At 43.7% G+C, this 72,089-nt stretch overlaps 1 pseudogene across 1 annotated transcript; it reads left to right on the top strand.

Moving 5' to 3' along the window:
• Positions 1-41,225: 41,225 nt before the first annotated feature.
• Positions 41,226-71,621, top strand: LOC309584792 (3'-5' RNA helicase YTHDC2-like; annotated as a pseudogene). Its single transcript has 29 exons — positions 41,226-41,286; positions 42,028-42,118; positions 42,479-42,675; positions 44,275-44,474; positions 45,080-45,246; positions 47,697-47,799; positions 48,997-49,153; positions 53,143-53,250; positions 54,349-54,497; positions 54,876-55,011; positions 55,363-55,489; positions 56,500-56,565; positions 57,332-57,520; positions 57,691-57,787; positions 57,864-57,951; positions 58,053-58,133; positions 59,078-59,160; positions 60,471-60,576; positions 60,711-60,830; positions 61,178-61,450; positions 61,971-62,097; positions 62,579-62,784; positions 63,499-63,694; positions 64,817-64,926; positions 66,373-66,662; positions 67,065-67,242; positions 68,246-68,449; positions 70,280-70,462; positions 71,532-71,621. The product of its transcript is annotated as a 3'-5' RNA helicase YTHDC2-like (transcript).
• The last annotated feature ends 468 nt before the right edge of the window (positions 71,622-72,089 follow it).

Raw genomic sequence — 72,089 nt, 5'->3', positions numbered from 1 at the left:
TCATTAAAAAGGCAGCACTGGTGACCAATATTCTGCTTTGTGTGTCCTCACAGCTGATCTGCTGGAAGTTTGACTGTCCAAGACAAGTTTCCTTACTTGTCAACCAAATGTACCAATGGCCAACAGCTATCGGCAAAACTTCATCTGAACTATGAAATATTGGGAATTCCCCAAGGCTCTTTTTTGGGGAATTGACTGTAATTCTGACTGCAGCTGGGTCAGTTATACTGAATCCCGTGCAGCTTAACCGTAACAGACACCAAAAACCTGTGCAAGAGCATGTAAGTCCTAAAGAGGCACCTGGATCCAGAGAGGAATTTCCCTGGAGTCTCAGAATGACTCACCATAGGTCAAAGGACGAGTCAAGCTGAAAGATGGGCGCTGCTGAGACGTGCCAACAGCCAGCAGTTACCAACAGGTGTAACAAAAGAGGAGGCTCTGTGTGCTTTTCCTGCACCCAGGTACTCGCTCCCATCTCTGCCCTGCATTGGATCTGCATTGGCGTGAGCACAGCTGGGCACTGAGGGAACTGAGAAACAGCCTGGGAAATAGGATGGTGAAGGTGGCCCTCTGCTCCAAGGATACAACCACAGAGCAGCCCAGGGTGGGAAGGGCCTCAGAGGGTCCAACTTTTTGTGGGAAGGGGAGGGAGCATCAGAGAGATTAGATTGCCTGGAACCCTGTCCAGGTGCATCTTGGAAACCTCCAGCAAGGGGGACTCTGCCACACCCCTGGGAGGTTGTTGCAGCAAATGCTTGCGCCTACTGTACGAATTGCTTTCTCACGTTGACACAAAACCCCTCCCAGTGTTACCTGTGCTGTTGCTCCTTCCCCACGTGGCTCTTTGTGAGCAGAGATGCTCTGTTCCCTTTGTATCTCTACTGTAGGTACTGGAATAATGTGATGAACCTTGTGTTCTCCAGGGAGAACAGACCCAGCTGCTCCAGTCTTCCCTCACAGCACAGGTTCTCCAACCCTTTTGATCACCTCTGTCCCTCCTTTGGACCCTCTCCAGTCTGTAAGAACAGCAGGGGGAGAACAGAGCCCTGCAGGGAGAACCATTGTCCAATTTCAGTGGAAGCACGAACTTATATTCAGTGAATGTGACCTTGGCTGTTGCTGGAACAGTTCAGGAGATGTTTGGAGAGAGCAAGAATGGAAATGGAAAAGGAATAATAAAAGTAAAAATAAAAATAACAAAAGGAAACTGAAATGGAAATTATCCCTAATGATACTTTTCTACTGAGAATTTCTGGCAGTGGAGCACTGTTACAGCAGGCACCAGAGAAACAGGAGCAATGATTTCTGCAATGAGAACTTTGCCTATTGTGCTAACTCTGTCCTCCACTGCTCAGGCTCCATTCAGGCTCAATGGCTCGTTTGTAAATCATCCAGTGTTCCTTCTTTCTGGAAGGGACTGATGACACAGCGTGTGGTTAGCAGTTTCCCTTGGACAAAGCAGGATATGCTTCTTCCTGACTGACCTGAGTGGGAAGGGACCTGCTCTATAAATGCTTAATGCCAAAGGACCTCCAGCACTCTGTGTAGCTGCAAAGTTTGGACAATTGCTTACAAACTAGTGACCTCTCTTCATCAGTGCTTCAACCTGAACATAATTTATGTTAGTTTTATAGGAACAATTTAAAGAGAAGAGCAGTTCTGTACTCTCAGCTTAATTGTTTTCTTACTGAAACGTCAGTGTCTTTGCCCATTTTTTAAAATAAAACACAGAAAGAAAGGGTTGTCTGCTCTCTCTACACACCGAATGTAGGTATTTCCCCTACCTGAGAAGTAAAAAATACTTACTTCTCTCTTCACAGATTCTAAGAAGTAAAATTAAAGTATTAATATGTCATAATTTGAGGGACCAACCTTGTTGGGACAAGAAAAGGATCCATGTTTGCCTGAAGGAAAAGAGCATGACCTAAACCTTTCACACATTTGCATGCCCTCAGCTTGGGCTCACCTCTTGAAAATATCATTTCACCTCTCACTGTGTTGGTCACAAGACCCCATGTCACTGTTTTGGAATGGATATTCTTGTTCAGAGCAGGGAGATAAGGCTGATATTATTGAAAAGTAATCATAAACCCAGCAATTAAAATGTACCTTCTACAAAACAATATATCCTTTTAAAAACTTGTTATTGTTATCTGAGCTAAACAGAAACAGTGCAATGAAAAGGGAAAAAATCCCCCAACTCTAGAGTTTGCACACAATCCAGTAATTACGTTGTGTAGTTGTTAGTAAGTTGATTACAGGAAGACCATAATTTTCACTGGCACCATTGAAATGGCACAGCACAAATTCTGTGAGACGCTTTGGAATGGATGCCCTCCAGCAAGCACTGAGCTGGGTTTTGAATTCAATGATGCTGTAGTGATTTGTACCAGCTGAGCTTCTAGCTCATTGTCTTTTGTAATCTAGTTGTGTCTGCAATTTCCTTTTTAAACAATTCTGTCTTAGAGTTTCCGCAGTATGTCTTTGTGAAAAATTCAGCTGCTAATCAGCTTTAATGCAAAGTTATCACTCTCACCACTGGCTTTCTGGGAATCTTGTATAGTTCTAATGTTTAAATATTCTAATGTTTAAATGCCTGATGTTCTAATGTTTGAATATTCACTCCAGACCTTTCAAGAACCTGCTTCCTTTAAAGGAAGAGCCAAGAACACTGAACAAGTACTAGTAACAGTTTTGTAAAATCTGTTAATGAGCACAGATATGCTCTGTGTGGGTTTGATGATGACCCTTATCCCATCTTTTGTGAGACAGAGTAACTCAAATTCTTTGCCAATTTCTTGCGTATTTTCAAATGCAAATAATGTGCATATTCTTCCCTTCCATCAACACCATAGGGTAAGAAAAGAGAGTAGACAACTCTAATTTTCTCAGTCTGAGAAAAACACCAAACAGAAAAGGCCAGATTCAACATCTGTTATTTAGTTACTAATTTGTACCAGAATCCAGAGGTCAGAAGGTGTAAAAGATGTAACCACTGCTACAGGACCAGAGTAACTTCTGCCTAGCTGAGCATGGAGGGATCTCTGTGTTCAGTGCTGCCTGGGCAAGCCAGCAGAATTTTACAGGGTTTGGATGCAGAATATTCACGGGACAGAAAATATAGGCCTGGTTTTGTTGCTTACAACTTAAATTTAATATATTTTGATAACATTTAATAGAATTTAAATTAATAGAACAAAATTTAGTATCATTAAATACAGTTTATTACAATTTGAATTTAAACAAATACAACTTTTGTTTGTGGAAGTGAACCCAGTTAGAGGGCTGATGTGCTTAGGCCTGAGCAGCAGGCCTCAGCCAGAGGTGACCTACAAGATGAACCCTGGCCATTATGTGACTAACACCATCAGCATTACTTAGCTAAAACTAGATGACCAAGACACTTATGCTAGCTCTTTTAACACCAAACCAGCTGCTTTAAAAACTTTCACATAATCTTGTGTAACTATCTGCAAGAAATGTATTATTTTAAGAAACTTTCCCAACTGACATGAATAGAGGCTTGTTTGCAGAGTATTTTAGGGGAAAACCCTCCCAGAAAAGGCCTGGGCTCTGCCCAGACCCTGGTCCCTGCTGGTCAGGAAGTGTGCCATCAGATCCAGATGTTTCTGCACTAAAAACACCATAAAGTCAGTGTGACTTTGTGATTTGGGCCTATAAAGCTGGACCCACTTTCAGGGCTAATTTGGAGACTTCACCTACGGATGAATGCACCACGTAGGATTTTCCCAATTGCTGGGAAGGGTTCTCCAGGTCCTCTCTGTGAAATGGGGCTCCCCAGAGTCTGTGGACTCTGGATGATGGTAAAGTATTTAGGCCATTGGTGATGGATCTTTCTCAATCACTATCTCTTCTCTTGTATAGTCGTGAGATTACCTTGCTTGTTTTTGCTTGCTGCTAAAGCCAAGAGCGTAGTTTTATTGAATGTATCATTTCACTTTTGTGTTGCCTTAATATACCCAGTAAAAGAAGACCATTCTCTCCATTGGTGTCTGTGCCCTTTAAAATGCCCCTGTCAATTGGCAGAACAAGGGCCTAAATCCTTTATTGGGGATCAACATTTCTTAGACATGTTGGAGTTTCCTGAGGAATGGTTTGTGCTCCTCATCCTTTTCAACAACTACAATAGCCTGTGTCTGTAGAAAAGAGGAACATAAACAAGTATTCTGAGTTTCCTGAAAAGAGCAAAGCTCTTGCACAGCAAGCAGCATTCCCATAGAACTAGCAGAGTAAAAATCCCAGCAAACTGAAGACATCTTGATGAATGGATTAGTGGGATTAGTGGGATTATGGGCCACGTTCGCCTCTGATGGCAAGGTCCTGGGCATGAACACATAGGTCCAGATGGTCTTCTCAGCCCTATTTCTGCATATTTCTGGGAACCACGGGAATCCTGCTTGGGCCTGTGAGGAGATTGATTCGGGAAGTAAAAGTTCATTTCTTTTTTTCTCCTTGGGGCAGCTCCCATTCATAACATCAGCTGAGCCTCTCTCTAGCCTGATGCCTCTGATTTTTGCAGCAAAACAATTGATGGCAGACAGGAGACACTGGCACTTCCAGGGACACAACTTTCTCCAGTGCCAGCTGTGAGTGAGAGTCAGAATAAAAACTCCATAAAAGCACAACTCCATTGGAAAGATTCCCTTTCTTTTCACTCTGCGTATAAGCTCTACATTCACTTCTGAATTGTCAGTTGTTTGTTAAGGATGGAAAGTTCTCTTCATGATATTTTTTTATGTGGTTTGGAACTGGATAAGGGTCTCCTTCATTCACAAACTCCAGACCAAACTGCCTTTGGAATGTGGCCCACTGGGCAGTTTTCGCCCGGCCATGGTACTTCTAGATAAGAAAGCAAGGGCAATGTTATTTGCAGCCAGAACCCAATAAAGAGTGGGACAACCAAAACATCCTGTGGAGATGCAGGCCTCCAGCTGTTACTAGAGATCAGTACAGTTCCTTCCAAATGGTTTTGTATCACTAAGTGCAATCTCTTTGCCTGGACAAGAGTCTTGCTCAATGGAAAAAGCAGAAAGATCAGCAAAGCTGCTCCCAAAGGCCCATCACACCATTTTTATTTTGCTCATCTGGCTTAAGTTTGCAACTAAATGTGTGTCTGCAGTTGAGATGATGAGGAAAACAAAAAAGGAGGCTCATGGCAGGGCTGTGACATTCCACAGTGTCACTGCCCTGGAATCATTAGAATCACTGGTGTACATTTCACGGACCCCTCTCAATCCTATTAAAGTATTGTAGTCCTGGTTTAAAATAGGTATGAAACAACTTTGAGAGACAGAGACTAAAATGGCTTGTGGATTTTTTTTTAAGAATGAGGAAAACTACCCAAAAGGTGTTGGTTTATAATATTTTAAAATATACTATATAAAAATTAACAACTGCAATAAATAAGAGTTTAAAAATACATGGTTTGGTATACGAATAATGAGAAACACAGGAATGTAGAGATATGAATGCACATTTTCATAAAAATATAAAATTACAGGCAAAAATATACATACACTGAACTACAATGCAAAGGCAGGTAAAACTGTACTTTAATTAGGTCTTTTTCACATTGTTAGAGTTTTCTCCTTCTAAAGGGAAGCTAGGGTATCACTTGAGAAAACTGACATAACCAAGACCCTGATAATTAAATTTCCTGATTTCTTCTGGTGCTGGATAAGATACCTGGGCTGAAAGACCTGACTGAAGGCAAAGAACTGGTTCTGCATGGTCTGGAAATGAAAGATGTGTTGACAGAAGACCCAGTACCAGTTCCTTTCCCTATCAGAGTGGAGGGCATGGTAAAAGTTGTGTTCCGTATTATACGGGAGGATTCCTCCCTCAATGACCCAATATCAGATCTGGTTGGTATCACATTGGAGGCTACGTTGGCTGGAGACAGACTGCGAATTCTGTGGGCAGCACACCGGAGGATATGTCCATTGATGACCCCACATCAGTCCTGCTGTGTGTCACACTGGAGGGTGTGTTGGGTATCAGACCAGAGGACGTGTCCATTGATGACCCAGGACCTGTTCTGCCGAGTGACACTCTGGAGGGTACGTTGGTTGCAGACATACTATAGCTTCTGTACGGTATCAGACCAGAGGATACGTCCACTGATGACCCAGTACCTATTCTGCTGGGTGTCACACTGGAGGGTATGTTGGATACAGACACAGTGTAAGTTCCGCTTGGTATTGCATTGAAGGATGTGTCAGTTTCAGCTGCTAGTGCCGGGAAATCTTGGCTATGACTCTGGTCAAGCCGACTTTCTGGCCTGAAGCAAAAATGTTGATGTCTAGGCCCTCTCCCACGTGCTGGAATAAAATAAAGAATAAAAAAAACAAATCAAGAGGGAATCTACATCTACTGTTAAATACCTCTCACAAAGGAACATATGTGAAGTACTTACAACTGTTTGCTTCTTAAGTGCTTATTTGAAACACATGGCACCTGATTATATATATTAATCTTTGTTAGACAAAGGACATTAGCACGAGTATCCTGCCCTAGGAAGTGTTGGAAAACAATAGCACTTTATTTGAAATGCTAATGCTACAAATATTTACAGAGATCTTTTTACCCCTCATCATTTTAATTCCTAGGGTGTGTTTTTTTTAATCAAGTAAACAGATTCTACAGTCTCCCTATCATTGTTATTAGGGAACGCGTGCCACACTAGCCACAGAAGGGACTCATTTACTTTTAGACATATTTTACCATCAATTGAAATCAACACTTAATATTGTTCAATATTAGTCAGGCATATTGTTACAGGCAACATTTAAATTAAATTGCTGTAATAGTCAAATATGTTACAATAGTCTGACAAGTTAAAAGTTCACATACCTAGAATGCTGAGTATCAAACAATTTTTGCATAGAAAAGGCACTTTCTTTATCAAATAGCAAGCGTGGAGTTGAACCACTGTGTTCTTGAACACCTTGCCCTAAGTTACATAATGTGATCTATAATATAAGTTTAATATTTTTATTTTAAGCTGTATGATTTATACTATTTTGTTACAACTATTACTTGTGTAAGCAAAGCCACATGACAAGGAGAGCATTTGCACTGGGATACCTGCATTTCTTGGCTATGCAGTAATCCTGGAAAGTGATGCCCAGCTGATCAAAATCAGGTAAGAAATGCAAATACTCCAATAAAAAAATATCTGGAAGGCATCGCTGCTTGGTGTATTCAGCATTACAGACACTTCCAGCTTAGAAAACGTTATCAATACACTTTTCTGGTTTTGCCTGTGCTGATATCTCCATTCTTTCATGTCTGTGATCATCTCAATAGCTGGGAAATTCTCTTTTGTGGACTATAAGATCTACTTTACTCTCTATCACTGTAAGAATATTCACACGTTTCACAGCAAATAAACTGTCCATTACTAATTAACAGTACTAAGCAAAAGTTAAAATTCTTTGAGGTTCTTACGTACTGAACTCTGTTCTAGACTATTTCCAAGAAAACACTGCAAGACAGAGAGTTGGAATTGTAAAAGGACGAGAGCCCGGGGACCCCAGGGGGGGAAGGAACGCAGTCCAAAACCAATGTGGTCGATAAGCGCAAACTCTGATTTATTAGCAATCCAAAAGCACTTATATAGTGCTTATATACCAGCTTGTTAACTCCTAAGTGGCTTAATGCTTATCACAGCACATTTCTATTTCTACATAACTGGACCTACATTGGCAAGCTTCCATAGTCATGTTATGATTAAAAGAATTTGGTGTTCACTCCTCCTGTTCCCTGGTTAGCACACCTTATCAGGACAGCTGCATCGTTTCAAACTCCCTCTTTATTCCCAGGCTTGTTTCTCACACCAGTGCTTTCTCATGCAGGCAGTTTCTCACACACAGGCCTTTTGCTTCTAGGCCTATTGCTTGTACAGTTTTTCTATAGATCCCATAATTCTATCAATGATCCATGCCCCTGATCCTTTAAAAATTGCAACAACAGAGGGTAGCAAGAAAAATAACCAGCCTGATGACTTTCTACAACTTCAGAGAAAGTAAATTTTAAAAAACCAAGGAAATGCACAGAACTGAAATGGTTATGGTTGCAAGGGAAGTCTAGTGCAAAAGTGTTAATGGTTTATAACAGAAAGAAAGGAAAAAACTTTTGGGTGGAAAAATAGAAAGAAAAAAAAATTAAAATAGTAATAAAAAAACCTCAAGAAGCAAACACTCGAGCACCCACCAACACTCCCCAAAACCAAAGAATTTCAACCAAGCAACCAAACCCCAACTAAAACCAAAAACATCCAAAAAAATAGCTGTTGAAGGTACAGGAAGCCTGGTGCTGCAAAAAAACCCTAGAAGCATGAAAGAAAGCAGATTACACATGATCTGTAAACAGGAAAGGCATCCTGTTCCTTTGAAGCCTGCAAATCTTGAGAAAAATAACAAACCCTCAGGCTGGCGGATTTATTACAGGCTTGCAAGCAGGTTGCCGGCAAAGAACTAAAAAGAGATTCTCACACTAAGAGTATAAGCACTGTCTTGACTCTGCAATAAACACATTCATTTTGCTCTCAGCTTTTGAGTCTCGCATGTGCCACAATTGGTGCCTGAACAGGGACTTCATTATTACTGACGTGATCCAGTCTGGCAGCATACCCTAGCCGAACCAAGCGTGGGTGTGGTTCAGCTGATCACCAAGGAGCTCCTTTCATTGCTGGCTAATAGAACAGGTTAGCCTTTGAGAGCGGTCAGGAAGCATTTTTTGTAGTGAGGCAGAGCGCAGCAAAATCTCAAAAACTGCATGAAGACTGCGGTGCATCACCAGGGAACAGGGTTATAAACTCCAACTCCAAAGACTCATGTGGCTCCTTGTATGGGTCAAACAGTTTTGTCCCTGGTACCCATCAAATGGTTCCTATGACTTTACTCGCTGGCCAGAGGTCGGTGAATGTTTACTAAGCCGCCAAATTACTCATCACTATGTCCACCCTGATGATATTATTACTTGGCATGTGATATATTCGGCTTTGCAACAGCTTAAGAACGCAGACTGCGTCCTTGCGAATGCTCCGCCTGCACTACCATCAGATTGTATTGTTTATGTTAATGAAACATCAGATGAGGAGAATAATCCAGAGAAAGAGGATCCGTTGACTCTGGACAAGAACCAGATCTACATGCTCCTTTAGCCCCAGTATGTGCTATGGCAGCAGCTGCTCCTAGCGCAGAAGAAATACTACAAACAGCATGTAAAAAAGCTGCAGCAAATATTTCACATATCCTACCACTGTCTTATACCTCATCCTAGTCCTCTAGTGACTTTGATGAGGAAACAATACCACCTGTAGGACCAGAGCCAGAAAGGTTTGTACAGAAATGCCAGAGACTAGCGTTGGAGAATAATACTGGATTTTTTCAAGAAATGCCTGTTGTATAATATAATCAAAACCCACATCACGAACAATTGTCATATGAGATGGTAAAGGAACTCAGGAGATCGGTGAAAGAAAATGGTTTACATTCCTCCTTTACTATGAATTTATTGCACGCAATTGCAGAAGCACATACTATGTTACCGGCAGATTGGAAATCTCTTTTTAAGACAGGTTTGACAGGAGGACAGTACTCTGTCTGGTGGACAGAATTTGTAGATTTGGCTCAAACTCAGGCACTGAATAATGGTAATCACCAACTCCCCATTAATATCACTGCATCACAGCTCTCTGGCGCAGACATGTTTGCTACTGTTTGGGCACAATTACAACTCCCCCTCCAAGTGTGGGAACAGTGCATTGTTATTGCCATGCGTGCACTACGAAAAGTATTTGATACAAAAAAATTAGAGTCTGTTTTTTCTGCTGTGAGGCAGGGGCCTCAGGAACCATATATTACCTTTACTGATTGATTACGATCTGCTGTTAGGTGGCAAATGGATATGCAGGAAGCAGCTGATACTGTCTTAAAATATCTTGCTTATGAAAATGTTAACAGTGACTGTAAAAAAGCCCTGGACTCAGCTTGTAACAGTGCTGATGTTGAACTTTCTGATTATATCAAGGCATGTGCTAATATTGACTCAGAACAATTTAAAACAGAACTGATTGCTACTGCGACAGCTCAGCAACTGCAAGTGACCAGAGCAGCTATCAAGTGCTTTGAATGCAGGGAGCTAGGACATATCAGGAAGTAATGTCCAAAGGGATAAAAAGGCAATAAAAAGCCCAGTAAATCTTGTCCTTGCTGCCAAAAGGGATTTCATTGGAGCAATCAATGCTGGTGTAAATATGACAAGGATAGCAACCTTCTTCCACAGCAAGGAAACAGAAACTCAAAAGCGGGCACGGGGTCCGGTGCCCCCCAGCCTAATGGGACCACACTCAGTCAGGTACCAATACAAGCACAAAAGCCTTACAATGGGCATCTCTGGGAGTGCCAGTCTGAATGTGGCTCTCAGCACTATCATAATGCTGAATGATACCTTGGTTCACCTGCTGCCCACCTCTGTGCAGGCCACTGCCATTTCAAACACATGCTTTACTCCCAGGACACTCCTCTACCACCTGCACAGGACTGTTCATATTACCAGGAATCATTGATGACAACTATAAAGGGGAAATCAAAATCATGGCTTGGACACCTAATCCTCCCTGTACTGTGACACAGGGAAGCTGACTGGCACAACCCCCTGTTCAGCACTGATCTTACAGCAACAGCAAAATGCAGGAGGATTTGGGAGCACAGGCACCCAACAAATATTCCAGTTGAAAGTCATAGGGGTACAACAACCATTACTCACTTCTCAAATAGAATCTAAGTCTTTTACAGGTTTAGTCAACACAGGCACAAATGTTTCCATCGTATCCTGAAAGGAGTGGCCCCCCAGTGGTCTCTGGCACCTTCAACTACGATCGTAGCAGGCATCGGAGGACAGCAAATTCCCTGGCAGTCCACAAAGGAACTGAAAATCATCAGACCAAAATGCAAGATTGCCACCTTGCAACCGTATTTACTCCCGATCCTGGGCACTCCTGGGGCGAGACCTGATGACGCAATGAGGTTTGATCATTTCAACACATTTTTGACAGGGGCCATTGATGAAAAGCCACTTCTTAAGTTGACTTGGCTTTCAAACAGGCCAATCTAGATAAATCAATGGCCCCTGAAAAACGAGTGGCTTCATCACGCCTGAATCCTTGTACAAGAATATTACCGCAGGCCTGGTTCCTATGGTATATCACCGTGTCCCGCAGCCATAGGGAGGAGGAGGAGGAGAAGATCCAGCAGACAGGAATTGTGCAGCAAGATTGACTGATTTAATTATTTTACAAACTCCTTTATAGACTTTCTTCTTCATAGTCTAATTGGACAAAGGATCAGCCACCCCTTGGGGTAATTGGCTAAAATCCTAAAACATCCATTGTCAAAAGATTTTTCTACTATACCATAAACAAGACTCTTCAAGGTTGCAGGTGGCTTCGTTGCTTACATACCCCGCTACCTCTTCTGTGAGAGAGAAAAGTCTCTCACAGACTTAGAAAATAGCAAGAAAATCCTTGCTAGCAGCATTTCTGTATCTACAATTCCCCCTTTTTGTTTGATAAGGGAACAACTCTACTATTAATCCTAAATAGAAATTTACATCAGTTATTAATTCTAAGTATGTCCTTCAGGCTTTAACTATCTGACTCCGTAACAAGAAATTTAAAGTTCAGTCTCTGCTGGTGGAAGGACCATCCCAGTCTCTGCCTGTAGAAGGACCATCCGCCTGATGGTTGACATCCTGGTCATCATCAGAAGAGTCATTAGGCTGATGATCTACATTCTGGTCGCCATTTGGATGGTTGGCGTTCTGGCCATCATTTGGAGGTTGCCTGTTCTGCCTCTGGTGCCGTAGGTCAGGGCGAACGCATTTTGAAGGTAGCCACCGTACCCCAGTATCTGTGGAAACGCAAGCATACCCACGACCCCAAACGATAAGCTCATGCGGGCCTTCCCACTGGTTAGTGAGTAAATTCCGCACCCAGACTTTTGCCCGGGGCAGTTGTGTCTCGTCTGCAGACTGCAATGAGAGAAAATGATTCAGAGTAACAGGATTATTTGAATTTTGTGGTACTGTAAGGTGATTAATTGTATACAAAGCTTTTTCTAGTCGGCTTCAGTAATCAAATTCAAAGGTTCCTGTGAGAATTGTTGAAAAGCCATGATAACAGCCCTTAATTCAACTAACTGAGCAGAGTCTGACTCGGATTGGTTTGTTAATGAACCACCTCAAAGGCAGTGTAGGATACTGTGCACCCTTGCACACAGTGACCCCTGCTAAAAATTTGTCCCAATCCGTACCCCCCAAGCTGCCAACACGTCCCGTCCCCAAAGGTTAAGGGAAGTGGTAGCAACATAAGGCCTAATTGTAGCTGTGTGCCCCTGTGAGTCCCTCACCATCACAGGCCGTTCACTTAAATAGCTCTGTGTGGTTCCTCCTAATCCTGCGATGGCCGATCCCACCGGGGCTAAAGGCCATGAGGGAGGCCATGCAGAGAAGGAGATGACAGTTACATCAGCACCCGCATCAATCAAACCTCGAAGCTGAGTCCGGGGTGGACGGGCGTTCGGCAGGGTCAGGGTACATGTCATCTGTGGCCTTTGGTCAGAGATGTCTGCAGTCCTGAAGGCCTGCAGAAGTGCTGTAGTAAATCCACTGCCGTTATTGTCATGAGTTTGCTGTTCTATCCTGGGGACACAAGACTTAAAAGGCACTAATTTAGCAAGGCAGGTCTTTTCAGGAATAGTTACAGGGGGTTTTTGCGTGGAGACCATAGCGCAAATCTGACCTTTAAAGTCAGCGTCAATAACTCCTGAGTGCACTAAGATTCCTTGGTGGGCAACGTCAGGTTTTCCCACCAGCATCGCACTGGATCCCTGGGCTAAAGGTCCATATGCATCCAAGGGAACCTTATAAATACAGCTAGAGTCTAAGACGACTGCGGCTGCGGTGTGGACGTCAAAACCATCTGATCCCTGGGTGCCGTCTGATCCCTGGGTGCTGTCTCTAGGGTGGCTGGGTAGGCCTGTGCTTGTACCTGTGCCACTCTCTGGGGGAGCAACTGCATCGGAGAGCAATTCCCCCTCCTTGCACCCTGGCCGAAGTTTCCCAACAAAGGCTGACCATCGGCATGAGTCTGGGATCTACAATAGTCTGAGCAATGCCCTGGCCTGCCACACCTCTTGCACTGGGGGATCGGTGTGTTCTCTTTTTGGTTTGGCTTAGGCCGCTTCCATTTTTTTGCCTGTTTTGGTTGCTTTGGTTCACAACCAGAAGATGTGTGACCAGCCTGCAGGAACGCAGCCAAAGCAGACCTTTTCTGGTTTCCAGATCCCACCTTAGCTCAGGCTTCAACCATGTCTGTTACCTCAGGATCCCCTGGCAAAGCATCTATGATTTTTCTGCACTCCTCATTTGTGTTATCTCTCACTAACTGCCTTAACCACAACTGCCTTAACCCGTCATCCTCAACCTGCTTCTCGAAAGAAGCAGCAACTTTCTCTACAAAGGAGAGGAATTATTCTGATTTCCCTTGAACTATTTCAGTATATTGCTTTCTAGGCGCAGACAACTCTATGGTTTTCAACAGGGCAGCCATGCCGACCTGCTGAGCTTGCTGCAGAACGCTAGAGGACAAGGTACCCTGTAGACTGGGATCAGAGAAGGGACCAGTCCCCATCACAGCATCCATTCCCACTGTCCATCTAGGATCGGCAGCAGGGACCTGCATATTCGCTAATGCAGCCCTGTCGGCCAGCTTTCTCCAGGTTTTCTCAAAATCTGTAAATTGTACAGGTTGAAATAGAATTTGACCTAAGTGTCTGATATCAAATGGAGAAAACAAATCTGTATTTATCACCCTTATTATCTGCATAACCTCAGCAGAACCTAGCCCATATTGTGCCACCTTGGATTGGAGGTCCTGGGCAACTTTCCAAGCAATTACCTCATGCTTATCACACTCGCCAGAATCTGGGAGAGCCTTATACACTGGGAAAGCTTGGATCTCCCCTTCTGGGGAGTCAGTACCATCCTGAACTTCTGGCACAGCCTGTAGTGTAACAGCTTCTCGATTATGCCCAGAATCCTCAAATCTATTTGGCATTCCAAGTGTTTCCAATAACCTCCAGTCACACTCCTCCAATGCTCGCATTTTAACTGACTCTAAGAAGCGGTTGTAGTGGGTTGGACGCACTGTTACCGTGCAGTCCTGAAAGGTCCAGGGCCAAGACCGGCGCAGCCTTTTCCTTCACCGCACGGCTACAGCTGCCTGACGACCTGGGGCCAGAACCTCATCTGCCTCACTGCCTGACGATGAATGATCAGGCAAAGGCAACTCTGAGACGCTGGGAGCGAACAGAGGTGGATGGAGAGGGGCACTTTGGCTAAGTTCGCTAGAGCCAGGACAGCACAGACTGCAGTTTTCTGCGCTGCAGCTTGAACAGCAGCTTCTTTATGGGAGGCTGTCTTGGCCAGTCCCGACCGAACCGGGACTGGAGCTGCTGCCGCCGACTCTGGGGCTGCAGCCACACCCGGCGCCGCACTCATCTCTTGCTCCGCGGCAGCGATCGGCATCATCACTGCTCTTGTGCTGCAGCCATGCCTGGCGCCGCGCTCGTCACTCACTCCCTCGCCACGTTCGGGTTTTCCCGCGGCAGCGCCACTTCCAGGCTCGCTGCCGGCCATGCCGCTTCCTGGTTTCGAGCTGCGGCTCCTGCGGGCTGTGCGGGTGGTGCTGGCGGCGCGGGCCCTGTGCACCCTGCACGGCAGGGTGGCTCTGTTATCTGCAGCAGCTGCTCTTGCAGGCTGAGCAGGACCTCCAGCTTCCGGGATATGATCGGTAACTCTGTCAGCAAAGGCAGATGCTGTATTAAAAGGTCGATGGCTCGGTTCTGCAGCGGTGCAGGACAGTCCAGCGCCAAGGAGGGCAGCGGACCACACCCAGGCAGTCTCGGTGCAGGCACGCCCGGCGCTATGCCAGGTAAGAAGTTAAATCCAGGCGATTTTGGCCCTGCTGGTGCATACGCAAACGGGCTAGGAGCCACTCTGGGGGTCCAATTTGCTAGCCACTAATTTGCGGCCGCCGCTGAGCTGAGTGGCAAGGCAGGCTGTGCACCCTCCCGCTGCCCCCACACCCCCACCTCTGCCAGCGCGCAGTCCCTGGGGGCCGCAGAGTCCTGCGACTGTGCAGGGGTGAGGCAGCGCAGGCTCTGCCTGTGGAGCCGGGGGGGTTTTTCCGGATCCACCATCATTTGCCCCGGAAGCCCAGTCAGCGGGGTCCCCTGTGGACATTCCTCCGTCACTCATCACCGAAATAGGCGAGCCAGCTCTGCTGCTACAGTCAAGGTCTGTCAGCAGAAAAAATAACAAACGCCAGGTCTGGTATAATTCTGACACTGGTGGGTCCCCAGATGGGAGTTCATGACGGACAGCATAGCCAAGTTCCGGCCATAAGGCAAAGTCCAGGGCAGTATCTCTGTCCATGGAAATCCCTTTTAAGGTAGCCCAATCTAATAATTCCCAAACTGAGTTTTCAGGAATGGATGTGTGCAATATACTAAACACACCTTTCCAGACCATTACCACAGCGTCGGTTTGTGAACCCGTTCGCCATTTCTCAGTCCCGTCGGACCTCACGGTGGGGGGAAGGGGAACAGCGTACCTCTGGCGAAATTCGGCTTGGCTCGCAGCAGCAGGACACGTCAGAGAGTGCAGATCACGTCGGGCAGCACCAAATATTACCGCAGGCCTGGGCCCTAGGGTATATCACCGTGTCCCGCAGCCATAGGGAGGAGGAGGAGAGAAGATCCAGCAGACAGGAATTGTGCAGCAAGATTGATTAATTATTTTACAAACTCCTTTATAGACTTTCTTCTTCATAGTCTAATTGGACAAAGGATCATCCACCCCTTGGGGTGATTGGCTAAAATCCTAAAACATCCATTGTCAAAAGATTTTTCTACTATACCATAAACAAGACTCTTCAAGGTTGCAGGTGGCTTGGTTGTTTACCTACTCTGCTACCTCTTCTGTGAGAGAGAAAAGTCTCTCACAGACTTAGAAAATAGCAAGAAAATCCTCACTAGCAGCATTTTTGTATCTACAGTCCATCTCACTCCTTAGAGGTAAGAAGGAGCTGACATCAATATGTGATTTAGCAGATCTCCAGGGGCAGTGAGACACCAGATGTGCAGACCCATGGGGCAGAGCCACACTTATCTCCCCCAGAACAGCTCCCTTTGGTGGCTGAGGAATCTCAGGTTCACTTGAAAGTCAAACAGAAACAACATCGCTGAAACTGCAGTGATGCAAAAGCTGTTAATCTGATAAGCACATAAATTTCCTGTCTCTTTTAGAAGAGGCTTAAGCAACAGCTTCTTCGTTTCATATTTCTGACCTCGTCTCCAGCTTCTGCTTGAAGAACACTTTAGCATTGTCTCCACCTTAAGGGCGTCCAGTAATGCAGGAAACTTCAACTCCTCTCCCATCTGGGACCCAAAAATGTGGCTGGAGGTGTTAATGATGAAAATCACATCTCAGGAAATTATTGCCAGGCCAGCAGGGGTTCAGGTGCAGAACGCAACTGCCAGCCAACCTGTAGTTAGCTTTCTTCCCCCTCTAGTAAAAACAAGGGCAGCTTAATTTAACATGAAATTTGCACGGCATAGATGACCTTTCAACATGAATGTGAACAGCGACGAAGGAATGGCATAAACATTAATTATTAAATTACTGGAAAGGTGAACAAATATTATCTCATTCCACTTGGACAAGTGTAAGGGCGCTGTTCTTACAAATGAGGAAAAACAGAACTTGTAGCTGAAGATCCATCATGATCAGGGCCCTGCTCCTGTTGCTCTCTACTAATTCACTACAGTAAAAGTTCTTCTCCAAAGACTCTGTGTCACTGCCTCATGCCCGCATCCTTCATTCTAACCTCAACAATGAGCCTGCATGAACCTGCACTGACTTTAGGAGCCCAAATATTGAAGGGTTAGATTCAAACATTTGCAGCTTCTCAACTTATGTGTAGCATTTTTTAACACTTTGGTTTAAATTGCATGCATAAAATAATAACAAAAAGAAGTACTTTGATCAATAGCTTGAGTCAATGTGTACAACAAACAGTTACTTGGAAATATCTATCTACTGGAAAACGTTAATGAAATTCTTATACTTTGAAATATGGCTTTTTACAGAAAAAAACAGTAAAGGGAGATGATAAAAATAATGACTGGGAAAAACAAATCAATAACTGCGACATAATTACATTTGTTGCTGTTTCAGTCAATGAAATATCTTACCCACCCCTACCCATACTCGTGCAGGCAATTAATATACATAACTCAAGAACAGCTTTGGCACTTCTATAGGAAAAGATCTCCAGGTAGAGAGACTGTGGTGCTCTCTTCCTCTCTTGTGTAAAAAAAAATGCTCATTTAAGGCTGACATTGATACATTACCTGCATTGACACTGAAAATTCATTTGACAACAGACTTTTTGATTGATTAGCAATGGCAGCTTCCTTGGCAAGAGGAAGGGATATTCTACTACAGAGCTTTCTTTCCTCTCTGTAGCACAGATCTCTTTGGCATGTCAGAATTCATTTTCGCATCCCTCCCTCGTTTTTAATGATTGTGGAATACACATTCAAAGATGTGAGGAAAATGGATCTGGAAACAGAACGTGTCATTACCATGGGTTTGTAGAGGATGCAGATAGTACTGGCATGCAAAAGCTAAAACTCTTTACTTTGATCCCATCTCCCAAGACTACTTGAAACACAGATGTTCCTGTCAGCTTTTGCTTTCCATTTTCTTTTAAACTTCACATGGTTAAATACTGAAACACAAAATCTTTAATTTGGGGAATTATTGATTATAAGAATAAGCCAGATGTTGTTAGACATGATTGTTTAACTCAGTAGTAGAAGTTTATTAATGGAATTTCTGTTTTATTCAGCTTCTACACTGTAGAGTCTCCCCCAGAACCTGTGTGGAGGAACTTCAGTGAACCCTGAGAGCTTTCAGTCTGGTTCCTGCCATTTTGCACTCCAGAGGATCTGAGCCAAGTAATTAAACAAGCTGGAGCTGAAATCAAACCTTGCCAGACGAGCAACCAACAGATTTATACGGAGCTGCAAAAATGCCTTTTCTTGTTGTAGCTGCTTGTATACGTGTTTGAATTGTCACAAGGTCCAGTAAATGGCTCATTTCTATCATAGTCAGAGGGAGGAAAGGCTCATGGAACTGCGGGGCACACAAATGACTCAGTACGACCATTTATTTCCCACTTTTCATTTAGAGCTCTTGGGTAGCCTTTAAAAGCAGTGGAAGTTTCAGTGAGTTTCAGTGAGTTAAGTGTATCTTAAGAAAGAAAAATTAGCAAGTTGCTTCCCATTTAATTAAAGAGATCTTCTCTACTGCAATCACAACAGTATTAAGGAAAGAATTAAACTCCTTGTGCACTGTAGCTACATGTCACAGAGGTAAAATGCATAGATGCAGACAAAGATCAAATCCACTAGAAGATTTTTCAATAGTGGTGTTGTCTAGCGTAGGCAAATATCACTCCTGACATTTACAATTTTTTTCATTTCAAATATCCATTTTCTCACCTTTTGTGTCCTCTAATATTCTTACAGGTGTCAGAATGTTTGCTCTGGACTGGACTAAAGTTCCACTTGGTTGAACAAAGAACTAAGCGGAACTTAGTGAACAAAGAAAGTTCCATCTTGTTTAGAACAACCCCTGTTATTTATTAGCAGGGCAAAAAAATTGTTTTCTTTCTTGGACAATGTGGTGAGACATTTGTTTCATGTTCTGGGAAGTCTCTGCAGTTCAGAGCACCACCTTTCTGGTGCTACCAGTGTGTTGTTTGGCCAGTTCAAATACAGCAGCAATTTCCTTCCAGAGTTGCTACAGTAGTGTAAAAATCAACAGATTAAGATCTGGCCACTGGAGACACAGAGTTTTGCGAGGAAAGAGACAACATCCTGCCTGATTGCTTGAGGCCATTTTGTCAACACCCAGACTGGAAGCACACAGCTGTAGATGCTGCCTACACCAAGCAGACAATTTAGGATTCCACACCTCAGTGCAGTAAAAGCATTACAAGTAAAAGCATTACATTTAAATTTCACAGTCTCTTGAAAGGACACAGCTCTCCCTTCTTGCTTACAGGAGTATCTTCCTAAATATTCCCAAAGCTACAGAGCGAGAATACTCTTTACCACTTCTGATACCAAATTGCATTTTTCCAGTCTACAGGATGTTCAAAGTGTTATGATCAGAGTTAGGAAAAGTTGGCTTCCGCAAAGTTGTTGATTAGTTGCTGAACTAAAGTTGGTAATTAGTGGGTAAAGAAAGTTGTTAATTAGCTCGTTGAGTGTTTCTGCAGTTGAGCAGTTGTGCATTGATCAGGTTTGGTTGTTATAACTTATCAAGATTGAAAGTATTAGTTAAAGTGTTCATTGTGTTTGTTGTTACTGAAATCATTATAGGGATTGGGGTACAAAATGGAGAACAGGGGAATGTTCCAGAACCTCTATGAAGTAATCACAAAAGGGAGGGCTTCACACCGTATCTGTGTAAGGGAGGAAATGAAGGACTATTACTGGATGTTCCCTGAACCATTCAGAAGACCCCAGACAACAGCCAGATGACAACAAGCCAGTGAAAGGACACCAGACATCAGTGAGCCAATCTCGACACTCCGGTTGGGTGGGGAAAGGGGTGGCCGGGAGGCGGGGACTGGGGGTATAAAATGTGTCACCGGAGGCTGGGAGGGGAGCCTCTGATCTGAGGTGTCGCGGGTCAGGCTCTCAGCACTGTGCCCTTTGTCTTGTGTGAGGCAAATAGCCTCAAGTGGTCTCTGATTGTCTTTCAGTTTAGTTCTTGTTAATAAATGTGTTTTAAAGCTCAATCTTGAGCCCGTTTTTAACAGAGATTTAGGTTGGATATTAGGAAACTTCTTTTTTTCACAGGGTTGTAAAGCATTTTCACGGAAATAGTAAAGCCAGTAGTTCTGTAAAGTGTTAAAAAAATGTGCAGCTATGCCATTTGAGGACATGGCTTAGTGGTGACTGTGAGATAGTGGTGCTGGGTTAATGGCTGGACTTGGTCTTAGAGGTCTTTTCCAACCTGAACAATTCTGACTCTACGTCTCTGGCACCCTGTTTGTGCCACACACCTGTTCATCAATGTGTAGAACACTTTTTTTAAAAAATTTTTTATTTGTTTCTCCGTTACCACCCTGTTAAGCTCTTGACAGCAGCCTGAGAAATGCTGGCAGTATTCTCAGTACTGCTCTGTTCAAATCCTCTTCCTCCAGCTCTTCCAACCCACAGCACAGGATGAGCAGGGACTGCTCTGTCAGTGGGGCATCCAAATGCTGCTGATGAAATTTCACCAGAGGCAGTATGGAAAAACCTTGGCAACAGATGATAGAGGGAAAACAGAGTTATAAAACCAAGCACAATCTCTTCAAAGGAGAGCATCACTGCCACAATATTCACAACACAGATCCCAGGTTGTTGGGTCAGGTTTGAAAGCCAGGAAGGACTTTCTGAGCCAGAAAACAGCTGAACGTCTCTGGCAGGAGGATTTCAACATGGGGCGGAAAGGCACTGGGATTTTTCCCCACTTTGTGTATATGGGGAAGGAACAGAGAAGGAAAACAACGATAAGTATTTATTGCTAAGTTTGCTCACAAGGCTGCTACTGCTTTATGTGACTGCATTTAGTAGAGTCATAGGTCAATGGTGTTCCTATGTGCTTTGGAAGGACTGAAAGACAAGGAAAAAGTTTCTGCCGCAGACTGTCTTGAACTTGTGAATGCTTTTGGTCCGTGTGTGTGTGTTTCCTCAGACGGATAACCTGCTGTTTCCATAGTGCAAGCCCTGAATCCCCTGCTCTGCACTGGAAACTTGGAGCAAAGGAGCCAGAGAATGAAAAAATCCACCTGTACATTGTAACTGGAAAACTGGATTGGAACACTACACATTAAATAATAAACTTGAGTTGTTGTGCATTCAGGCTAAAGCTGGGTTTGTTTTGGCAAAGACATATGAGTGGTTTAGCGCCACTGGAGAATGGGAATAACCCCTCAGCTGAAAGGCAGTTGTGAGGCTGCCTAATCCAGTGATTTACTCTCTCTTCACCAGTCAGCTGTGACGGCCTGAGGATCACATAGAATGGACAGGTATAAACACTTCCCTGCAGTGCAGCAGGAGACCAGAGAGGCAGTGCAAGGGCATCTTCAATAGCCTTAGAAAACCATTGTTTAACACTTGGATAATCCTCTTTGTACCAGTGAAGTGCTGCCACCAATGAAAGATAATTAACATGTTGTGTAGATTCCTCGTAGCTTAAAACAAAAGGTATTTAGAAAGACAGAGAAGGTTTTATTATGTTTGTATATATTTAGTTAATCTCCTCTGCTATCTTTGTCCCAAACTTTTGTCTACAACATTTTTTTAGAAGCCTGAGAAAGTGTTCAAGAGAAAAAAACATATGCTTTCTTCCTCTGAGTCACAGATAAGAAAAATTTGGAGAAAATTTGAGCTGTTTCTCTAAACCACACAGCACCATTGCTAATCCACAGCAGTGGAGGTTTTAACATTACAAGTGTTTATTGTTAAAAGAATAAAGTACCATAAGACAAAGCTGAATAGAATATTGAACATCGTGTTCAAGAGGGTGTGAAATCGTTCAGAGGTGAAAGGATGGGCTCACACAGTCCGCCCAGAGGATTCAACCTGGCAAGTTGCAGTCAGCCTACCGCCCGCTGGTCATCCTGTGGCCACGCCCCGGTCACTCCTTCCATGTGGACAGCAGAAAGCAGCCGCCAGCCGGGCGCATCATGTGGCTCTGGAGTGCCTGTGCTCCGGCGAGCAGCTGCTGGGGCAGAGGTGCTTTGTGCACGCCTCATGTGGCCAGCTGCCGAGGGATCAGCACTGGTACCTGCTGGACACCCTCTGCACGGGCTCCTAGTTGGACATGGAGAAAGTCTCCTGCTGGGTCCAAGAGTACGTGAAACCATTAAGAGGTGAAGAGGTGGAGCACACGCAGTTCGCCTGGAGGATTCAACTTGGTGAGTTGCGGTCAGCCTACCGTCATCCTGCGGCCACCCACCGGTCACTCCTTCAGCGTGGACAGAACAAAGCCACTGCCAGCCAGGCGCATCCACGTGCCTCTGGAGTGCCTGTACTCCAGCAAGCAGCTGCCTGGGCAGACGTGCTTTGTGCACACCTCTGGTGGCCAGCTGACGAGGGATCAGCGCCGGTACCTGCTGGACACCCTCTGCACAGGCTCCTGCTTGGGCATGGAGAAAGTCTCCCGCATCAAAGTTATTCCATGTGGCACACGGTCCTGTTTCAGGGAAGTACTAAATAAATCCGTGGCTGGAGTTCCAGTGAATAGATTGTACCTCTGCTCAAGTAAAACCAGGAGCTTTGGATAGATGGGAAACAAATGTCTGCCAGTGCTGGACACTGTTTCGATTGTGGAGAGAAAGCTAAAGTCGCATAGAAAAAATGGAAATTTCCTGCAACTAATTTGTAGTGTTGATCCTATCCACAGTATTTGCTCTGTGTATGTGTGTTGTGTTTGCAGCGGGAAGTTTGCAGCATTCCTGCAGGCACTGATTGCTGGAAAGTGCAAAAATCTACTGAGAGAAAACCTTGCACAGCTCCTGCAAACAACCCTTAACAGCCAGAATGTGCACAATAGGTCTGAGATGGGGCAAGAACAACAAAAAATGTTTCCAAGTGAAGGGGGAGAAAGAAGTGTTTCTGAAATTCTTTGTTCTCAGTGGAGTAAATCTGATCCTGAAAAGGACCAGTCATTAAAAAACCTTTCAAAATGCAGTGACTCCATGGAACGTCAGCAATTTGTTATGCAGAATATATTTCCTCAGTGTTTCAGGGTTTTTTGGCTGCCCGGAGTGTGCTTAAGGATGCACGGTTTTGCTACCTCTGTAGTACTTAAAAAAAAAGACAAAAGGAATTTCCATCTATTTTAAGATCAGAAGAATTTTGACACTTAAGAAAGACAACAGCGGAGCTCTGAGCCACTGTAAATGCCTTAGAGCATTTGGTCATGAATGATACTCCTCAGAAAAGTCCATGCTGGCTATTTGTTATGACCCAGTTATTAAAATTATTAGAGAGATGCCTCTGCCCCAGTTAAGGTGCAAACAAGACCATATGCCAAAATCAGTAGCATGGACTTCATTTAACAGTTAATGTTAAATAACATTAAGGAAGAGGAAGAGCGAGAGATAAATAGAAAAAAAAAAGGCGGGGGGGGGGGGGAGAGAAAGAGAGTGACAAAGACAGGTTAAGTAGAAATTGGCACCACTCCATGGATCCTGACGGTGTCCTGTTGATCCTTTCCTTCTGGTGTTCTCAGTGGTGAGGGCCACAAAACACAGAGTTCAATGGTTTAATGCACATTTGGGCCAGGTGGGGATGCCCAGGTACCACCCCTGGGGAGGGGCAGCTTGACAGAGTCTCTTGCAACAGACTCTGGGGGTGTTGCATCACTTTGCATCCCCTGCAGTGCACTGGTGGCCTCAGCAGTGAGTCTGGGGGACACCTCTGGGTCTTTGATGGTTTATGACCCCTCCTCAGCTGCCTCTCATGCCAGTGTCCCATGTGTTGGCCTTCCCATGGTGGGGAATTTTACAGCTGAGCCGGCTTGTGTGAGGGAGGATGGTTGTTCACTGCCTCTGACCAGAGATCACACACCAAAAACTCTCTATTTCATTCTGTGTTTCTCTGGAGGAACAGTGGTAATAACTGGTAAAAAAAGGAGGCTAAACATGCCCAAAGTAAAAAAAAAAACCAAAACAAACACGATTGTATAATGAAACACAGAACCTAGAGTTTCTGAACTCAAAACAAAACACTGGCTTGTGATTTCATGTAAGATCAGGAATTGGGTATGTTTTGGTGCACAGAGATTGGGGTATATTCAATGGCTGTTTACTTTAGAAACATGATGGTTATTCCCCTGGGCAAGTGTCTTTGCCACTTAACCAATCCAGGTCCAAAATACACCTGCCAAAAGGTGCTGGGCAGGACTGCCCTGGCCATGCTAGCAAGAACAGAGCTGTGGCTGAAATCTCCTGATCACTGTAACACAGCAGAGGAAGGAGAATGAATCTTCAGCACAGAGGGCTCACACCTGAAAGAAGCCCCAAGAACAGGCAAATAATGTCATGAGCTGTCAGCGGGTGGTGTTCAGCTCATCAGGACATCCAAAAATCCCAGGGACAGAGGGTGCTGTGCTCACAAAATGTGTCTTGAGGATTGTTTGCTTTGTTACCAGTGAGAACAGGCTGGGATCTTTGCTCTTGAGAAACTTCTCTGAAGTGCCCTAATTCAAGGGAAAAAAAAAATCCTTAAACTTGTATAATAAAACGGATCGATTCTCATTACCTTTATAAAAAGCCTGAGCTAATTGTAGCTTTTAAGTGTCTGGGGGGAAAAAACTAGGAAGGAGCTTGCATTTACTCAAACAGAAAAGGGATGGAATTTTTATTTAAGCATCTGGTGGTTTGCCCAAAACTCAACTCCCAAACCACCCCATTTTAGCCTTATTGTTAAATGCCCTTTAAACAGGCTGTGAACATTTTACTTTTCATTGTATATTACAACATCAAAAGTATAACTTCTCTGCTGCTTTTGTCCTCCATATCCAGAAATCATTGATTTTTACCTATGCTACTAATGGAACTTGAAATTATTTTCTTCCGTGTTTGTGTGCTGCAGGTGTCTGAACTCAGAGCAGGATTTGGAGCAAGCTCTGCTCCCATGTGTTACCCATACGTGCCTCTTCCCAGAACTGTGTGGATGCTCATAAAGAGATCATCTTCAAGAACTATTTTCCTGAAGTAACTCTGTGGTCAGTCATCAGAAATGTGCCCTCAAGCCTCTTGAGTCATTCTGCCAAGTTATATTTCATAATATGTTCCCTGGTGACTTTTAATATTTCTGCCTGTGTGGATACGATTTGATGAATTTAGGCAAGTAAGGAGAGTTTCTCTCATGAGAAATAGATAGATAGATAGACAGACAGACAGACAGATAGGTGAGATAGGTGAGATACGTGCGTGTGTGTGTGTGTGTGTGTGTGTGTGTGAGATATACGGCAGGAGTATCAACAGAGTGCCTCTAAAATGTCTCTTAAGTTACATTAATTCTTGAGTCAGCTTTGGGATGGACATAAACAGGGCAAATAGAAATTGTAGGGACAGAGCTTGGGAGAACTGCAGTGGAACAGTGGAGCAGCTACAATGAAGGTCAGTGAGGAGAAGGCCCTTTGCTCGTCCCTGCCCTGCCTTGGAATCGATCCCACAGGCTGCCTGGGAGCCACCACTCCCTGCAGAGCAGTGACAATGGTGGCTGTGCAGCTGAAGAGCTGGATCTGATGAGCAGTTTTCAGGGAGCTCCAGTCCTGAAGCTGTAGACTTCCCTGCGTTCTCCTCAGGCATTTTCCTCCCACCATCCCCAGGTGGAAAAGAACAGCTTGCTTCCTCCAGCTGTCCCCTCACCCAGCTCTGTCACAGGGGTGTTTAATGCAGTGCAGATGTGTGGTGTGAAATGAGGCTGGATTATCAAGATCATGCCAGTCAAGACCTACAAAGGCATCTATCCACTATGGCAGCAGGGACTGCTATTCAGCTGAATCGAACCCACACACTGTCTGACTCAGTCGGCTGGCAGGCAGAATACCAAACTTGCTGAGAAATGGGATTCCAAACTGTAGTGCTTAATTCTCAGATTGCTTTGGAATTGGTGAAGGAGACTCAGAATGTCCCACAGGACTGTGTGGTGGATGTGCCACACTGCGAAATGTGGCAAGAGTTGGCCTGAGGCTGTTACTATTTGTTCATGGTGGTAGAGTGGGAGTGTGTTTGTTTGGTTCGGTCCAGGTCTCCCCTTTGGGTTTTGAATTGTTGTGACTGTCCAGTTTTGTACCCTCCCAGTTCTATGTTAATTGTCTTACCTTCCCTCTTTGTCTCCTCCCTGGCCCCTGCCAATCATTCCGGCACCCCTCCCAGGCTTCTTGAAAGTTCTGGCCGGAGCATCGGGTGATTGGCCAGGGGAAAAGGGTCCCTCCTTTCTTCTCCCATGATTGGTTCCGTTATGCGCCCTTTATCCTGTTCACCACACCCTCCCCTCTTCCGATTGGTTGTTCCTATGATCCCGCCCTTGTTACCGCCCTCCCATAAAACCTCCTGTAAGAGCTTTCCAAGCTCGCTGTGAGCTGGGCGCGTCTGGGAGGTGGGGCCTTGTGCTCGAGGGCACAATAAACTTCCCAGATTTCACCTAGATCTGAGCCTGCCTCCTCCTTCCACCACCTGCCTCCATCGCCGCGGTCCTGTGGAAGGACCCACGAGCCAGACCTCTGGTCTCCCGGAGTCCGGAGGCTGGCCCCTGCAGCCGACTGTGTCCTGAGCCGACCAGGCTGAGTACGATCTGCTCCAAGGGGACGCAGAGGCAGTGGCAGAAGTAAAATTTCACAGACAGTGACATCTCAAGAGTTGGAGGTACTTGAAATTTAATTTTACATGATGGTTCCTTCATTGGGCTTAATTTTATTTCTTGCTTTCTTAAATAAGATAATTCTGAGGTTTAAGAAACTTTTCACTGTAAGTAAGCCCAGATTTGAGGGACCTTAGGGGGCAAGAGGGAGTGTTTTTCCCAGGAATGTACCATTCCTATGCTTTACCTCAGGTTGGGTGGTGACTGTCTAAAGACTGGAACCACTGGAGTGTGAGGCACAGAATCACATATGGTGCCAAGAATGAAGCTCAGCAATCTCAAATCTAAGTGTGCAGAGTTTGTGCAGCTAAAAAACCAAGAAATGCCCAGAGCAGAACATCCCCGTTGTCCCCAGGAGCATGGCAGTGACATTGCACCAGAGAGCAGCGGGGCACTGCACAGAAATCTGTAACGCTCAGAAGGCATGGATTTGCCCTGGCCTTTGCTGCTGGCTGCTCCAGCCAAATGCTACAACTCTCTGACAGGAGGCTGCAGCCAGGTGAGGATCGATCTCTTCTCCCAAGAGACAACGGACAGGAGGAGAGGAAACGTCCTCGAGGTGCAGCACGTGAGGTTCAGGTTCCCGTGGAGGGCAGCCAGGGTGGTCAGCACTGGAACATCCACCTATAGTCCCCGTGTGCCTTTCCAGATGCCTTGAGGGAGGGTGCAGCCTTGATGCCGAGCGCCCTGGGGGGCTCCTGTGGCTGGGTTTGCACTCAGGGTGAGGATGCCCAGGAGCCACTGAGCTTGGCAGTGGGGACGAAGGCTGGGGCTTGTGGGGTGGGAGGTGTGGCTCTGGGGGCTGTGACATGCCAGGGGATGGGTCACAATGGGAGCTGTGAGCAGGGGCATGGCCCGCTTGGCAGCCAGGTGACATGGTTCTGCTGGCTGTGACATCACAGAGGACAGGTCACACTGGCACCTGTGTCCAGGGCCATCAGCAGGCATTTGGATTTGGGCAGCCAGTGAGGGCAGATGCAGAGGGAACGCTGGGCTGGATGGGGGCTGGCAAAGCTGGGCTGGATGGGGGCTGGCAAAGCTGGGCTGGATGGGGGGTGGCAAAGCTGGGCTGGATGGGGGGTGGCAAAGCTGGGCTGGATGGGGGCTGGCAGAGATGCCCAGGGGGGTTTAAACCCAGAGTGAGAGCTGGGGCAGGGCTCTGTCTCCAGAGCTGGGGCAAGAGGGGCTTGGGGCTCTCAGCGTGGCAGGGGACCAGAGAAGCTCTGGGGACATTCCAGGTGCCCCCAGCCCCCTGCTCCCTCCCAGCCACACCTGCTGAGCCCCCTTTCTCCCACCAGGCCATGTCTCCCACACTTGCCTTCATCCTGGCCCTGTTAGCCACCCACACTGGGCTGAAGGTGCAGGTACAGGTGAATGAAGATGCAGTCAAGCGGATGCAGGAGCGCGAGGAATACCTTCATCAGGAGATGACTCGGCTCCTGCAGGAGGTTGAGGGGAGCAGTGGCACCATGGAAACCCTGCTCCCTTCAGCACTGCAGCAGCAGTGGCTGTTCTGGGTCACTGTAGCAGCTCTGGTTCTGGTTCTGCTTGCTGTGGGCTGCTGGCTGGTGAGGAGAAGAAAGCGTGGCTCTGCCAGCTGCAGTGAGCAGGAGAGATCCAACAGCCTGGAGAAGGTCGGCAGCCAGGAGAAGGTCAGTGAGCAGGACGAGAAGGTCAAGGGTGCAGTCAGTGATGGCAGCACTTTGGCTGTGCCCACCCAATCACCAATGGGCACATCTGGGATAAGGCTGGAGCGGGCTGTCAGCAACCTGGTCTAGCTGAGAATGTCCCTGCTCATGGCTGCGGGGTCAGACTGGATGGCCTTCAAAGGTCATTCCCAAGCCCAACTGTTGGGTGATTCTGTGATTCTGCAGCAGGACCCGCCCAGCTTGGAGGTGCTGAAGGAGCTGCTGGAGGACCTCCTCGGTGTCTGCTGAGTGCTCTCCAGGAGGAACTTCATGCCGGAGTTGCACCCAGCCACCGGGATGGACACCAGCTCTGAAGCCTGGAGCATCCAGGAGAACAGCGCCGTCTACCGCCCGCTGGTCATCCTGCGGCCACCCCCCGGCCACTCCTTCCATGTGGACAGCAGAAGGCAGCCACCGGCCATGCGCGTCCGTGTGGCTCTGGAGTGCCTGTGCTCCGGCGAGCAGCTGCTGGGGCAGAGGTGCTTTCTCCACGCCTCTGGTGGCCAGCTGCCGAGGGATCAGCACTGGTACCTGCTGGACACCCTCTGCACAGGCTCCTGCTTGGATGTGGAGAAAGTCTCCCGCTGGGTCCAAACGTTGGTGCCATCGGCCTGGCTGCTTTTGCCCCACTCGCTGCACTGCCAGCTCACGGCGCTGCCCTGCGGCAAGTCCTGCAGCTTCCAGCTGACCACCACCTCTGGACTGCAGATCAGCCTTGAGATGGCTCTGGCAGTGCAGCAAGGCAGCTCAGGTGCCTACCTGAGCTTTGAGTAGGCAGCAGCCAGCTCTGCCAGCAGCACCGTGTGTGCCAGGGAGCTGCCGCCTCTCACACCCACAGCCAACATGACATTGCTGCTGAGGGCTGTGATAAAAATGAGTTGAGGAAGGTGAAGTCAACCATTCCTCGTGGAACATTTTTTGTCTTTTGTTAAGATTCTTTAGCTTCTTTTTTCATTAATCTGAAAAGTTTAGCTAGACCATAGTAATTCTGAAACCTCCCAAGGCAGAGCTGGGAAGGTTACCATGATTTCAAATACGTTTGTTTTTTTTTGTTGTTGTTGAGAAAAATATATAGCCATAGGAGCTTTTCCTATACCTCTTTTTTCCATAATCAAAATAAAATGAAATGCTTTGACTAATATTCAGTCTCCCAACAAGTCACTTGTGATGAAATACAGACAAGTCACAAATATTAGTAAATTGTCAATACTGTCAATTACAGTGGCAATTAAAAATTTCCTTGATTCTCACACAGCTCCATCTCATCTGTAAGGGGGTTCCTATAAAAGAAAGGACAAAATTGGGCCCACTACAGGCCTATAATTAAAGGAAGGAAAAGCCTCCTGTCTCTATCACAAAGGTGACAGAGGCTGAGTGAAAAATGATCATCACATCTCGATTTAAATCTGCCAGCAGCTCCCCTGCTCCCAGACTCGTTCTGACCTGCAGTAGGGAGGTGCTGGCGTTCCCAGGAAAGAAAACACCACAAACTTCCTGGGCAAACCCAAGCTGTGTAACTACATCAACGTGGGATCTTTTAGGTGGCGTTCTAACTTTTATTTAATGAAGTGCTTGCTGCACTGCCCTTGTTGCTTCCCCCAATTTACTAACTAATATTAGAGTAGTTGCAGACAGAACTTGGCACCAGCAGTGAACCTCCTCTTTCTTTTCATTGTTCTTTAGAACAAAGTTAATTTGAAGAGGAATAATCCATGAAAATTTGTTCCTTTACAGCTCCATGGTGAGATGTAACAATTCTGACTAACAAAACCAGAGAGCAATGGGCTAGAAACTATTCCAGAAGCTCTTCCATGGCCATGGCTGCAGGAGCTTTTCCTGCAGCCCTGGGGCTCTGGAGGCCCTCGGCCGAGGATGGGGATTAAAAGTATTAGAAATGTGTCTGCCCGAATTAAAGTGCAAATGAGACCATTTGCCAAATTCAATAGTATGGATTTTATTTAATACTAAATATATGAGAGAAAGGAAGAGAAAGAAATAGAAAAGAGGTGGCAAGACAGAAAGATAGTGACTGACAGATTAAGAACATATCAGCACTCTGTAGATCCCACCAGCGTCCCGATGATCCTCTCCAGCTGGTGGTGATGATGCCTTTTCTTGGTCTTAAAATCAAGAGGCATACACGGTTAGAAGGGGAAAAGGGATTTTACCTTGGTATTTATTCTTAAGGATCCTTAGGTGTACACGTCCAGGTCATATGCATCGAGATGTACCCCACCGAGTCTTTCCCTGTGTCTCTGTGTCTCTCTTCCCGTGTCTCCTCCTCCCCCCCCCACATTGGGTATAACATTATAGGCTTTACTAATTAGCATATCTATCAAAGATTCCCCAATGAGAGGTTCAAGTGAGCCCCCCCTTCCCCAAGGAACCTTCCCCTGGATGGTTTACAGAATATGTTCTGGAGAGGACCTTGGGGTCTGGGGCACACTGATCCCTAGCTACGAAGCTTCTAAAATGTTTAGTCTCTTAGCTTAACAAACAAGTCCAAGAATGTAGGCAAAAAGCACTAGGAATGCAGAAGCTGTAAAAAGGTATAACAGGGGTATAAAAGAAAAGGCAAAAATCTTCATGGCATCAGTGAGAGTCCCCTAACAAACACAGAATGCAATGGATTAATAGATTTCAGGCCAGCTGGGAATGCCCAGGTAGCTCCCCAGGGAAGGGGAGGGGCAGTTTGACAGAGTCTCTTGCACCAGGCTCTGGATCTGCGGCATCACTTTGCATCCCCTGCAGTCCTGTGGTGCAAGGCCTCTGGGCAGCGCTTCGGGGGGGGTGTTTGATGGATTCTGACACCCCCTCAGCTGCCCCTCACGGGAATGTCCTGTGGATGTGGCCTTCCTGCGCTTGGGGGTTCCACAGCTGGGCCGGTTGGTGTAAGGGAGGACGGCTGTTCTCTGCCTCTCACCAGAGGTTACACCACATGCCCAAAACTCTCCTCCTGCCTCCTTCCTCTGTGCAAACCTGGCCTCTGTGTGCTGTGGCTGCCCCCACCCTAAAGCCAGCCAGGATGATTTTCTGCTGCCTCTGGCTTTCTTCAGATGCATTCGTTTCCCTCAGCTTTATTTCCTTCTCCCTAGACCTGAAATGATTGAACAGTAGTGTTCCCTTTATCTTACCTAGGCGGCTTAACTCACAGTCCAAAGTTCCAGTCAGGCATCTTCAGGGAGGGCTGAGCTTTTTTTCCAGCATGGTTTTCTCCTCCCAAATGTTTGCAGTGCTCTGGTGTTGCCTTTGTAATTCTACTAGAACCTTGCCTGTGCTTTGGGAAACAATGGCAAATGATATCCAAAACAGCACCACAGATTCATGGAGCGGCCTAATCGTGTTTTGTGTTGCGTTCCCTGCTCCTTTCTAAGAATGCCCAACAGCCCAGTGCTGTATTTCTGGCTGCTGTCAGGCAGAGCTGTTGCACAGACTGCTGACACCTCTGCTGGCTATGAACACTTCACTGGGAAGGTGTGTGTGCAGAGTGAGAGTTGTTTGCACAATGTATACGCTTCTTCACAAGAACTGAAAATGAAATTTATCTACTCCCTAGCCTTCCTCAGAAATACCTGCTGCACTGTTTTTAACCAATACTGATACTAACTAATATGACACTACTAGCAAGCGTAACGCTGCATTAGCAGTGAACCTCCTCTTTCTTTTCCTTCGGGTTTGGAACAAAAATAATTTGAGGAGGAATAATGCCTGAAAACTCTTCCTATACAACAGCTCCATATGTTATATTTCTTCACAACAATTCTGATTAACGGAGAGCAACGGGATAGACACTTTTCCCAAAGCTCTTCCATGGTTGTGGCTGCAGGAGCTTTTCCTGCACCTCTGGAAAGGGCTCCAAGGGCAAAAAATCCCCAAACCCAGGAAAAAATACGCAGATGACACCAGGCTGGTTGCTGTGGTTGACACACCTGAGGGATCAGATGCCATCCAGAGGGGCCTGGACAAGCTCAACAAGGGGAGCCATGGCAATCTCACCAGGTTCTACAGTGCTGCAGTTGCAGCTCAGAAAACCAGCCCTGTCTTGGGCTGGTCTTCAAGGTCCCTCCCATCCAAAACCCACTCTCTAGGAATCCATGATTTCAGGCACACTGAGCATTTCCTCATATTGGGGGTGTTTCACCCCTGAGGACACCAGTTCATCAAGAGATAAAGCAAGTAAGCTCCTCTTTCAGAATCTCAAAAGATTCTACTGAGCTCCATGGTTTTGATGAGCAGGAAAGACTCCACTACTGGAATAAGGAGTAAAGTAGGTACGTTTATTCCAGCGCTGGGACGCATGGGGGATAATTCCTCCAAAGTCATGCTACCGACAGCTGCATTCAGCCTGGTATTTATTGGGTTACAAGTCCCATAGTCATTGAGTTTCCCAATACACCTATACATGTTCATTGCCCAGCCCTGCCCAGCCTCGCCTCGTATTACAATGAGCCCAAAAGTCATTTACATCCGCGTTGCGCTTGCGCGGTGTTGTCTGGTGGTCGTGGGCAGGGGTCTCCGAGATGAAATAAGAGTCTTCCTCAGATGAAGTAAAGGGTCTTCCTCATCCTGAACTTTTCACCTTTCCTCCCTGCGCATGCTCTTTATGCCCCTGGGCTAAGTCCAAACTTCAAGACTGGTCTGAGTTAGCTTTAGGTTAAAAACAGGATCTTTGGTCAAGGTTCCTTCCCTTTATCAAGTCTCGTAGCTTCTCATCCTGCTTTGGTAGGCACAGTAAGTGTTGGGCAAGCGGTATGCATTGCTTCTAACAAACCAATTCTTAGTAAATCTTTTAATCTCTGCTTCCCCATCCCCGATTCAGTTTGTGTCGCAATGACCGCCACTGACCACTGCCCAGGCTAGCTCCTGCAGTGTGCGACAGGAGTGGGGAGCAGCTGGAGGCTCTTGGCTTTAAAGCTGCTCCTCAGGAGTTCAGCTCTGCCCACGGGAGCTGAAGCTCCCTCCAGGCACAGTGGCTGTCAGCAGTCCGGATGAGGGAGAGGATAAAAAGTAGCAAGGAGGCTTGCCACACGGCATAACCCAAATTCATTGGAGGCAACTCCCAGGAGACAGGCCTCGAGCAGCTCCAGGGAACCTGTTATAAAGGGAGGTGTTACAATGGAGATGGCTTAACTGGGGACCAATAGAAATCTCTAAGGGAGGGATATGGACGAGGATAGACATTTCCTTGGGCCAATAGCCTCAAGGGGAGGAGGGAAAGGGATCACATACCCCAATGGGGCATCGAGGTTTAGGGGATTTCCAAAGGGGGAGGTATCTAGAGGCCTAGGGTTTCGGGGGATTGATGGGGACCATATAAGGGTAAATTGGGAGGTTTCAGATGATGGACACTGGACCTTCGGGAACAACAGGAGGGGTTTGGGTGATTGATAGGGAAAGAGCTAGAACAAGGGGAGGAGAACAACCATGTAGCACTGGAGGAGCGGCTTGGGTCTGGGGCAAACCAGCTGGGAATAGGAGTGGGGAAGGTAGGGATGAACCATTGGGGTACAGAAAGTTTATATAAAAATACAATAAAGGTATCACATCACCACACATTACATTTCTTGTTCCATCACTCTGTGATTAATGTGGGACAACTAATTTTTTTTCCTAACCTGTTTCTGTATTTGAAAAAAAAGACCCTGTTATTTAAGGACATGCGTTTCTCTCACAGTATCAGGTATTATCCTTCTCCTATTCATTAAGTCTTTGAAAACATCCAGTTCATGCCACAAAACATCTTCCTTGTTGCTGAGAGGGATTAATGAATATATAAATTCAGCAAAGTTATCACACTTGTTGCACAGGCCCTTTCAAGTACGCTAACTGATGGCTACAGTTCTAATTGTTAATATTTATTGTACCTTGATTAAGTAAGTCATTACAAGGTAAAGAGTCCCTCTGGCATTTTATTAACTAGAGCTGCTTGCAAGTGCAAGCACGCATACACTCACTCTCGGATTCTCTCGGTGTCTGCAGATTTCCAAATTGGGTTGCTCACATTAGTTCTTGCTGGATGACCAGGGCACTGTGGTATGGAGCCAACACACTTCCACACTCTTTCAAGGCACCGAGACCAGAGAATACTGGAACTACCCTTTCAGATGTTCCATCTTCTGACCTACAGTGGTCTGACTCTTAGTCTTAGCGCACGCTTTTTCTCAGTCCCAGGTAGGATGTTGCTGATGTGTGATACCAGCTGATTACTGCAGCTACTGGAGAAGATGTGAAGTCACACCACCACTTTGTTCAGCCAGACCCCATAGACCAGCTGTTCAATACCACAGACAAGAATCCGTGCACACATTCTGCAAACACAGTAACTGCTTCTTACTAAGAATGAAAATTCTTAACCACAGGGAGCTGGACGCGATGTATTCGTCTGCGTCCCTGTCATCTTGTGATATTCTTTGATTCTGTGATTCTTTACAGAGTCCTGAAACAGTGTTTCCTGACAAGGCCACCAATATCAATGGAGCAAGATCGGGTCCAAAATACAGCAATGAGAATCTCCAAGAACAACCTCTCTCCATCCTGACGCTATCTGCTAAGCCTCTCAGTTGGCCAGTTCTCAGCTTTTTTTAAACTAGTCTCCCACTTCTCCTCTAATCTAGATAACACTTCATCTTTTGTTCTCAGCTGCATGCTTCACACAGTAGCTTTCTCTGTGGATGAGGAATTCACCCATTCCTTATCTTCCCCCTGCTCACTGTGAATAATTTCTGAGTTGGTTGAATTGAATTTTTCCTGCTATCTTTTTCGTTTCTGGGGATCAGCTGTAGTTAATTTTTTTGCATTTGCACCAGTCCCAGGCAAACCTGGTGCAGTGGGTTCTGACTTCCCCTGATAACAAATCCCCCATACCAGTTCCTCCTTGCTGATAGGGACAGCTGATATCCTAGCTGTGGTACGGCATGCAAGACTGTAAAACCAGCTGAGCTTGCTGGCTTGTACCGTGATGCCCATCTAGTTTTTTAAAAAGATGCATCACATCAGTTGGAAAGCAATGCCCTAAGCTGCAGTTCGCCACATTCCTGTGCCTGCTGTGATTTATGTGGCAGTTCACTCCTACAGCCAAGAATGTGAACTTCAAATGGCAAAACCCCCACATTTAAAACACAGACTGTGCTGTGCAGCAGAAAGTACAATTCTTCCTGAAGTGTCCCTGCTGTGAGGGGTGTGTGGTGCCTAGAAAGTTAGGAAGAGAGAACAAGGAAGGAGGGCAAGGAGTGAGACTTCCAAACTGCTGTGAGTAGCAAAATAGGCTTGATATTTCTCAAAAGAAATTTTTGAAAAGTTTGTATGTTTTCTATTTAAGACTGTGGATTTTAACAGTCAATCCACTGGGTATTTGTTTGTTTGTCTTTTCATATAAGTTAAATGGATCTGTAATTTTTCAATATTAATCTATATTCTACAATATAAATTTTCCATAATGCCCTGATTTCCAAATGCAAATAAACACATACCAGACAGTCGATGCAAACGGTGATAACAATGCTGGAGCACTACTAGCTGCACTTTTTCTCCAACATTTATAGACCCAAAATCTGACATCTCTGAAAGATGGGCAGGAGGCACCCGATTCCCAGAGATGCTGGACTTCTCTGACTTTCCACCAAATCAACAGGACACTTAAGTTCATGTGATCTCCGAAAGTCAAGTCTGCCTCAAATTAGGTGTTGAACAATAGAAAAAGAAAAGCACTGTAAACCTCTCAAAATTTAACTATAAATGCTTTTGCAGTAGAAAACAGCTTAAGTCACTCTGCGTAAAAGCTGCCAAATGACCAAAATCAATCGACCAAAAAAAGAGAAAAATTTCCTTCTAGATAGCATTCAGCCATAGCACTTTTCAATTAACCTCTTTCAAAACCCACCAACAAAACAAACAGTATCTTAATTTGCAAGCAGGAAGTTTTAATTTAGTAATATTCCTTTGAGCAAGATAGCCAGGGTGTGCAATACAGGACTTTCAACTTCCTAGATACTGCATCAGCCCTTTTCACACACTTGCTAAAAAGTTCCCTGTTGCTCCATGAGGTTCTTGGTGAACAGACACTGTTATCTGAGTGACACTGTCACCCAACACAGACGGGGTCTCTTAGGGATATTGGCAGAGTGACGATGGCACTAAACCAGAGGTACAACTAAAGCTTTGCTTTCCTAACAGGATGTTATGATTGACATAGAAGAGAATTTATTATTAGAATGGCACGGGATTTCTACAAGCAGAGTCAGCCTAGTACAGTCTGTAAGTAGCATGGTAGGGAATTTATAATACAATTTAACTTCTAATTTCTAATCCCTTGGACCCTCTGCAGATCAGGTCAGATCCCAATCCATGGTTGCGGGGACTGCCTGGGAAGGCATGGCAGGGCCTGGCAGCCAGGACCCACCCAGCCATCCCAGCCAGGTCAGCCCAGGGTATCAGACACCTCCCTGGGGACAACAAAGGCCAGCCTGGGACATGGGACCAGGGTGGAGCTGGCTTGGCCACTAGGTACTCTCACATCACATGACTTTGCACACGTATACCAAGGTACTAAGATGTGGATGATATGCCCAGACCTAAATCTGTGCCTAGCCTATATAAACCATGCCCAGGCAATATAAGGGCTAAGTAAAAGTTATTTCCTTTTTTTTTTTTTTTTTTTTTAAAATTAGGGAAGTGAAACTAAAAACCTACTTTATTTTCTATGATGTAACTTAGAAAATGCATACTTCTGATGTTGCTGTAGGGCAGACAGGGGAATTAACTATTCTAATTGCTGCCACTGCTTAGGTATTCGGACTGGAGACTTTGACATAGGCGATGATCAAAAGCAATGCCTGGTGGTATCAAAGGAGAGATTATCCTGTATTTCAGTCGGCTTCAGATGAAGACCATCTCTGTCTATTGATCTTCACGGTAACAAAATTTAAAGTAACAGACATCTAATGTCAGTTCAAATGAATGTTATTTAAATAACATCATTGTGTACAGCCAACTGCATCTGCTGCTAACAGAGCCATGGGTTAGCTAGGAAATTGCTAGTTCAATTCTCATCAAAATCTTGTGTCTGAAGTCACTGTCTTACCTCCTTCACATTACTTTGTTTAGATCCACTTCACATCACAGACCTGTGATTTAAAGCTCCATCTAGAAATCTAAGTCTTGTGCGGCCTCTACCATGGGATTCTCAGCAAGTAGAGCTGTTTGAAAACTCTTAAAACAGTATATTCAAAAGAAAATAAGAAAATACTTTTTTTTCTTTTTTTGTGAGGCCAATTTTTCTGATTTTTCTCCTCCTGCTCCAAGAGTGATCTGCAAAACTGAGATGTTTTAGTTAGGATTGAAAATATTTTAGATAGAATATGAATTTCTAAATAGACTATTGGTGCCTCTTTTGAGAAGCTTCCTACTCATTCTTCACCTTCATAAATGCTCAACCGCCTCGTAAAGCTGTCCTAAAAAGTGCAACCTTTTTGTGATGATGAATATAAATGAGAACAGGTTTGCCCCTTTTTCCAAAAATATCCTAAACCGCCCTCCTATTCAAACAGGTTGCTACTCCTGGATCTTACATACGGATCCACAATTCGGATACAGAAAGTAAGAAGTTCATTTTCCTTCATTAATTTCTTCTATATAGGTGTAAATAAAGATACTGAATATTTTCACTATCTGTTATTGAGTCTATCATTTGAAGGTGTATCTCTGTTAACAAAATACTACTTTGATCGAAAAAAGTGGGGGCACTTGTAAAGATAACTGGTCTTTTTGTAGACTGTGACCATGAGGTAACCTCAGTAACCTTTTTCTGCAGGCCGCTGATGACTGCGATAGTTAAATGTGTTCTGTGCTCCAGAAAATTTCTGCAACATAGGTATTATTTTAGTCAAAGTATTTCAGTGAAACGGTATTCTAACAGCAAATTACATTCTGGATAAATAAATCTCCCTGGGAAGCACATCAGTTCCACGCAGTTCCAGTTTCAGCAGAGACAAGCACATGAATCACAGGTATGAAATCCTTCTGCCTTCAGTCTATCCCTCAGGCTCACAAGACATGGGATCCCTGCAGTTTTCATGCTGCCTTTGTAACATGTTCTAGACACAGGAAGATCTGTTAGCACAGGATCATTGCACTCTCCCTCCTGGCCTCTGTCATTTGCTCACCCTGGAAACTACAGTTTCTCAATTTAGGAGTGAGGAGTAGTGGAGACAACTGTGGGAAGAACTGGGGTATATTTGACCCTGTTGGGAATCATGCTCTTTCCAGCCTTCATTCTGGAGACATTGCCAAACTCTGTGCATGCCTTGAGCTGCACTGAAGGCTTGCAGTTTTCCCCTGGAAGTTCAACAGCCCAAGCTCTGGACTGCTGCAAGTGAGGACCTGAGAGAGGTTGTTTTACAAGGACAGAACTGATCGAAAGGCTTTTTTTCCTTGATGTCTCAAAAAGAAATTAAAATGGCAGTGAATAAGGGAAGTGGAAAGACAGATAAATAAGAAATGATCTGTCAGTAGATGATAGGAGAGGTTACAGAAATGGGGCAGAGGCAATCACCCACATCGAGCCCACATCAGCAGCCAGAGTTCTGGGGAACTACCAGTGTATACAGTAGTGTGCAGTAAAGCAAGAGATGCCCATTTTCACTGCAGTTCATTTATTAAACAAGTATTGCTCCTTATAATTTGACATTAGTCTTACTTCCCTAAGTGTGTGTAAATACATAACTTATTTGATGGGATCACTAATAATCATAGCAGCCAACAGCTATCTGGTTACAAATTTACTATGATGCTTAAAACCCCCACATACTGCAATACCTTTTACCTTTTGTAGTCAAGGAACTGAAAAGAGAAATAAATCTTCTGCTCTTTCATTAACTTGACCTTAAAAAATAGTATTAGCTCACCAGTAATCCTTGCATCATATTTCAAGAGCTAACAAGCCTTACAACACTTAAAATCTGTAAAATATCCCAAACAAACAAAACCCAAAAAGACGAACTATTTTGCAGTCAAATCTGACACTATCTAACACAGTATGTAATAGATAATATTGTTTCATAAACTTCCTTTGCAGTTCTTTTTCTCTTCGATCTGACATCTTTTGTGGAATATAGGAGTGTTTGCGAGAGAGGAAATATCCCTCAAACTAAAAAGTCAGCAAAACCTGCTACATAATAGAAGTGCCTCCAGGGAGGGTAAAATAAGGATGCCTAATTGTATTTATACACGCAGATGTGTTTTTGCACAAAACTGTGCTGCCTCTTAATTCTTCTTATAAAAAAAAATACATGGGCATTTAGCTATATGTTAACAGAAGGAAATAATTCTTATTCCAGGAGTTATTTGTTTTGAGTAAACATTAGAAGGTATTTCTGAGGCCAATCACAAAAACTGAATTTTTAAAGACTTACAGCTTGTTAATTCTAATAAGAAAATCCACAGCTAGTCATTTTTATTAAGAGAATACGTATAAAGAGTCTATATAAACCTCCATGTCTAAGAGCCTGGGCAAGCACAATTCTGTCTTTGCTCATGTTTCTTCATATGCTGAGTGCAGACTGCAGTTCAGTCTTTAGCAGGAGGGCTGCAGCAGGCAATGCATGGGTGACTACATGCTCCCATTTTTTCACCCTCTGATAGCATCAGGGAGTCAAAAAAGCAGTGAGAGAAGCAAGGCATGTATGAAGAACTTTGTTATGCAGGATGCACTCAGGCTTCACCCCACTCTTAGCCGTATAAATGGACGCTAACCCAACAGACAGTTACCTCTGTGCCCTGCTGTATTTACAGGATTGCAAATTGAGAGCAGAACTGGGCTTGAGGAGTCATTTTTCAGGATCATGGGGGTTTCTTCTGTAGGAAGGCAAGATGATGCTGTTAAGAGGCAGAAACTGGTAACAGGTCTGGGTTCATAATTAAAGATTTCTGATGTGACTCCTTCAAATGAGCTATGAGCTCTCCTTTATTACTGTTGATACCAAAGATGGTAAGAGGAATCCTCCTCTTAGTCAGCTGTTTAATTTTCCATAATAACTGTGATGTGCTCTGAGGTGACAGAGCACATCAAATGTGCTCTGAATGTCACAGGAGCAGCTATGAGGAGCTAGCATTATGTACTTTGGTTGAAGATGCATTGGCAGATACCTGAACTGGAAAACTGAAAAAAAAATTAAAATAACCTTATAATAGATTGATTGTTCAGCTCCAGTGCGACCTCTCAGTGCAGAATTACGCTGAAGTGAGCCTTGCACACAGCTTTGGTAGACGTCTTTTAAGAGCTATTTTTCAGCCAGCTCCATCAGACAGTGGGTGTTTATTTTCTATTCATTTAATTCTCCAGTTCACAACTGAGGAGTAGTTTGTTCTTCTTCAAAGTACTCTCCCTCTGACTTAATGATGTTTCTAAAGCAGCAGCCTTCAATACCGAGCCCTGTGTCATGCCCAAGAGGTTTGGGTTTCGTTTCTATCTCATGTCAAAGGACAGCAGGAGAAGACGATCCAAAATCGAGGGCGAGTAGCACTGTACAGCATGAGGAGGCTGAGGGCCGAGATGACCCTCGCCACACCTACGTTCAATGCCATTCAATTAGATCACGTAATTTATGACCAGACAGGGTACCAGTGCCACTTTTTGGTCACCGCCATGCACAGGCCTCGGCACATGGGCGGGCTTCAACACCGAACGGGGGGGGAAAGACCCGATTTCCTTCCGTTCGGGGCCGATTCCGGCTGTGGATACCCCACGCACGCCCGGCCCCGCCCTGCCGCCAGCGTCGCCCCCCGGGCCCGGGAGCAGCGCCCGCCGATCCGTGCCGGTGTCGCGGCGCTGTCGGGGCCGTGTGGCGGCGCTGTCGGGGCCATGTCGCGACACAGGCGGGTCGCGCGGCGGCAGCCCGGCGGGGCCGCGGGGGGCGCCCGGGCCGAGGCCCTCAGGGAGCTCGGCGTGGACGAGGAGGTGGAGATGGCGGTGCAGCTCGCCCTGGAGCGGTTCCGGAGCGGGGACGAGGCGGGTGCGCGGCCCGGCCCGGGGCGACCCTGCGGGTGTCGGGAGGGCGCTGGCAGCGGGTCAGGGAGGGGATCCTGCCCCCCTGCCCTGCCCTAGTGAGGCACAGCTGGGGTGCTGTGTCCAGCTCTGGGCTCCTCAGCACAGAGACAGGGAGCACGGTCAGGGTCCAGCAAAGGCCACAGACGAGATGAGATGAGATGAGATGAGATGAGATGAGATGAGATGAGATGAGATGAGATGAGATATGAGATGATGAGAGGTCTGGAGCATCTCTTCTGTGAGGAGAGTTGTGGGACCTGGACCTGTTTAGCCTAGAGGAGACTGAGTATAAATACGTATAAATATACGTATTGATACGAATGCGTATAGATATCTCCAAGATGAGTCCCAGGAGTGTGGTGCCAGACTTTCTGGTGACAGAACAAGGAGCAGTGGCCATAAACTAAAACCCAGGAAGTTGCACCTCAGCATGAGAAAGACCTTTTATCCGTGAGGGTGGCAGAGAACTGGAACAGCTGCCCAGGGAGGACATGGAGTCTCCCCCTCTGGAGACATCCCAAACCCACCTGGGCGTGCTCCTGTGTCACCTGCTCCAGGTGACTCTGCCTTGGCAGGGGGTTGCTCTGGGTGATCTCCGGAGGTCCCTTCCAATCCTAACAATTCTTTGATTCTGTAACACCAAGATAACATGTCAAGAATGCCTGTTGCATTGTTACTGGTTTTTTACTATTATTTATCATTCTAGAGATGGAATTTCCTTCTAGTTTCACTAGTACTGAAAGCGCGTTTGTTCACCGGCTCTGTCAGTCTCTTGGACTGGTGTCTAAAAGCAAAGGGTAAGTTGGGGTACAATTTTCATTTCTTGGGTGCAGATGAATGGAATTTCATGACTGATGATAGCGTGATTGATGTTTCCAACATAGCCAACTCTGCTGCAAGGAATAGTATTAGAGAAAAAAGTGTAAAAGTAGGCATAGAAATAAGTATCTTTGTTTGTTTGGAAGAACTTGTGGCATGCTTTTTGAGATGGCTTGCTTTTATACTTCATGGGTTTCACGTGTCCATAAAAGAGGCTTCTCACCATGATCTCTGCTTTTTTAAAAGGTTTTGCATAGAACCTCATACCTTGACAGATAAAAGTTTAACCTAGAGTAGGTCACTTATTCCTACGATATGTTTTCTTTTCCCTCCGACAGAAAAGGAGCAAATCGATACCTGACTGTAAGGAAGAAGGATGTCTCAGAACTGACACACGCAGTCATGGCTTGCGACTTGGCTCTCCGTACGAAACACGCCGTTCGGAGCCTCATTCAGAGCTTTCCCGTCACAAACAAGGAACGCACGGAACTCTTGCCAAGGACAGAGCGAGGAAGTGCCCGTGCTATTGAATCTGGTATGTTCAGCGTGTCTTCGGATTTGGACTTGTCCGTCAACACCACTCGGAAAAACAACGTACGACCCGAGTACAAAACAAACCCCTTTCTGTTCTGTCCCCTTGCCTGCCCTACCATACACCTTTAAACAAACACATGGATTTTCTTTACTTTCAAGGTCTTTTATAACTGGTGTTGTGAGGAACTTGGGCAGTCGTATCACACACATTGCAATGTCTACCTTGTGCTGAGTTAATTTAGGATCTTTGAGCCAGTTCCAGCCAAATCTTTTCGGAAGCACATTTGTGAAATGTGGCTTCATACAAGTTCCATGAGGTGGGATTGAAGAGTCAGGTCTTACCGTGATGCCGTGTGAGAACACCCTTACGAAAGAATGAGGTTGGCTGTGCTGCTTACAGAAATTCACGTGCTTGACAAAGCAAGAAGTTTAGTTTTTGTTTCTTGATCTCTACAAAATAGATGTGATCCTTAAGACACTACTGTCCAGACTTCTTGATTTCTAGGATATGAAGGAGTTCACTGAAGACAAACATCTGATAAAATGTTGGGGTTTTTCTGAAAGCAACGCTTTTATCTAGATTACTGCTTTAACAGCTGTGAGTGGAAGAGCTATACTGTGTTTCTGTGTGCAGAGGTGGCTGTAGTGAAGAGAAAACACTTGTACCAATATGCCTTGTTTAATTAAATATTTCTGATATGTGGTGTCTGTTCTTAAAGCGCTTCCTTTGCTGCTTTTTTCAGTTGTTTCAGTTGTTTAATAGGATTGTTTAATGAACAGAGGGCAGCTATAATAAAAGTACTGAAACACAACATCTTAGAAATGTAAGGGGTAAGCTAATGAAGAGTCTAACCTTTCTCTTTCTCTGCTTTTCAAGCATGTATTTTTAGTTCTCCTAATCTTTTAGTCTGTGTTTGTCTTGGTACAACAGAGCTTGTAATTTAGCATGTGAATCTGTTAATGACGTTAAATATGTATAATTGAGTTTGCAGCAAGCTTTTCATTCTTCTGGAAAATAATGATCAAGGAATTACAGAGTAGCATTTGCAGTGCTGGGTTTGAAGCAGCTCCCTCAGAAGATGTGCACGTTTTTTGGCTACTTACGCACTGCTTTCTAACACACCACGCTGCTGCAGGACCCCCGATACGGCGCGCTTGGATTAGTACGAGTTGGGGCAAATGCATGGAATAGCTTAAAGGTTGAACTCTGTGAGCGTGTATTTCTAGGGAAACTGCAGATGTGAAACGTGCATGCAGATACGAAGGCCACCAAAATACACCAGGCTGGTTTTCTCCGGTTTAGTTTCTCTTTCTCTTGCTCTTTGTGGGCTTTTTTGGCATGGAGCAATGCTCTGGGAGAGTCTGGTTGTGTTTGAAATACCTATGAAAGTAATAACTGTTCTGAAAAATGCCTATTTCAAGCACCGTAACAGGACGTGTTGCTATGAGTCTGACTTCTAAATGTGTGCCGGGTTTGTCACTTTACCCACAGGGGTGCAGAAAAAGGCAGGCAGGTTAATTGTTAAGTATAATTTTTGAGCAGTGTTTTAGTGACCTTCCTCTGTGTCTGTATAAGTAAATTCTTAATTTCTCTTCACAGAAAACAAAGAATTGAACAAGACAAACGGTCGACTTAATGACGGTATCCCCCAGGTCCCAGTGAAAAGAGGGGAATCAGAGTTCGATTCCTTCAGGCAATCACTACCAGTTCTTGAAAAACAGGAAGAAATTGTCCAAACAATAAAGGACAATAAAATTGTTTTGATTATAGGAGAGACGGGATCGGGAAAAACTACTCAAGTATGTTTCCTCAATGAAATGAAAAAGATAACAGTATTTATACTAAACTAATGCCAATTTTGTAATATTTGTGGTAAGGGATATTTCTATGCTATTTTAAGGCTTTTGTTTTCCTGTGTGATTGAAAATCTTGTGTTCCAGTTCACTTTCTAGCTTTTGAAATACTAAGCCAGCAGATAGGTACTAAAAGCATAAATGGTTCCTCACAGTTTTCTGATAGATACAATTTTTTCATTAAAATATTACAAAATATTGTGGGGAAAGTAGCTGTGATGTTTGTATAACCCTTTTTCTTCTAAGGCTAGTTCTGTTCTTAGTACCCAGAGTAATATATTTTTTGTGTTAAAATGAGAGATTATCTGTAGGGCTTTTTTTCCTATAGATCTCTCTGAAGCAGGAGAGAGACACTTCAACTTTTTTTAAAAAAAAACCCTAAACAGGTTATACTTTGAAATTTATTTTATGCCCATTCAGGTGTATTTGCAGTGATAATCCTATTGAAAAGTCTGTTGCAACGTGTAGTACTGAGATGCAGTTAAATTGTTTCCCTGGGCTGAGAAAGCTGTGACTTTCTCAAAAAGTAAATTTGAACCACTTCTTTCCAGATCCCTCAGTTTATCCTTGATGACTGCTACAAGAATGGAGCTCCCTGTCGTGTGTTTTGCACTCAGCTGAAACGTTTAGCAGCTGTTGCTGTGGCTGAAAGGGTGGCAGCAGAAAGGAGAGAGAAGATTGGCCAGACAATTGGTTACCAGCTCCGGTTGGAAAGCAGGTACTAATGGTGCTTCTAAGTGTCAGTTGATCTCGTGCTGGTATCGTGAATCTTGTGTACCTTTAAACTGCAGTATATTTGGGATGCAGCCCCATAAATCATAGGTGGGGTATGTTATTGCAGGGAAGGAAGACTTAGGAGTGAAAAGGACGGCTTTCTTCCTGTATTTTGCCGTTTCATGTAGTAGCTTGTCATATTGAACTGAATTTCAAGTGCTTTCTATTGGTTTCTTCTAGGGAGAGTGTGCATGTAAATCCTTGTCTGATTTTCAGATCAAGTCTACACTTTCCTCTCTTCATTTTTTTTCCCCTCTCTACTTTTGACATGTGTGGATCCCAAAGTTCTGCAAGCTTTGAAGGTAGGTAGGAAGACCAGCATGCTGTAACAAACATATATAGTGTGAGTTGGTATGGGTCATAAAAGGGAGAACAACAAAATTGGAAAGTGACTGATGAAGCTGAGCATTATTTACCAGTCCAGTTTGGGTTAAGTTTACTGTGCTTCAGCTTTCAAAACATGAAGTGATGTCAAAGTAGAGCTTTCAGTCACTTGATGAATTTGTCTGTGGAGCAGAGTGTGAATGGGTTTTTACATCTTTGCACTGTGTAGCCAGTGACATTTCAGGGAAGGGGCGACGGCTGGGATATGAGTGACCAGAAGGTGGCAAAAGGTTGTGTTGCTTGAATGAACGAAGATAACACACGGCGGAGGAAAATGAAAGTGCTTGAACAACAAAGCCAAGACAAGAATTGGAATGTGCATGGGAAAGCTCACGAGGCTATTAAGGGATTAGAAGAGCTAGTGAAGATGTATCACAAATAAGCTGAATGATTAATGTCTGGAATACTGGATACTGTGCTGGCAGAAGAAGAGCAAAGTCAGATGAAAATGGAAGAAAATCCATCTTGAGAAGAATCAATGCATTTGCTCTGGAGAAACACTGAAGGGGAGAGATGACAATATTTCCAGCTGTGCACAGAAAAGATCTGGAGTGGAGGTGTTTAGGGGTGCTTATAGTAAGGAAGAAGTCTTAATTTTTAAAGTTTTCTTAATGGTCTTCTATAAAGAGCTGTGGAGGACAGTACAAAGGAGCTTTTTGGTTCCTTTGGGATGGCAGCACCAGCGAAAGTAGTGACAATTGCTGTTTTTACTGGGGCAGCTGACTCTGCCCCAGGTGTAGAATAGTTACACTTCAGTATTTTGACTTCCTGAAAAACCAAAGGATCAGCTGATTGCTTTGTGATTTAGTCAGCTGTAGTGTATTAGGTTCACGTGACAAGGCTTTGGGAGCTGTGGGGCGGCTTTCTGTGAGAAGATGCCAGAAGCCTTCCCCGTGTGTGACAGAGACAGTGCCAGCCAGGACGGACCTGCCTCTGGCCAAGGCTGAGCCCATCTGTGATGGTGGTAGTGCCTCTGGGACAGCAGGGAATGGGGGAGAAAAACCTGCACAACAGAGGCCGCAGTCCAAGGAGAGCAGTGAGCGCATGTGAGAGGAGCACCTCTGCAGATGGGAAGGTCAGTGCGGGAGGGGAGAAGGTGCTCCAGGTGCCAGAGCAGCCCGGGGTGCAGCCCATGGTGAGGCAGCTGTGCTCCTGCAGCCCATGGAGGTGCATGGTGCAGCGGGGATCCCCCTGCAGCCCGTGCAGGACTCCGTGTTGCAGCAGGTGGGTGCTCGAAAGAGGCCGTGATCCTCTGGGAAGCCTATGTTGGAGCAGGCTCCTGGCAGGACCTGTGGCCCTGTGGAGAGAGCCCCCAGTTTGCTGTCAGGATTGTGACCCTGTGGGGGTCCCACGCTGGAGCAGGCTGTTCCTGAGGGACTGCACCCTGTGGAAAGGGACCTGTGCTGGAGCAGGTCCCTTTTATGAAGACCTGCAGCCCATGGGAAGGACTCATGCCGGAGAAGCTCATGGAGGACTGTTGCCCATGGGAGAGACCCATGTTCTCCTTATCCTGGTCCTGACCCCGTGAGTCTTCCATTGTATTTCCTCTCCCCTGCCCAGCTCAGGAGAGGAGGGATAGAGTGGCTTGGGTGGCACCTGGCATCCAGCCAGGCTCATCCCACCACGTGTAGGCAAATACAAAGGCTATATCCAAGCATATGCTGAGGAGTTGGAACCTGGTTTTCCACATGGGATTTTCTAGTAAATTGAATGACATGGAGAATGACTGTTTCTCATGGTTCTGTTTAACTTTCTTACTTACTAAAATTTGAATCTGATGTTTCCAATTAATCCATTGTTGAAAGTTAGGAGCGCAAGCACTAAGAGTTGTTAGGAAATGTCTGGGAATAGGCACAGTTTGAAAACAAGTGGTATGCAGGAGTTCTTTGGTGAGAGAACTGTAATGCCTCTTCTGGTCAGCAGCTGCTTTAATTTTTGAGCCATGGAAAGCTGCTAGCAGCCTTTAAGTGGTGCAAAACCCCTGAGTCGTCTCTGTGCTCTGTTCCATAGGGTTTCTCCAAAGACACTGGTAACATTCTGCACTAATGACATGCTCCTTCGCACACTGATGGCAGGAGACAGCACCCTCTCCACTGTGACGCATGTGATTGTGGTGAGCATCCTGTGGTCTTTCATGTGTTGCTTGTTAATTGGAAAATGAGGTCCTCGTTTGTTTTATTCAAATTTGCTGAGCGTTTTCGGTGGTTTTGTTTGGTGGAATCTGAATTGACTTTAAAGACTTTCTGAGTCCTTAGTGTAGCGTGCATGTTTTGTGCGCTTTGGTGCTTTTCTGTGTGTTTGCTTGTGTTTTTCCCTGGAAAAACGTCTTATTTTATGTTCATGCCAATAATTAGGTGTGGAATCAGGAGGAGTTGAGGAGGACAGAAGTGTAAATTTTTCTGAAATTCCTCTGTCGGCAGAAAAGCCTTAGGGAGGCTTAGATGTGGTTCGATATGATTGTGTCAGAATTTCTGATATCGTGTATTTGTTTCAGCAATACCAGGTTTTCAGTCCTTTTGTTTGCCCAGTGTTTCCAAGATAATGTGCAATCTAATTGCTAGCAAATTGTTCAGGAGCGTTCATTTGTGATTGTGTTAATATTCCTATTGTGGAATTCCGTAAGTAAGGGGAACCAGAATGTTGATGGCAAGATTTAAGTATTCCACTACTGAAGACAAAAAAGTCACGGTAAGTTGAGGTGCCTACCTGTTTATCAGAGTTAAAAAAGCGTAAGAGTGGTCTATTAATTCTTGATGTCAGCCTACAAACCTTGTATTTGAGTCCTTGTTTCATTCATTCATAATACAAAACAAAACAGAAGAATGACAAAGATGATTAACCAGTTACGTCCTTAATTTATAGGCTTTGTGTATGACTTGTCTAAGCAATGTCTTTTTTTCTGATTATGTGGTGTCATACATTTCTTTAAATGCTCATCAGTTGTGAAGTGAGAATTTATTAAAATAAGATTTGTAGGATTTGTGGTTTGTGACCTTTTCTTGACATTTGGCTTCCAATACAAAATTAGAGAGGTTTCAGACATTAACTTTGGCCTCTGATTAAGGTGTGTGTGGCTTGTGCGTTGCAGTGCGCTCTGCTCTGATAAAAACTTTTTGAAACTTTTTTTTTGCTTGTGGATAGTTTAAAAAAAACCCCTTACCTTAAGCTAGATTTACACATTTTAAGGCCTCTGTATGTACCACCAAATCATGTCTTTTAGTTTTTAAAAAAAAGGGTTGTATTTGTCAGAAGTTATGATCTTGAATCTGTGATGTTTGTTTATCTCTTGGTTTTTTTCCTTTTATTACAGGATGAAGTACATGAGAGGGATAGGTTCAGCGACTTCTTGCTAATAAAACTGAGAGATGTGCTGCAAAACCAGAATAATTTAAAACTAATTATTTCTAGTGCTGCTCTAGATGCAAATCTTTTTATTAGGTATTTTGGAAGCTGCCCAGTAATACACAGTAAGTACTTCTCGTAACTCTTAAATCTGAGTATACCTGCCCCAGACGCACGGATTTCAGTGAACTGTAGCAAACTACTCTGAGTAAAGGCACGTGGTGAATACACTGAGAATTACAGCAGTGCCTGTTCTTTGTGTCTTCAGGTTTCTTGTTTCTTAACTATTTGCGCCTACTTCAGAGGGAAGTGTTTTTATCGCTGGGAGTTCTGTAAATGCAGGAATGTCCTGGCCCTCTCCACGTTTAATTCAAGAAGTAGGAAAAGGTTATTGAAGTGCTGTCTCCATGCTGGTACAGGACTTAGGAGCTACATTAGTGTGATGCATATTAATACATTGCAGCAGATTCTAATTCTTCAGATCTCATAAAGGTTGTTACTGGATAAGTCGCAGATAACTGTACCTGTTCAGTTGAGAAATACAGGAGGCCTAGGCAGGTTTGGTTTCATGCTTCAATCACATGATTCTTTGTTTTAAAGGAAATTAGTAGCTGTTCCTCTGGGTAAATACTCAGAAAAGACGTCCAGTTTCTGTTAGTTTATGGTCAGCCTCGGTTACCTGCAGTTAGATGACTTTCAGATGCAAAGAAAAGTTCCCATTATTGCTGCTTTAATTTCATTTGACTGATCTTTAGGAGAGGCAAAATACAGATGTGTGGGAGATGGGTGTCGCGATAGAGGGGAAACCCAGACGCTCAATATGAGTGATCAGCAGGAATCCGATTTATTGATTGTACCAGAACTCCTTATATACTAACAATAATAGGCTTTATGCATATTCGTAACGGCGCATTCTAAGTGGTTCACGTCGACTAAGCTGATTCTAAACCCCTCCTTAGACCCCCTCTCGTGGTCAGCAGTTCTGCCATTTTCCCTGGCCTTCTAACCACAGATGTCCATTGTTTTGCTGCCAAAACCTAACCTTGCTGGCTCTGCAAATAAACCCACAGTTCAGCAGTAAGGCTCAATGGTGGTTCAGTTACTGAGCAAGATACATGTAATATTCTGTAACTTCAGTTGTTACACAGGAGGTGTGGTGCATTGTCTTATGAGACCTTGCTCAGCTAGCTGCAAGGGTCTATGTGCCCGTTCTCACGTAGCCAGCTTCTCAGATCAGTAAGCTGCAAAGAATCTGTATATCTCGACTCTATATGTCCCTTTTCACATAACCAATCTCTCACAGATGGGGGGTTTGCGTGGGCTTGTTTTGTTTTTCCCACCCTCCTGGCTTGCAGGTTTTCTGCATGGGTGACCTCCTCTGGCAGCTTGCAGTCCTCTTCCTTTTTCAACAATGATGTCCAAGTTTATTGTCTTTTCAACAGTAGCTTTTAAGAGAAATGCTTTATTTGACAATCAGGTAGACTCTCTGCATGTCAGCCTGTTTTTTTAAAAATCTCAACAGTTCTAGGAAATGGGTGGCATCAGTTATTGGTTTGTTTTAGCAAATGTTCGTGACAAGGAAACCTCGTTGGTTTTTTTACAGATAGAAGTGTTTCTTTCTAGTGCCCAGTCCTGAACTTCTGCCTAGTAAAATAAGGCTTGCAACTTGTTTGAGACAGGAATCTGTCTCAATTACACATGATTTCATGTTCTCTGAATTTTTTTTTGCAAGGGAGAGCCTCAGCTGTGATTGCTGTGTGGCTTTCCAGTTTCCTCTTCTTGCAGCTTCCTATTCTTTTAGATGAGAGTATATTTGTTTTGGAAATTCTGCTGAGAGTCGCTCCAGTTTACCACAGTGGTTATGCTGGTTGTGTAGCAGGCCAGTAGCAATTGGAAAGATGTTTTTTCCTTTTTTGTTTTTGAGAATTTAAGAATTAAAAGAAGCAGCTTTAGACTTCTGTCTGTTAATGTAATGAAAAAGGTTTGCTTCTCCTTCAGCAATATGGCTGACAAAATCCTGACCACAGAAACCAACATTTTGTAGTTGTGGATTGCTGTAGTACACAGAGTTTGTGATGGGTGTTGGAAGGCTTCCTCTATGACAGCTTCTCGAAGTATGTGAACTGTAGATGGTTCTTTCTGAAGGAAAGTCCTGAGTGATCTAAAGTCATCTTAAGGGACCAGAAATCAAAATGTTGAGATTTGAATTCTTCATGTGAAAAGCATCCTTTAATGTTCACAGATAAGGTCTAGAAAAGAGTCATGTTGAAAAAGAAGTAAGGATAAATTATTAGGAGGTAAAGACCACTGGGATGTCTCATCTGTCCAGAAGTATTCAGTAAAGAAAGCCCAGCTTTGCTGAATCAGTTGAGGACGCTGAGAAAAGTCTTATCTCCTCACACACTTCTCATGAGAGAAAGTAGTTCAACACAAAGATGTACTGTCTCCTTGAGGAGTCTTGCACAAAGCTGTATTAATTGCTTGTTAAATAATTGCATTTTTACTCCAGGTGGCAGGCTTACGTGGTGAGTTCTTGTTTGTAACCCTAAACAAAAATGGCTGTTTTCTTCTTCTCATTTTAAAAAATTGCAGTTAATAACTCTGAATCTTATGAACATCTCTTGCTATAACAGCTGATATAATTGAAGAGGTGTATTGGGTTGACCCTGAGTTGATGGACAGTCTTTAAGACCAATTACGCTTCTCACAATTTACATATTTAAACTGCACAGAAAGGCGGGACTTCCCCTTTTTTTGTCGGAGCTCACCTGCTGGGAGGTGGGGGCAGCTCGGGGCCTGCCGGGCCCGGCCAGGCCGGGGCCACTGCCCCTTTCCCAACGCTGTGGCACGGACCCTGGGTGGCTGGGGGGGATTGCCTCAGAGCCACAGGCAGCTAAAACCAGCCATGGACTTCTCACAGCTAAACCCATCCAGCGCGGCTTCTGGGGACCGGCGGGTCCCTCTCCTCTCCATGCGGAGCCGGCGGAGTCAACGGGAGCTGGCAGAGCCTCCTGTCTGCAGCCAGCACACTTCGTGTTGAACTGAAGAAGACACCATGCAGCCAGCAGCACAAAGGGAGCGAGGTTTTCCCCACCGTAAAGGCCGAACAAGAACACTCTTCAGCATGGCGGCGTCAGAGTCAGAGAGAAAGAGAAGTGAGTTACGTGGGACGGAGCTGGAAATGGCGACGGGAGAAAAGAGGGCGGTGCCGCGATTCTGGCGGGCAGCTTAAAAGAAACCTTCTTGCATGCCGTGGTAAGAAACTGTAATACCACAAACTGTTTGTCTCTTTAATCCATTTGAAGAACATGGGGGGATGGAGTATCTTCGTGTGCCTGTGAAGATTGTGAAGAATGCCGATGCCAGGCTTTATAGTAGTAAAAGGCTGCTAGAGACTTGTGGCGAAGAAGAGCCTTTGTGTGCAGGCCAAAAGAACTTATCCTTAAAAAGATGAATAACCCCATGTGATGGCCCATGTTTTGCAGTGTGAAGGAACTGTGAGATTTTTCATGGGAGAGATGTTCTACACACAGCAGATTGTTTGTTTCCGGGCGGATCTGCTGTTAGTGGCAGTTTGGGAACCACGTGCAACTGAAGGAAAAACCCTTTTTTTTCCCTTAAGCATAAGAGAGAGACTTTTCAAGAACTGGAACGCTGACTAACATCCCATGTTCTGTTATCCCTTGTGTGAGCTGGGTAAAAGGAGAGAAGTGCTGGGGGGGGGGGGGGGGGGGATTTGCTTTAATTTTGTTTTGTTATTGTCTCTTTACTTTTAATTCTATTAGTAATAAAACTCTTTCATTGTACTGCAACTGTTTAAGGTTTGTGCCTGCTTTGCTTTTCTCCTAATTCTTATCTCACAGAAGAAAAATAAGTAAGTAATGAATATTCTGAACCAAAACCACTACATTTAATTGGTGTTTTCTGCCCGGTTTCGAACTCAACCCGCTACAAGAGGTTAATGAGAAACAAGATAGCATTTGACTTTGGAAATGTTTTGTTTTGTATAATTTTAAGAGAAATGAACTCCATTGAAGATAATTTTTTTAAAAAAATAATGCTCTAAGTGAAGCTGGGGAATATCTCGTCTTTTATGGAATTTTTGTACTTTCAGTCCAAGGAAGACCTTTTGAAGTTAAAGAGATGTTTCTGGAGGACATTTTGCGAAGCACTGGGTATACAAACAAAGGGATGGTAAAGTACAAAAAAGAGAAGCAGCAAGGTTGGTGACCTAGTTAATCGTAAGGGTTGGCAATGAGAAGCATTGCTTGATTGAACAAACGATTAACAGGATGATTTTCTGTTAAAATTCCAAAGTCAAGAGATGAAGTGAGATGTGATTAGATGACAGCAAGTGTCTTTAAGCTCTCAGCATTTGCATTATTGAAATGTAATGTTCATGGAAGTTCTTGCAATTAAAGAAGAAAATTCACTTTGATTGAGTGGTTGCATTCTTTTTACTTTCAGTTGATAAATGTCTTATTTTTTCTAATTGTTATGGTGTAGAATTACATATAATTGGGGGCTCTGCCCACATGAAAACTACAGGAGCAGAGGATGCTCTGTACCTTTGGGTGCAAATGCAAGTGCAGCTGTTAAAGGAGGCAGGATTTTGTACATCTTGCACAAAATGTACAAGTTGTTCCTATTAGTATTTTTCACTGCATTCTTCAGACATGGATGTATTTTTTAATAAATATTCACACTCTTAAACTAAGTATAATTGGTTTTCAGTTGATTAAGTAGCTATTACTTCAGCAGTTTTTCTGGCAACTGAAAGTAATGATCGTAATGATCATTTAAAGAAAATTTTAAAAAAAGGCAAACCCCAAACTATAACATACAGTCCTGACTGGATGTTTATCCCGGTGCTCGGTTGCGATCCCTGTGGATAGAAAAGTTCAGTTAAGACACTGGTGTCTTCTACTGTTTCTTCCACTTGCATACAAAAATAAGTTGTTACGTGCAGGGGCTGTATCACTTGTCTCCAGAATTCCACTTCTGGAGAAAGATCTGGGCTGAGATTGTGTAGAAGGTAATTCCTTAGGAAGCTCCTTTGACTGCAGTAATTTGGAATAATGGAGGCTTAGGGGGTTAAACACCAGAATGGTGGGGTTTACCTTCTTCTCGCAGCACTTGTTTGCAGTGGTGCCCTTTGGGTACCCTTAAACACGTCATTTATGTTGGACTGGTAGCAGCATTGTAGATTAAATAAAGCTGATTAGGTAAAACTTTGAGCTGCTGTAATTATTTTTTAATAGAAAACAATGGATAATAAAGATGACTCTAAAAATTTCTTGGGAAATACTTTGCATTCTAGAAGAGAAACAGAAAACCACTCTTGCTGAGTGGTGTTCCGCTCAAGAAAACACCAACAAACTGGCATGTCGGAGACAAAAATCAGTTCCAAGGGCAAATGAAGAGTACAGTCTGTTGGATGATGGTGGTGACACAGTATTTAATCAACTGGTAAGATTTTCCTTTTGTTGCGAGAGAAGTTTATATTTGTGTTCCATTACTAGCCGTTTAAAGTGTGTTATCTGAAGCGCCGTAGGCTCTCAGGTATTAACGCGTTTTAAGGGTCGCTTTACTAGGACGAGCTGCTCTGGCTGAAGTGGGCTTTTCGGTTACGGTGGTGGTACGCAGCTTTTCCTCAGATCAAATGGCTCGACTGCCCCTGTGTGAGTCCTTGCATAGGACACAGTCAGTGCTTTAACTGATGCCTGAGTGGTGGATTTCTGATTGCTGCTGGGAAAACGAGCTGTTCAAATTCTTTGTGGGTAATGTGTGAGAATAGAGACACCTCTTGGAAGAGATTCATCTTTCAGTGTTGTTTTGTCTCATCAGACTGAAAAAGATGTGAATTGCCTTGAACCGTGGATAGTAAAAGAAATGGATTCCTGTCTGTCTGACATCTGGTTGCATAAAGATATTGATTCCTTTGCTCAGGTGTTCCGTCTAATTTTAACTGAAAATGTCAGTGGTAAGTTTTGTATGTTATTACATAACAAAAAAGCAACCACAAATTCATTTAAATTTCTATGGCTACTTTCATCTTCAGTTTCAAATGTTGTTACTTTTGCATTCTGATGCCTACTGAAAAAATGAATAGGGCTAGCAGAATTAATGAGTTGTTTAGTTCATTGTTGTTGTTTCGAAGTATTGGCAGAAGTGTGCTTCTAAAACAATGTGGAATTCCCATGAGCTGGCTGCAGAGATGAGTGAGGAAACAAATTCTCTTTGGGCTGGAATTTGAAAGCAATATTTGTAGAATATTTGGAAAAAAAAATAACATTTCTCTTGGGTTTGCTGATTTTTTTTTTTTACTTCTCAGTTGATTATAGGCACAGTGAGACCGGTGCGACTGCTCTGATGATTTCTTCAGGGAGAGGCTTTTTGAGTCAAGTAGAACAGCTGATCAGTATGGGAGCAAGTATCCACTGCAAATCATCCAATGGCTGGTAACAAACAAACAGAGAAACCAAAAGATAGATTTATTTGTCAACATAGGAGAGAGAAAGAAAATTGTGTAACATCTGAATTAATTTGCTAACTTACCAGACTGCTGTAAGAGCTATAGATTTTGACAGCCTAAACTGTTTCTAACTTCTGTTGAAGCACATTGTTTTCTGTAAATTCTACATGGAATTCTTAATTACGCGGTCTTGATTATGGGCTATAAGCTTGGTTTCAGTATGTCTTATTTAAGACACTGGTTAGTGGAAAGACTGTAATCTGCTGAATTCCACCAGAATGTTTGGTGATTCTTATTTTCATGGAGTTACCTGTGTAAGAAGATCTTTGTGTTATGTTTCTAAATATGCTGTAGCATGTAAAAATATTTGTGAATCTGTCAAGACTCAAGCTTTGTGGTCATGAAGTGTGTCTTCATATAAACAGGAAGTACGGAAAGTAATTGTAGTATGGAAGGCTAAGAATTAGGATTCCAGGGCTCTGATATTTGGTACCAACACTTGAAAAACTTGGGAAGGAATGCAGTTTAAAGGTAAACCAGTGAACTGCACTGTGAGGAGGACAACTTCTGAAAGGCATGAAATAGCCCAGTATTTTCCCACATTTTGATGAAAAACACCTGGGGTGTGACTTTTTGGGACGACTTAAAGGGTACTGCAAACAGGCAGGTCTGATCTCTGCACACTGGTGTGGGCTTTTTAAAGGAATGGCACACTGTTCCTTGTTCCACGTTTCCTTGTGCATGTTTGTGTTGTCCTCCTGTGTAAAACTGACACTCTTGTGTGGTAAGGAGCTGAGTTACCTGAAAATCGGGTCGCTGTTACACGTGTTCATGCACTTCAGAATGGGAAGTCGCAGATCCAGCAATAACAGCATTGCTAGCAATACAGAATTGGACACAAAAGTGTGGTGTCAGCTGTCTCCTCGCATGATGTGCTATTCATAGTCGTCTTTTGAAGTGGAAAATCTGGTCAGAATACCTGTGCCACTCTTTCAGGACGGCTGTGGACTGGGCTAGGCGCTTCAGACAGACAGAGGTTGTTGATCTGTTGGAATCCTACAGGTGAGCTGTAACTGCTTTGCAGAAGGAGTTGTGGTGAAAGGAAGTTTGAGGTTTGTGTTCTTTTAATCAGAACAGGTTTTAGCTTTTTATGCTTTAAAATCTGGGCTAAATAGCAATACCTTTTTTTTGAGAATAGGAATATATCAAAAGCAAAGAACAAAAACGTTTGTAGTCAGTGTCATGTTGTTTAGGCTAGCACAACTTGCTGATTCTATACTATGAACCATTTTATCTTCACATGCTTATTTTGGAAACAAATCTGTCATGTGTTTTTATCTGTGTATTGTTGATACACAATAGACATAGTAAAGAAACTTTATCGAAGTAACGTGTACACTAGGCCATTCAAGAATGCTTCTTTGATTGACTTACAGCTATCAGAGTTGAGGTAGTGTTTTGTAAAGGTTACATTATTCTGATTTCTCTTCGTGTAGTTTCTGCTAGTGGGAAATTTTTGGAAAATACGTATCTTTTAAATATTTTTCCTTGAACTGATAAACGAGATATGTCTTCAAACTTTCATTCACTTACGGTTGTGTCTCAATGAAGTTTAAGAAAACTAAAGTTAACACTGAAAATTGGAAGTTGCATGCTTTGTTGGGTTAACATTTAAGTCAGTGAACAGTACTAGTACTGTGATTCTCTTCTGCTACACTTAAAAATAAAAATTCAAGACCGGTGGTCATGTTGGTCTTGATCTAAGTTTGAGTTGATGGCTGAATGCAAACCTGAAGGGAACAGCCTTCTGCGTATTTTTTTATTACAGTGTTTCATTCGGATTTGGAAATCTGGATGAAAGTTCCCTGGTCCAAAAAAGTGGTAGTGACCTTAGTGCAGAGGACAGACAGAGAGCTACTGACAGCTTATCATCACAGCTTTGATGATGAAAAAGTGGATGTGGATCTGGATCTGACCATGCACTTACTCCACAGCATCTGTCGTAGCTGCGATGCGGGTAGGTAAATACCCACACTCCCAGTGAATTGTTGTGGATTCAGCTTCTGATGAATCCTGCTCGCTCTTTGGAAATCCCCAAAAGTTAAAACCTTCCGAGTGCTGGTCTGCGTGGCGCTGACGTATGTTTGAATCTTCTGTTTAACTCTGCAAACCCACTTCCTTCTTTAGGAGCCATTTTAATATTTCTTCCTGGATATGATGAGATAGTGAGCCTGAGGGACCGCATTCTTTTTGATGACAAGAGGTTTGCTGATAACGCTCCCAGGTAAAACCTTTAGTTTCTGTGGCTTTCCATTGCTTCTTTAAAGGATCCTTGAAACGTGCTTTTTGTCTTGCATTAGATACCAAGTTTTCATGCTTCATTCGAGTGTGCAGACTTTGGATCAGAAAAAAGTGCTTGAAACTCCACCTTCTGGCATCCGCAAAATCCCAAGTATCAGAGGGCTTGGTCAGATGCAACAGTGATCTATTTTGCCTTTGCTTCTACAGTTACTATAGTTTTGGTTGTTTGGTTGGTTTTTTCATTGCAGATTCTTTCTACTAATATTGCAGAAACCAGCGTAACAGTCAGTGATGTTGTATTTGTCATTGACTCGGGCAAGGTGAAAGAGGTACGGCTGCCTTAAATTGTCTTTGGGAAGTGAACTTCCTAGTGCCATTCTAAAACACACGGTGCATGAATTTTGGAGAGCTTTTTTTTTTAACTTATCAGTAGGCTGAGAGCTAGTGCCTGTCAGGCAACAGACCTCACTGAGAAGTTTCAACATCCATTTGTTCTATGACAAACACTGTAAATAGCTAGCTGTCTAAAAGCCCTGTAAAAACTAACGTAGGTTGAGGTGTTGATGGATCTTTCTTTTTTTTTGTAATTTGGTATTTCGGTTTGATTTTTAAAACAAGTCCTCCGTTTAGACCACCACCTTCTGAGACTTGGAGGACACTGGGAGTTCCTTTTGTCCTACTATTGTATCAAGTCCAAAAAGAACCCATTAAGCTTTTAAGCACTTTTTTGGGTGTGTTGCATGCCTATTCCTAAGTTACTTGTTCAAGAAAAGTGAGATAACATAACGAGGCAATTTAAGACCTAGTGTATGGCTTTGAAAATGGAGTTGGATTTCGTAGGAGATACACACACCAAATTTCTGAAGTTCTTATAATACAGTTTCTTTTGGTAATTTTACATCAAATCTAGGAAAATAAGGAGGTAATTTCCAAGTGAGATAAAGAGGAAAACTTTATTTGGTATAATAATGTATTTTTGCTTGCTTTGTGATATTTCAGGACGCAGACCTGACATATCTTTTACTGACTTGCAATTACCTGTTGACTAGAAAAAGTTTAATTTTGAAAACTGTGTAGCACAAAGATACTGCAAAGGAGGTACCATCATAAATTCACGGGAAACTGAGACGATATCTTTGTGCCAGAAGCTGCTGTATATATTACTATGTCATACTTTTTAGAGAACTTCTGTTGGTAATCTAAATAACTAGTAACTTCTATTTCATGTGCCCTATTCAGTCTTGGGCTTATGTTCCTTTCTTTGTTTTTATAGAAGTCTTTTGATGCACTGAGCTGTGTTACAGTGCTAAAAATGGGGTGTATTTCAAAAGCCAGTGCTATCCAGAGAAAAGGCAGGTAATAAATGCCTCATAATGGTTCTTATTTCGCAGATCTCCACCGTCCTGTGTGTTAAGAATAAAGCACACAGCATAATAACTGTTTCTAGCCTAGTCCAGTGTCGTGTTGGACAATGGCCAGCACTCATTCTCTGCAGATGAGTAGGGGTCAGCATGTATTTCCTTGGAATCATTTCCCAAGTTGTAGAAAAGTGATGCTCAGGCATTTCCCAAAGGTCTAGGTTGTTTTCCACCCCATTAATTTTTAGCGGGGGGGGGGGGGTCCCACGTGCAGGAGAGGCAGCCTGAGACACAACACGAACACCGATACGATTTGAGCATCGTGCTCCCGTTTTATTGTTTACCTTCACCAAGTTAGACTTTTTCAAAGTTCACGCCCCTTTCCCATGAGAAAGCCTCTAAGCAGCGGGGCAGCTGACCAGTGTATGCCTTTTCCCAAGGCTGTTCAAGGCTGCCGGCTAGCAGGTGCCTTGCAAGCCTATCTTCAGCCTGAGGCCCCGTCAGGGGTACTTCTGCAACAGCCCTGGGATGCCCAAGCTCTCCTGGGGTATCTCATGCCCCTGTTCCACAAGGAATTCCTCTACATTAATTTGTTCTCCTTCCTCTTTCTCCCACGTAGCACCAGCAGTCACAGTGTCCACCTGTTTTCACACCTTGTCTTTGGGCAGAGGACTGCCTATTTCACTTTCTCCAAACTATCCACGACTTAACAGGCCATGATCATATTCTTCCCAACACTGTGGGTGAGGGCTTGGAAGTTTTGTAGCAACAAATGCCCATCAATTGCCAGCAAATGCCCAAACAAATGTTTCATCAATTCTGTTGGCATTAAGCTTCAAGTATTTGTGTGTGAATGTGAGAATTTGCTGTCTCTGTCCCTTCAGTCACAAGCTGTTTAATCTTTATTCTACCTTTTACTCCAAGAGTAACTTGAGTTTGGGGGATGCGCAGGGAAGAAACGAAGTTCGCAGCTTAGATTCCTTACAGCAAAGGATGATTGAGATTTGGACTGGTCTTAGGTTAGCAAAAAACCCACAGCCTTTACTTAGATGAGCCTTGTTTTTGTTTCTCCAGATTTCTCAGTGTTGGGTTAAAATTACAATAAAAAATTTCCATGCCATCAAAAATAATCCACGCTTGGAAAACTCACACTCTGTGTGTGACTTACACTTAGCAACACCTTCTTCACAGAACTGCTTCTGCTTTTCCGTTCTAAGTTTCTGTGTCTGTTTGCTGGCTTTTGGTTGGTTGGTTTTGTTTTTAGAAAAAAATCCTAATTTTCACAACTTCCCATACTTTATTTTCAAGGGCTGGGCGCTGTCAGCCTGGAGTCTGTTTTCGTCTCTTCAGCAGGCTCCGATTTCAGAATATGTTGGAATTTCAGTCTCCAGAACTTCTAAGAATGCCACTTCAGGTGCATGTTCAGTTTGAAATTGTAACTTCAAAAAATTTAATGTCATCAAACCATACTATTAATTGCAAAAAATCGTGTGTTGGGTTTGTTTCCAAGTCTTAGTAACCTTTTTTCTTCTGCCTTTGAACTTGCAGGAGATTTGTTTATACACAAAGCTTCTGGCTCCAATTAATTGTCCAGTTGTGGACTTCCTTATGAAAGCTCCTGATCCTCCGCCTGCTCTAACTGTCAGAAATGCTGTGCACATGCTTAAGGTCAGGAAAGGAATAGGTTTAGGTGGGAATTTCATTTGATTCCATATTTGTGGTGTAGCAGCCTATCTTACTGGCTTCTGTTTGTACTGAAGCTGTTTTTAATTACTTCAGGATGTTTTGAATTTTTGCTTATTACCTGTTTTCATTTTGTGTGTGGGGATGTGTTTTTCCATGTCGGGGAAGAGAGTGATTCAAAGTCGTCTCTGTTAATAGTTGGACTTGCTGTTTTAGTGTTTGGGAAGAAGTCTGGTTAATGCCCAGTATTCACATCCTTTCTGCTTTCACTGTAAACTGATTTAGTCCACTGTCCCTGTCCCCCTCTCCTTTGTTTGTTTGTTTATAAACAGACCATAGATGCCATGGACCCTTGGGAAGATCTCACTGAGCTTGGTTACCACCTCACTGAATTACCTGTAGAGCCACACCTGGGTAAAATGGTGTTGTATGCTGTTGTGCTGAAGTGCCTGGATCCTGTTCTGACCATTGCCTGTGCTCTTGCCGGCCAAGACCCTTTTGTGCTGCCCACGCTGGCCTCCCAAAAGCGTGCAGCCATGCTGTGCAGGAAGCGTTTTGCTGCAGGGACGTTCAGTGACCACATGGCCCTGCTCAGGGCTTTCCAGGTAGGATTTCAGTTCAGAGAGTACTCATCACAGGAGATCACCCATCAAGGCAAATAATGTACCAGTCTGCTTGGATGTAGAGTGGTGGACTGTGATTAAGGCCTTGGAGAAGACGTTATTTTTGCCTAGTGGCTTTCCTGTGTGTTGGACTCATCAATGTGTGAGGGAACACTTTCTGTGGTATGTTTTGTTGATGTTTCCAAACCTTACAAGATTGTGAGCGTTCCAGCCATGTGCCAACAGTGTGGCTCTTTACATCCTACTACACTGATAACTTCAAATCATGATCTTAATGTAATGATCTTTATTGAATTAATCATTTTAACTTGATGTAATGATCACTGGAGTGAACAGGTAAAGAGAATCTAATTCTTGAAATTAGAAAAAAAATCTAGTTTGATGCATTTACTTCCAGAGTGGGTTTTGCCTTCATTTTATTGACATAAATGTAATTTTTTTAAAATGCACTTTTTAGTTTTAGCTAGTCAAAGTGATAGGCAAATGTGAAAAACGTTTTCAGGCGTGGCAGAAGGCGCGCGCTGATGGCTGGGAGAGAGCCTTCTGTGAAAAGAACTTCCTATCCCAAGCCACGATGGAAATCATCGTAGGAATGAGAACACAGCTGCTTGGCCAGCTTAGAGCCTTGGGTAAACAGCTTGGAAGAAATTTTAACCTCGTTTTAAAGTCCAGCCTATAGAAATTGTAACAGAAATAATGTTCACTGGTGTCATTTTTCTTACTTAATTTGAATCAGACCTTCACGTACACGTTGATGCGGGGTATGGTGTAGATGAGGAACTGTGGCTGATCTAACCAGAGGCATCCTCATCTCAGCTCCACATGGCACCGCATTTCAGTGTCGAGATGAATTTCTTTGGGTCATTATGTTTTAGTAAATTATTCCCATAGGAAATGTCTTTGTATTGTAGAAAGTAATTGTATTCTGTGTTAGTGTGCAACCCCTTATCGGGAGGGATTTCAGTGTAATGGTTTCTTCTTGATGCTGTTAAGGTTGGCAGTGGTGAAAGATGCAACAAATTAGTAGTTTATTTCACCTTTGTTTTCAAATTCCTTTTGGGAACCAAACACAAGCTAACATGGCACCGTTTTGTCCTGTTCTTCTGACAGGTTTTGTGAGAGCCAGAGGAGGAGCTGCTATTAGAGATGTTAATACTAACTCTGAGAACTGGGCTGTAATTAAAGCTGCCTTAGTGGCTGGGATGTATCCCGATCTTGTGCACGTAGACAGAGAAAGCCTGGTGTTGACTGAACCAAAGGAGAAGAAAGTGCGATTTCATCCTACCTCTGTTCTTGGTCAATCTCAGTATAACAAGGTAAAATCACTTTGAATTTATAGCTCACAAAATAGAGCACTAGAATCTATCAGATGTTTTAGAAACGTCTTTTCCTAGTTGTCAGTACTTTAAAAGCAGCAAGGGCATTAAACACTGCAGCTTTAGAAAATACTTTTCCTACCAGTTGGTAGAATTGGAGTTGGTTCATTTTTCCATTGTTTCAATTAGTCCTTTCTCCAGATGGAACAAGGCAAAATGACAAAAAACCACCCCTAGTTGTAAAATTGTTGTAAAGATATAATCTCTTAAAAGCAAGAAGTTCTGCTCTGAAACTTTTCTTCTTTAACATCTCTTTTTAAAGCAAAGTATTTTGTTTCATGGTGGTAGGATAATTTGTGCATCTGGTTGAATTCTCTCATGCTTTTTTATTTGCATGTATATTTTTATTTTTATTTTTATATAGGTATATATTATATATGTATATAATTATATACGTATTTCTTCCTAAAGATACAGAATCACAGAAGGGTTTGGGTTGGAAGGGACCTTAAAGCTTATCTCGTTCCAGCCCCCTGCCATGGGCAGGGACACCTTCCACTAGTCCAGGTTGCTCAGAGCCCCACGCAGCCTGGCCTTGAACACTGCCAGGTTGAGGCATCCACAATGTCTCTGGATAAAATGAGAAAGATGTTAAAATGTATGTTAACTACAGGTAGAGGGTATAATAGCCCAGTCTTACCTGCTCTTGCACAGGTTCCCCCAGCAGATGGACAAGCTGCAGCCATCCAGGCCCTCCCTACAGACTGGCTTATCTATGACGAAATGACGAGAGCTCGCAAGACAGCAAACGTCAGGTGCTGCTCTGTTGTGACACCTGTCACCGTGTCCCTCTTCTGTGGACCAGCCAGACTGCCAAGTAATGCCTTGCAGGCATCTTCAGCCTTCCGAGGTACACTGGAGTGTGGATTTGGAATGTTTCCATTGGCATGCACCAGTGTGTGATGTGCAAAGCTTCTTTTTCAGTCATTTTTAATGCATATGTTGGTGACTTCTGAAATAACAGTGTAATGATTCTTGTAGCTATTCAGGAATAGTTTGTAGGTTCTGTAACAAATGTCTCAGTTTTGGGATTCCTTACAGATCCATATCCATAATTGACACAGTTCTGGGGTCTCAGAAACTACAGTGCAGTTTGTAAGGAGAGAATGCAGCCACAATGTCTAATGATAATACTAGTACTGAGAAGCGTAGCATGTGTGTTCTTTTTCTCCAGACTGCTTTATTTGATACTTCAGACCAGATTATTCAAACTGAATAATTTAGAAACAATCAATGTGGCAAACAAGACATACTGCTTCTAGCTGACACATGCATTTTCAAGATATTTTCCACTGATGATTTCTAATGTCAATTAGCTGTGCTGTTAACTAGAAGTAATGGAGAATATATAGAAATTTCCTTTTTTTTCTTATTTAAATGGAGTGCTGTAGGAATGGAGGCAAAAATAACTGCTGCTATTTCTCATAGGTTGAATCAAACTGAAAGTCCAACTTATTTGTGAAGCTTTTCTGTCTTGCTTTTAAACTGTTGACCTTAGAATAGTGTTCATGCTGATTGAATTGCGCTCTAGGAAATAAGGATTCCTAATTAATAGCCATACGTATCTATAATTTTCTTTTTCTTACTAGGTCTTTATCTAGTAATCTAGTAAAAAAATCTGCTCTTTTACTAGGAAATAGAGCCACGTGTGGTTTTACAAACAGCTTCAGGCAACAGCTGGATTGTGGCTTGTGAATACTGGTGAAGGTACATGAGTTGAGTCAGACCACGTCAGTACAGGTTTTTACACAGTAGGATCTTCAGCAGGTCTGGCTACTTGATTGCTCCTATCTGGAGCAAAGACTCTGCAGTGTATTTGCAGAAAAGAAGAAGTAGTTTTACAACAGTTTACATTGTAAAGTCAGTTTTAGAAGGAAAAGGATTTATTGCTGGTAATGCGGTAGTGTTCAGGTTTTTGTATATAAGTAGAAATAATACAGAAATGCTAATGCACCTTTTCTCTTTAATTCAGGGGGAGGGGTATCTAACGATAGCAGTGACAGTGAGATGGAGGACAAAACAACTGCTGATCTGGCACTACTGAAGCTGGATGAATGGCTTCATCTCAAACTGGACCCTGAAGTACGTAAGAAATCACTCCTGTGTTTGCTTCATGTAGAAGGATTATAAAAAGATGTAAAAAGGTTTTTGTAACGTTTGAGTAGCCAGGAATTTTCTCTAAGAATGTCATGGTCCGTTGGGGTCTGTCAAACTAAGTACTCTGTGATTTAACCCATATTTCGTGAGCTCATCAAGAGTTAAAGGGCTTCAATCCCCTTTGGCCCAGAGCTGTCACATGAATTCACGTATTCAACGTGCAAGTCGCAAGGTTTTGTAACCTACCACCCATACCTTTCAAACCTTGTACCTATGAGCAAAAAGACAAAAAATAATTGGTCACCTAATCCAACAGTGAGAGTGCTCTTCCCTCTTCCTCCATCATGGGGTGTGGGTGTCTTGTCTCTCACATGAGGGAGCAGGAAAGCCTCAGCAGTCCAGATGCTGTTGGATCTGCTTCAGAAACTTTCTGGGCAATATGATGTTTTATGTGTCTGAGCTTGGCAGTTTTGTCTGTTTCCACAAGTGAGCACATTCTGAAGAGGCTGCCAGACAAAAGATAAGGGCTGCAGGGGACAGCAGGCTGCAGGTGACAGTGGCTGCATAATGGCCCTTTTGCTCCTTCTGGCCTCCTGTCCTGCCTGTGTGGTGCTCCATCAGGCCACAGCATGAGCTGGGATAGCCAAAATCTGAGCAGGAGCTGAGAGAACAGCCACATTGGCATATTGTGTTTTTCTTTCTCTGGGAGCATAACCACAATCGGATCGAAAAAGGAGCACTTGAAGCTGGAGCTGCTGAAAGAAAGTTGCTATCAGATTTCGGAAGGAGAAATAAAAACCTCTTTGAAACAGAAGGCTTTAGGTCATTGAAGAGCTGTGGCTGTGGTAGGAGGTAGTTTATGGATCATGAAACCCTGGAACTTACCAGCTCTAATAATAATGCTGTCTGTCCTAGACATGTCCAGAAGAGTGATTTTTAAAAATTCTTTTTTCAATGGAAGCATTTCTGATAACATGGGAATTAGACTCTAGTCTTCTGAATTTAGTCATTGCGTTTGAGCAGAAGTCTGTGTAAGAAAAATGCCGCTTAGAGCTCTTTTCCCTCAGGTATGACTGAAGAGTGCATGAGTACAGATTGATTTGATAGGAAGGGCATAAAGCATGAAAAAAGTGGGTTTTCTGGAAAGATAAAAAGGAAAAAAATTCTGTGGATTTACAATGCAATGTTAAGTTTAGTACAGAGCTAAAGGAAATGTTCCAAAAATTACCTTGCGTCCAAGGAGAAAAATGTAAATTAACATCTTACTTTAAGTAAGAGTTATTCCCCCTCCCCAAGACCTTGGTCTTGCCTTTCAGTTTGGACCTTGTTCTCACTGGAATGTGAGGTGCTGCCTGATAGGAAGGAGTAGGGTACTCTCACCTGCCTGATGTAATTTTCATCAGTCTGTAACAGAATTGGAATTCATTACGGGCTGCTGGGATGCTGTTGCAACTCAGGCAGAAGTGGCACAGTTTGTTCCTGCGTCGTATGCGAGCTCCTTCTAAACCGTGGTCTCAAGTTGATGAAACAACTGTAAGAGCAATTACAGCTGTTCTGAGTGCTGAAGAGCAGTCTGCAGGTCTGCAGCAGCCTTCAGGAATTGGCCAGAGACCGAGACCTGTGACTTGTGAAGAGCTTCCTTTGGCATCTACATGGAAGTCAACCAACAGTAGAAAAAGCTCAACAGAAACTGAATTCTCTGACTCCTCTAGTGCTGAAAAGTAAGATGTTGAGGTCTTCTAGACACTGTAGGTTGCAATTTATGTATGCAAGCATCACTTAAATTTCTGCTAGTAATAAGGAGGTGGAAATAGTGGCAGTACAGTTGAAAGGTGTGATACTGTCCTATGCTGCATTGTAGTTTCACTGAGAAGTATTTCATACATGGGCCTGCTGTTTGAGAGAGCAGTCAGGAATATTGTCCATGATTTGTGATCTTGGAGAAGGAGCAGATGAGGTTTAGCAGTAACATTAAAAAACAATGCATGACCGGTATGGGTTTTTAGTTAGTGTTTAATATGTGTTGTAGTTGCTGTAATACATGTGGTCATGCAGTAGGCTGACAGGTATGTACGTAAATTGTTCAGTGAGTGCTTGTGAAACTCAAGGCATGTCCTTTTTAGAGTTTCGGTGAAATCTACATCTCCTGCACTCCACCAGCCAAAGAAGTACAAAGAAAAAGACATTTTGCTCTCCAAACGATCCTCAGATGACAGATCAGCTCAGTCCTCAGTGAAGCCTGCAGACAGCAGTAGCTGTCCCAGCCCCTGTGCTAGTCCTTCTTCTCCAGTATCTGCAAAGGTAGAGTTCTCCAAAGTACCACCCTGCTCTTCGAAAGTAAAGGGATGTCTTGCTGATACCATTCTGCAACAATTAGGTATTTTACTGCTAAATTAGGAACCTGACTTAACTTTTCATTTGTAACAGCTGCATAATGCTTCCTTCTGGAACTTAAAATCTAGACTAAATATCCTTGTTACGCTAGTTTAATACAGCAAAGATGGTATTTGTGGACTGCTGAGGTAAAGCTATCCAAAGTAAAAAAATGAGATTTTTTTTTTTAATAAATGGTGAAGGTGTATTAATTTTTTTCAACTAAATTAGTACATTGTACACACACTTCTGAAGGTTTTGGATTCTGCCTTTCTGTTTCTGTAACAGCATCCATTGATACAGATTCTCTTTAAATATTGTGTTATCTGTGTTACCTGCCTTATTATGACTGCTTGGGGGGTTTTGTGAGGGTTATTTTAACAAAGCACACATTTAACGAGCTTATTGTCATAATTGTCCCCGTATACTTGAATGGTAAACTGCAGTGATACTAAACAGATCACTGAAAGGAAACCTCATGGACTCGCTGGAGGATTTAGTAATTCCTCTTGAGTTTTTCAGCTTTTAGGTTGAGCCAGTGTAAAAGGAAGAAAACATGTTTCCCGAAGGTAGAAATGGGAGTGGTGTGCTGTAGGCTGCAGTCTAGGATGATTAATTTTGGTGCCATCTCAAGGCATGTCAGGCTTAAACAAATCGTAATTAATCACTAAGCTTTTTACTCCTATTCTGCTCTACTTGTTTTCGGCCCCTCATGGAGGAATTGTTGAGAAGTGCTATCAAAATGTAAAATAGATGTCGGATACATTTTAAAGCCGTTTCAGACAGGACCAGCTGATTTTACGTTTCTTCTAGAAGCTGGAGGAGGAAGGGAGGAGCACAGTCAAGGATTTCCATGTTCGTGTGTGTAAAGCTTCAGAAATAAAGCCTGGTTTATTTTGTTGTCTTTATTAATTTAATTTATTTTTTCCAGGGTTGCAGATCTCCTTCACCAAGCCAAAATAGGCCAGTTCGGTACTTTATAATGAAAAGTAGCAACTTGCAAAACATTGATATTTCTCAACAGAAGGGAATATGGTCCACTACGCCAAGTAATGAAGGGAAACTGAATGGAGCCTTTTGGGAGAGCAGCCTGGTTTACTTAATATTTTCTGCTCAAGGGTCTGGATGCTTTCAGGTGAGTCCTAATCTAAAACTAAGTATTAGCAGCGGTTGGTGGTTTAGGAGGCTGCAGCAGATGACTGTGTGTAGTGTGGACAGCTTTGCTTATGACTCCTGGCCTTCTGAGAAGCAGAGCAGTGTGCAAATGTCTGTGCTTGCTGAAGAAAGAGCATTTAATTCTTCTCTGAAACATGCTCTTCTAGTTAGCTCAGTTTGTCCCTCGAAGGCGGAGACAGAATTGCCTCCAAACATCATGAGTCAGAATAATGTTTATACCCTACATTAATCCTCTAAAACAACAAAAAGCGCCCCAAAAATCCTGACAAAGTCAGGGATTGCTACTCTTTGCATGCCAAAGTGTGTATTGTAAGTGAGCAAGGAGTTACAGGCAAGTCATAGCTTTCTAAAGCCAGGAAACTCATACATTTCTTTATTAAAATCTTAATAAAAACTGGTTTTATTCACTTCCAGTTAGGAAGCTGGCCGTGATTCTTCCAGAGCTGTGTCTTGACTTCATGTTCAGTGAGATATATGTCAACAGTTTGTTGGTCAAATCTCTGGTCAGTTTGAAGTTAAAAACTTGACCTGGTAGTGCAAAGTTGCGCATTAGCTTTGAGCCAGCTAAATTCAGTTGTTCCAGGTAAAGAAAGGCCCACTTACTTCTTCATATATAAGCTCTTTGTAAAAATCAGCTGAACTGAAAATCTAAGGAACCAACCAAAACACAGCTGTCTTGGCAATACCACTGAAGGACTGCAGTGGCATACTGTGTACGATGATTTGGCAAACGCAGGTGTAATACTGGCAAGTAATTTTCAGCAAGCCAGTTGATACCGAAAATGGGCGGTTGCATTGGTGCTCTCAGGCAGGGAAGCGGGGGAGGGAAGACACGCCGACGTCAGGAGTGCAGGTGATTGACCTTGCCCTGCCCTTCCAGTTGTGACAGGGCACTGCACCCTCATGGGAATGTGGGATTAACTTCCCTATTAATCTTCTGTTGTCCCAACTGTCTCTTTCTAGTCCACATTTATTTTTTTTCCACTGTTCCTTTCATTAACTCTCATGTAAGTCTGCCTTGAGCTATGTAGGACTGCATGTCTTACATCAGCAGTGAGTGCTGCTAATTTACACAGTGAACTGCATCTTTTGGACTGCTACATCCTAACTGGCATCAATTCACCTGAATAGTTGATACGTTGTCTGTGGGGTTGGGTTCACTTCTGGTTTGGTTGGGGCGTGGGCAAATCAGGGTGTCCTGAAGTAAGTTAAATGCTATCTCGGGTTTGGGGTTCCTTTCATTTTCTTTCTGAATACTTGTCATGGTGGAATTTTGTCCAGCTTCACTAAAGAAGGAAATAAAAGCAACTTTGACTTCTTTCTTGGAAGAACAGCTACACTCTCCTGATTCTATGTGAAAGTTAATGTAGAGGGAACACGAGAAGGAACAAATGGATTTCTGCAAAAATAACCTACAGCTGACGAGGAATGTGAATGTCTAACGGACTATTCTGTACTGGAATATTCATCTTGATTTCCCTCTGCTTCAGGTGGTTTTGCAACAGCTTTTTAATCTGTTACGAAGCTTAAAAAACCTTCAGTGATAATTTTGTCATTGAGAGACATTCCTTACGGTCAAACCCTACAAGGCATATTTGAAGTGGAAAAAGAAGTGCTACCTCTAACTTTCTAGATGTAAAACATTTTGGAAGCTCCAGCTTCATGGTGGAGAGTGTGTTAATCACTTTGAAACTATTTTGAAAGTTTCACAGGAAGTTGAGTTATTTATCTCGTTCTGCCACAGACAGATGTGGTCCCATTATGTCTGTTCTTTCCATTTTTGTCCCAGGGGTTTGCTAGAATGGGTTCAGCAATTGGGCGTGAGAAAAGTCAAGACTGGGGATCTGCTGGTTTCGGAGGTGTGTTTAAGGTGGACTGGATCCGAAAAGAAAGCATTCCTTTTCAGTTTGCACACCATTTGCTCAACCCGTGGAACGACAGTAAGAAAGTACAGATAAGTAGAGATGGCCAGGTAATGTTACTCTCTTCTAAAGTTTTCTTTACTTGGTAGAACTGTGTATTTTTTATTGGCTTGTTCAGTTTATCGCCACTTGTTCGTGTGTCTGCTAATCTGAATCCCAGTTCATTGGTGCATTGTACCTTCAGCGAATGCAGAATTACCGCTGAAGTAATGGAGACATTTTGATAAGATCAAAACAGTTTCTTGCTTATGTGTTTAAAAAATTATTTAAAGGTGGATGCTTCCAAAAAGAAGTTGTTGGGGTTTTTTTGTAATTTAGTTCTGGAGGTTTGTGCCGTGTTTGGTTGAGATGTATTCTCTTAGACAGTCTGTTACACCCAAATAACTGTTCATAATTAAAAGGTTTTTTCTGTAAAGCCTGAAGAGAATCCCGAGTTTTGAGGTAGAGTAAAGCTTAGGACCGTTCTCAAATCTGTTAAAGCTCTAACTGCAACTACAAAAAGCCAGAGAATTGGCACAGAATTTCTCTGTGGCAGTTTCTGCCCTCTCTCCATCCCCTCCCAAAACATCTTGATGACTCAAGAGCTGAAGTTTTTGTTTCACCTTCTCTTCTCCAAAACTCTCTCCAGTTGTAAGAAACTGGAGGAAAGAAGTACAAGGAAAGGACAGCCACTGTATTTCCTGTGACCTCTCTTTCCACATTCTCCACCACGCTTGATGGAATTCAACTTAAAAGATGTGGAAAATAATGATCTTGAGTTAGTAAGTGAGTGACCTGTGGTAGGTACAAAGTATCTGGTGCGTCTGTTCTTGTGTATGGAGGTAGTGTGTTCACTGGAATGATCTTTGTGAGAACTGACATCTCACTGGGAATGGAAACACCCCAAACACCCTCTAGGCTAGGGTGGCTTATGAAAGTTTTTATCTCCTGCTGAGCCCTAGTAAGAAAACCTTGCTCTGCTGGGAGTTCTAATGTTTGTCCCAATAGCAAAAGGGATGAGCTCTTGTAGAAGGTTTGAAAGCAATCACCGGCAACCTCACCTAATTCAGTAATAAATCGTTTCTGTATGCTCAATAGTAGCAGTGCAGATAACTTCCCGGATTTCCTGATCCTTTCTAGGAGCTGGAACCACAAGTTGGAGAGCAGTTGCTGCAGCTTTGGGACCATATTCCTTTGGCAGGAAAAAACCTGCCTGAGCGTGCCAAGTAGTATGGCAGAGGTAGTTACTCCTGCATTGCTTCCTGGTTTTGTGGTAGAGGAAAAGCTGTCCACACACAGTGTATCATCACTGTCCAGTCTTTGTAGCTTGTGGAAGGACAGGTACACTTGGTACTAAATAGTCTATTCATTTTGATTTTTTTCCAGCTGGTTTAGGTTGTTGAAACATCAGCCACGAGAACCAGCAGCATGTCTACAGTAAAGATGAGGAAGAAGGCGGCGCAACAACCTCCTGACGTTCTTAGTCATGCTGTGCAGCTAGAAGTGGAAAAATAAGAGGGAATTGTGTTGTTTTCAGTGTTTCCTTGCCAGCCTGGTTTTTGGCTGAGTTGGTTTTTTTACAGTAGTGTGCAGCTGATACTTAAAAATACAGTGAAGTTCAAAACAAAGTTTGAAACAACGGACCCCTTGTAAGTTGTCTGTGGGTTTAAAATAGCATAGCAGACAGTTGAGATATGC

Source organism: Coloeus monedula, assembly GCF_965178545.1.
Source record: "Coloeus monedula genome assembly, chromosome: Z".
NCBI lineage: Eukaryota > Metazoa > Chordata > Aves > Passeriformes > Corvidae > Coloeus > Coloeus monedula.
This window is presented reverse-complemented; position numbering and strand designations above follow the sequence as displayed.